We start from the raw sequence: 72,089 nt of genomic DNA on the forward strand, positions 1-72,089 counted from the left end.
CCCTAAGCAGGACACAAATGAATATGATAAATCTCCAGTAAGATACTCCATCTACACCTAGCATCAACATGTTCCGTACAACAATCGTTATGACAACTGCCAAGGTCGTTTGACCATCATCAAAACTAATATCCACGCGATGATAACAACAGAGATCTCAATCAATACAACTGTCCAAGTCGCGAATACCACAGATTAAACATCCAAAATAGCAATGGTTTTCTTTACCAAGGCTCAATTACCACAACAGCCCATAACACGAACATAATAATAAAGATCGATGCTCTCAGTCGCAGTCTTCTGAACGTGAACAATCTGGAGGTCAACGACAGAAGATTTAGTGTGTACAACATCACTCTAATTATCAACTTGTCCACGGTGATTCAAGCGGACCGGCACCAGTTATACAAGGCATACAGCAAATGCTGTAGTGGTAACTACGACACGTAAGACTGATGCAAAGCTTGCAGGATATGACGGCAGTTCTATTAAGATAGTAGGCTTAGCTAAAGTCAGAGTAGAAGGCAATATCTAAATGCTGGAAGCCAAAGTGGTGGATGGCTACAGGTGCCCCGTGCTAGGATGCATATGGCTCCACGCTTTTAGAAATATATTAAAAACATTTATTGTGGGTAAGTTAGACGATGATCTTCAAGAAATAATTTCAAAAATGAAAAAGACATTGAGTCAACGCTCTCCGACAAATCTAAAATAATCAAGCAAGTGAAGATTCACCTGATGCATGACGCCATGCCGCTTAACACGATTCCACCTATAGTACCTATGGAAAGATAAGGCCAATTTCTTCTCTAGTAATAATAAGTGTACTAAAAAGGGCATATCTTCCCTCTACAAAACTAATAGTCAAAATGCTAAATATATTAAACCGAAAGTTTTTGAATTTCCTCTAAAGATATCAGTTCCTAGTGAAATGATCGGAGCTATAATTGGTAGAAAATGAAAACTATTAGGACCATTACTCAACAAAGTCATGCAAGGATCCAAGTGTTGGAGAAAGTCAATCCAGATGCAAAAAAACTCTATGTTAAAGCCTAGCGATACACCACTAACCAATGACTGTCAGACAATCATGATCGTTGGATCATTAAAAGTTTGTATGGATGTATGCAAAAAAACTTTGGAAATAATGATTCAAGAAGCTAAAACAGAAGGTAGAAGATAGATTTTTCTCAATTTTGGCATGCAATAATTAAATAGGTAGAATCATTGGAAACAACGTCAAACAATTCATGAAGGATTTTGATGCCCAAATCACAATATCAAGTGGCCATAGAGAAATAAATTAACCATAACTATTAAGGGACTTATAGATAAAGTCTTTAAAGCTCATAGTATGATCGTCAAACTTAGGCAGAGCTACAAAAACGATTTATCGATAAAAAGGGACTACATGTATCAAGATCTACTTAACTTGAGAGCCCAAGATCAAAGTTTGACATGGCCAACTATTTCTATTATGATGATGGCAGAACAGATAATGATTTTTAATACTTTTAACATTTCAATCACACGTCCAAGGTGATCCTAAGCAGGGTTTCTTTGGTGGGTAGTATGTTAAAGTGATTGATTTTTTGTTCATCGATTAGTTTTTATTCTTTTTATATCCTAAAGATATTTTATATTAAGTTCTAAAATTTTTATTTGTTGTAAATCGATTTAACGTGATTTTATATTATATCAAAATTTACTTCGAAGCTTTGTTTTTCCGTAATTTTTTGATATTGTTCTAAAATTTTTATTTGTTGTAAATCGATTTAACGTGATTTTATATTATATCAAAATTTACTTCGAAGCTTTGTTTTTCCGTAATTTTTTGATATTGGATTTTCATTATTGAGGAAACCAGACGGGGATAGGGCGGGCCTTATGTTTATATTTGTGGGTAGAGTTGCTTTTCGTGAGTCGAAGACCACCATATAATGATCAAGCCATAATGCAATTTCGTTCTGGTCAATGATTACTATGCTGTTCACTAAAACTATAGAGGGGAGTTTTCTAAAACTGTAAGGTTTACAGAATTATTTTAATTTTTTGTAAGCCTCGTAAATTCTGTTTTCTTTCATGTCTTTCTCAATATCAAAGGCTTTCTTTGCGATGTAAATCCGTCTATCTCTTCGTAGTAATCTCTGTATGTTTTTCCATAGATTGCTATTTGAGCCATTATTCACTCTAAGTTGTTTTATTTTTCTAATGAAAAAAAATGAAATGCAACCTAACCATATAAGTGCTCCATACTTCTAAACGATGAGCTTTTGTCCAAATGTATATCTAAATTACATAATATCTGATAACATGTATTTATGTGCACAATAAAAAAAAAATCTTTTTTGACTACTACATCTATATTAGTAATATATGATCTAAAAAATTTACTCTTGCTACATGAACGTTTAGCATACCTTGTTTCCGATTTATTATTGCCCTATAAAACCCTAATCCAACTCTTTATAAATAAAACTATAACACCACTCTTAGATAGGTTTTGTTATTGCCATACATATTTTATAAACTAAATAGATGGAAACATGAACCTGGTCTAGTAGTTTTAATATAATGTATTTAATGTCATATTATATTATAAATCTTAGTTTTGTAATATCAATGCGTTATTTTTTCAACTTTAAATAATTTTTTGAATTTTTTAATTTAAAAATCTGATTTTACCGGAAATGTATTCTACTAGTTTGGAATTACCCTATGATTTCCAGACAATTTTGCCATGAAATTTTTAACCAAATATAATTTATATTAGTTTTTTCATAGATTTTTATATAATTTAAAAATGACTCAAAGGTTAACAACAAAATTGTCTAAAATTGATAAGATAGGCATTCTAAACATTCTGGAACATTTCCGGTACAAGAAATAATTTAAAGTTAACAAAATAACAGATTGCCGCTAACATATATATTTAAAAAAAGTAAAATAAAGTATATGTTAAGAATTTTGCGAATTTATTAATTTACCAATTTCCCATTGACTTGGTGAAATTGCACACTTAGAACTTTAATATATTTACAAAATGTAAATTCAAAATATAATTGGGTCTATTTATTCTATCAACAAAATATAATCTCAATTTATTTTTCTACCACTATTAAGTTCATTTTCTCGTCATTTACATCTCATTCCTAATTCACACAATCATTTCTCATTATTAAAATACTTCACTCATCTACATTAATCTCTTTTATCAATTCCATTATTACAATTTCATGTGAGTTTAGTCAGTTGGAATATAAATTTATTTATTATTCATTCATCACATTATCAAATTATGATACAATATATTAAATGATAATATAGTATAAAGTGAAATAACCAAATGCTTTATATAGATATCTAAAATAAGTATTTCGATATTGCTGAGGAAAATGTTTCAGTTTCAAATCAACGATTTAGAAGTGCTTTTTGCTTTTAGTAATGGTTGTGTTTTTTTATAGTTGCAACCGGTATAATTGGAAAATGATAAAATAATATCGATTTAAGGAATACATTTTTATTTTATAAATAAATTTTGTTTGTTTTAAGATATTTTACACAAATATTCGGTATCTCGATACATATATTATTGGTTTAGTCGATGTATTGAGCTAGCCATCTAAAACCCTCCCCATAGCCTTGTCGTTTGAGAACGCTGCACATAAAAAGTTCTAACGGTCTTCCTTGGATTTCTTGTCGAGGAATTTTGCACTGTAAGAAAGATTTGCAAAAAATAAAATATAAAGTTATTAAATAGTTGAGTTCATTCAGAGTCGGTAGTGGACTAACTAAGTTTACAACTCGAGTCGTGAACTCGAGAATGATTAGTTCATAATTACCTCAAATTAAAAATATGGAAGATCTCCTACCTAATTTTTTGGTAAAAACCTAATTTTTTTAAATAAAAACTTTGTTTTTTGCGTGAACTCGAGTCGCTTAATTCAGCATTAAAATCAAAATAATTTAATCAATTATTTTGCTTTGCCCAAATGCATAAATATTGTTTATTTATATTATACCCTATAAAAATATTGGAAGCAAATAAAGATATCGAAACTAGTGTAAAATGGCCAACTCAAGTCAACTAACCAGGTAAGGTTATGGGGGTAGTGGAAATTAAAATATACAATATCTAAAGGTTAGGAACAGAACAATTGGTGAAAAAAGTATTCCATTTTATTAATACAAGACAATTATTTCGAATTCGATGTTAATATTGAATTGAAATACTCGTCCTCATGTTCATAATTTCGGTCATGAATCGAGTTAGTAGTGCAAAGTAGACCTGTAAAGCCCGACCCGAATTAACTTTGGTCTGGGTCTATTTAAAAAATAAAATTTTGGTTCGGGCTATGACAAATTTTTTTAAAATAGGGTCAAACTTTTCGGGCAGGATTTAATATTTGGGCAGGATTTAATATTTAGGCCTGATACAGATCTCTAGCAAAGTAAAAATATAAAATATTTACAAATTAAGAATAAAACAATTGGTAAAAAAAATAGACTCTATATCAATACAAGATAATTATATAAATTTCGATCTTAAAGTGAATTGAAACACTCGCCGAGATAGATTTGGGCCGATTTTTTCGACCCAAAACTTGGCTAGACTTAGTGGATTAAAATCACTAATATTACAAAATATAATTATTTCTTGTGAATAAATAGACGGAGATCGTTTAAAGCCCATATTTAATTGTTTTCGGCTCCCTTTATATATGGTTTTTGACGATGAGATCTTAGCCAACCCTACTCGTCAAATTTATCAGACCAAGGTGGAATAAAAAGTTTAAAACAAGTTTTTTTCTTTATATAACTAAGCATTTTAAAGTCTAGACAACGATTTGAAAAAATCGAACTCAAATTTACACTTAAAATCATTATATCCCTTGTATTTAATAAGTTTATTTATAAAATCTAAATTAGAGATAATCTAACCTCTTGACCTTTAATCTAATTGATTTATTAGTAATTTATGATCAGCTTAGCTATATATTAGTTCAATCGAATTTGTTATTTAATGCCTAACATCACAATTTAAAAAGATCAATAATTCATTAATTGAAGTTTATAATTGATTATATTAAAAATTTTAAGAAATTTTTTATACCATCTGCTTCATTTTTTCCAACAATGAGTTTCATTGTTTTTATTGGTTTGCTTTATTTTCTACACTATCGATCAAGTAACGTGTTTGTAGTTAAGCATGACAGATATACCTTATTTCAATTGTAAAGGTTCTTAAGCGCATCATTTATGTAACAAATTCAACTACTAACCAAACGTCTCATTAACGGCGAAAACATCAAACTAACCTTAGTGTCAGATTCATCGTATATTGATTTATTATCCTGATAAAATCCAAGATAAATATGGCTCTTTAGACGTTGAAATTGAAATGGATAAATTCACTTATAGCTATAAATTACAATACCTTCGTTCTTAAATGGTTGTAAAAATGTAACTCCTATACCGACTAGCAATTATTTAATTAACCAATGATGTCTCCAAGAGATGTTGAAGAATCTCTACAAAAACGTCGAAAGTAGAAATTTTGAAGCAAAAAATGAAAAAAATATATTGTCTTTTAATGAATCCATTTATCGAGCTTTAACAATTTGACAAATCCAATACCCCCCCCCTGCATTTACGAGCTCTTATCAGTTATCATCCAAACCATGTTTTTACAAATATTTATAAAAAGCTTTCAATTCTATACGAAAAAAATTAATACAACTTTGGCTTACAGTAAATTCTTCTTAGTATATTTACATGTTAAATTATTTATTTCTTCTTCATATTTAAAAAAATAAATATATTGTTAACCTTTCCAGTTGTTTGACCGTGCAGGCAAAAGTAATGTCTGATTTCATCTTCGCTGGCAGCAGTTGGTTTATCGATTTTGTTGCCTAGTATTAAGATAGGGCAGTTAACTATTTGTTCATCCGTTAGGAGGCTCTAAATAGGAAAGGTAAGGAAACAAATTGAGATAAAAAAATATAACTAAAAAGAAAAGAAAAATAACGAAACATTTAAACATTAATATAATAAAATTTATGTATGGTAGCATCTCACGTCTAATTCGTGTTTTGATTCAATGAAACGAGATCGGTCACAAGAATCGATTAAAAAAACGACACCATCAACAGCTGGAAAATAGTCTTTCCACACTCTCCTGGCTTTTGTAATTTAAATATTCGATAAATAAATAATGGAATGAATGAATTGGCTTGAGCCATCGGCTTTATTTTATATAATGCAATTGGTGAACTAGTAATCTTGATTGGAAAGAGGTTACAAAATTTAAAGAAGGTTTGAATGTAAAATGAATCCTTGGTGGGAGGGGTAGTTAGTGTAAGGATTTTAAAAATCTTTTGTCTTATAAATATTTTTGGAAGGGGTAAATGTGGATTAGAGAGAAAAAATCATATAAATCTTGGTAGTGTAAGTAGTGCTTTGATACAAACCATTATACGCTAAACCCAAATGTAACAAAATTCATAGAATTTAACAATTGAGGTGGCCAAGTTCTAAAAATCTGGCCTTACAAATATAATTTATTATTTTTACCAATAAATCAGACCCTAATTTGATTTTAGCTTAACCCCTCATTCACAATTAACGCAAATCTGAAGCGAAAAATATAAAAACACAGCATATTTTGTATACTTCATTGCGAATTCGTACCAACTGTGAATGAGGGGTTACGCTGCATTTATAGTAAGCGTGATTTGCTTAAGTGTTGGGAAATTGATAGATAGCAAAATCACAACTGATTAGCCACAGCTATAATACTTTTTGAAATATACGTAAACAGCTAGCGCGATTTTTGCTACGTTTATAAATTATACCTATTACTGACTTGCCTTGCAAATTACGCAGCGATAAATTTCCTATCGCTTGAGCAAATCGTCCTTACTATAAATGAGGGGTTAGTTTGACCCCAAATTTTTAATTTATTTTTAGGCCTGAGTTTGACCCGAACATTTTAATTAATAATATAAAATTAAAAACATATTTACTAATGAATTTTTAATATATGAAATTTTTTAGAAATTCATAAAATTGCTCAATATAGTACGTACAAATCAGGGATGTGAACCCGAACCCTCGTATTTTGGCTGAACTAGGACCCTTTTTAAAAGTGGAGAGTCCAAGGGTTCTACATGTCATAAAAATTATAAAAATATAAATATTTTTTTAAAAAATAATATAATTTTTTTTAAATTTTATTAACCTTTTTGTGGAATCATTTATTTTATCTTTAAGTTTTTCTTTCAATTTTCTTCCTGGACTTCCATTTTTTAGAGATTGATATCATAAATTATTTTCCGTAATAATATTTTATTATGTAAATTTATTAATAGGTTTGAAAGTGAATTATTTTATAGTACAAGTAATAATATTTTAATTTAACAATGAACAACACGTTGGTCCTCAATTTGTATGATGCTAGAACGATTATTAAGTATGAAAGATTTCAGTAATTATTTTATTATAGGAGCATGTGAAGTCATTTTGTCGGAAGATGGTTGGTGCCAAATAAAGGACCTTACTAGTGTATTAGTTCCTTTAAAAATAACAATATTAAGATTTTTGATTTTAAGGTATATGAATTAAATGCCGATCAGTTTAGAAAAATAGTCCTTTTTATACGAAATATTAGAAAACATGAAAATTCAAGAGCAACAATATTTGCAAAATAGTGTTTTATACGCTTCTATATATTTAGACCCTCGATATCAAGTTTTATTGAGTATTGAGCAAAAACAAATGGCTAAAGACCATCTTAAGGATTTATGGCATAAACAAAACTCCATTATTTACAATATATTGGAGGCTACAACAATACCTATTGGTTATAGTGATAATAATAATGATAGCAACATTGATGATCTTGAAATTTTACTTTTAGATTGAAAAAAAATCAAATTATCATCAGATAGAAAGGAGGATCAAAAAATGTCTATTGCATCTTTAATAGTAAAGTTCTCAGAAGTTAAGAGAATAAAAAATTTTAAAATTTTGGGAAGAAAATTCTTCAATATATCCAGAATTATATTTATCTAGAATTTTCATGGCTGTACTGGCGACACAAGTACAATAATTTTATAAAGATAACTATCTAAGGGTAGAAAGTGAATTTTCATCTTTGAAATATATATTGTCTACTTTACGTGGAAATCTCAATGTTTTAGAAGATATTATGATTGTGCGAGAATAAAACATTAAAAATATAAATTATTTCATTTGTAAATTAAGAATATGTATATAATGAAGTATAATAATAAATGAAAGAAAAAAAAATCTTATTTTGAGTCTTTATTTTCATGTTCCCTGAACCCGGACCCGGGTCATTTTAAATTTTATTCCTGTACCCGAACCCTTTTTTTTGTCGAAGGTTTCACATTCCTGGTAAAAATTAAGCCATTCGAAAGCTGCGTTGCAAACGCAAATAATGCATTACAAATGGTATCGTGTAAATTGGTCTAATTACCGCTTGGCGTTAGAAGCCCTTTTTAAAAAAAACGCACTGTTTTGCTTTTTTCAATACTTTTTATCATCATTTATTTTGCATATTGGCTCCAATTCTCTAAGAACTCGGTTTTTCGCAAGTAAGCTGATAAACCCTTGTTATCCAGATAAGAATAATGGGGGGGGGGGCTAAAAATCACTTTCTAGTTGTTTAATTTTATGTAAATTAAATTTAATATTATATAAAATGTGAAAAAATAACATCTTTTAAATGATATATTTAATAAAATATACATTTTTTTAAATAAAAAAGTATGGCAAAACGCAGAGCTCAATTTGTGGGCATTATTAGGGATGAGTTTAAACCCCGTTTTAAACATTTCTATTAGAGGTAGGCGCGGGCCATGAAATAACGCGTGACCCATCGTATCACGGCGTGAGTGTGAATAAATTTTAAATAATTAGGAGAGACGGGTCTTCCCAAAATTTTTCCCAGGCGTGATCGAATGTGAACATAAATTTCCCGTAAATTACGGAAATTTTAATTTTTTAAATTGTTTCTTTATAAATTTGCAATTTTATAATTATAATATATATTTTCTAATTTAATTTACTTTTTTTAAAAAAGAATAATCTTTGAAAACAAAAAATCTTCCACATTTTGTAAACAACATCCGCAATATTTCAAACAATCTACAGCGAATAGCAAGCTAAGCCACACCCTTAAACAAGATGTAATAACGATATGGAACTCTGTATGTATCATGATACAGAGTTTCTTAAAATCATATTATGAAATACAGGTGTACTTTTATAGCAATCAAGAATTAAATAGATTAGCCACAATTGATATCAACATCATCCGCGAGTTAGACAAATTTTCATCAATATTTAAAGAATGCTTGGATAATCTGAGCGCTGATTCTCATCCCACTTGTTAACTTTCTAAACGTGATACAATGATAATTAAAACCTTAAAAAAACAGGACAAGATTTTTTTTAGCCACTACATAAGGTAGTCTTAATTCTAGATCCGAATTTCAAAAGTCTTAAGTTTTTAATAGAAGAAATTAAAAACATCGTGAATTTTCGGGCGTGAATCAAAATAATGCCTTTCGTGAGCAGGCGTGTCGGGTCGATTTAGTAGTAAGCGTGAATGGACGTGAATATTATTACCACCGTGAGCGGGCGGGCCGTAAATAAAAAATTAGGCCCGTGCCCACCTCTAATTTCAATAACGAAACATAAGGAGACAAATATGTTGTGGCCATATTTTTATAAAAAAAATGATACTTATTTCGTGGTTTTCAATAAAGTTTTCGAAATAAATATTTTGATGTTTAGGAGTAAAAGAGATTTTATAGCTCTAATTTATGTGTGAATACCTTAAAAAAATATTTTTTAATATTCAAATTATTGTTTTATAAATTTATTTTTGCCTGGCCCAGCCTATAAAATAACTTCTTACAAGTTGTCCAACCCAGCCCGTAATAATATTTTTGTAAAATTTGTCCGATTTGGTTGTTTTTTATGAAGGAAAAATATACCTAATTTAAAATTAAAAATTTTTTTTAACACATTTTGCCCTAGTTACACAGCCACAGCGTGGCTGTAATTTTTATTTGATCCAACCTGCAGACCAAACTCTCAAGACAGGTCAACTTTTATATACCCCACTTATATAATTGAACCTCAAGCCTAGTAAGGCACTTCATAAACTATATGAATTAATGTAACTTTTAATTGGTAAAAATATATTTAATTTATACCTTGTTGATGCCCACCTAAATCGAATGTAGTGAATTTCATGCCACCCATTGAGAGTTCTTCCGATGCTTTGATTATTTTAATTTAAAAATTAATAAAACGAATGAGGGGTGGGGGTAAGTTTATCACCAGAAATCAATATAAAACGTTCATATATTTTTTTAACATTAGATCAAAATTTTAAAGTTGCATGTTTAAAATAAAATTTATGGTTACAAAAGCCCACAGAATAAAATATTGTCATTTTATTATAAGTTGAGTCTAAAACATCATTTTAAAAATAATATTTTCAAGCAAATTCAGAAAAAGTCTCCTTCAGAAGCAATCATTATATGTGATATTGTATAGGGAAGATCTGCAGGATTATTTTTTTGATTTTTAATGAATAACTTCATAAAATAAAGGGATATTTTTGGGGTGATTGGAGAAGAATATTTTATTTTTTAGAGCTCAATTTATATTTCAATACTCGAGATAGTTATATTTTTAATAGGGGGGCATCGATATTAAAATGGTCGGGTTATAAATGTATATATCCATGAATCGGCATAATGGCTGATAATTTTTAATGCATACCATTTTGGAATTAAGAAAAGTTAAAATAAGTTATCAGTGTCATTCCATGTCAAATCGATCAAAAAAAAAGATTTTCGAGGGAAACCTTAGAATTTGGGTAGAATTTTTTAAACAAAATATGGAATATGTAACTAAACAGTAATCAAATTTTAGCCCATTTGTTCAAATTTTTGGTGATATCAAGAGTCAAAGTAAGGAAATGATCTATTTTTAGGCTTATCGATTGTCAAGATAAACTAAAAACTACAGAATATTAAATAATAAATTTAACCAAACCAAAGTGTATCCTTTTTTAGTTTTTTTTTATAAATGGGATAATCAGTCTAACCCTATTCTAAAGTTTAAAATCCTTGTAAAAATAGTGAATTTCCCCGATTTTTATAACATTTTAAGCAAATATCACTAGCACCAATATGAAGTGAATAATCTAGTGGAAATTTCCACGAGGTTGAAAAATAGGAATTTCTATCAGCAGTATTTGTGTAGGGATTTTATACATAGATAAGTCCTTAAAAAAAGAATCAGCAACCTTTAAAATATGTATCTTATATATATATACAAGCATCTTATTAATGATATCAAAAATATATGATATATAAGATACTTTTTATGGAAAAATTTATTTATTCCTTCTATATAAGTCATTAAGTCGATGAGGTCAAAATCCGTGTTCACAAAAAAAATCAATATCATCGTTTTCCCAATTAACTGCTATAAGATGACCCAACAATAAGAGTAGAAATATATGGGGAAATATCATATTAATTTTTTTCAATGAACTGAAAGATAAATTCCAATGACTTCAGATTATTTTAGAAATTTTTTTTTAAATTAAAAAACACTAGCAAACCATAATAATTAGACGAATATAATAAAATATACTTACGATATACCATTTATATAAATATAAAAACAAGAGATATTATAATAAAAAACAATTTTATAATCAACAATCAAAATTATCTAAATATTAATACTTTTATACCAAGTAGTGTGTTCAAAGAACAATCCAAAATGTTGGTCCATGAAAAAAGTATTAAAAGTTTATATTGATTTTTTTAAAAAAAGTATTTAAAAAAATCTGTATCCTTTATCAAGAAAATGAAAAAGATTCTTTTGAAAATTAATTATCTTAGATACAAATATAAGTATTTTATAAAAAAAATGCCAAAAGAATAGAGTAAAGACAGAGTTTGAAAAAAAATATTTAGGAAAAAATCTTTGGAAATCATAAAATTGAAGATTTTTTTAAGATCAAAATCATTTTTTTAAAAAAATTTGTGATTTCATTGTGAAAGATTTTATATACATAAAATTCACAAAAGATTCACTAAGATATTTTACAAAAAAAATTTAGGTAAAATTCTATCAAAATACTTGTTTAAGCATAAATTTTTGAAATCCGATTTAACTGAAAATGTATTTCAGCATACATAGGGTACCCACATTGTGAATTTCAAAGAATTTTGCTAAGAACCTTGGAACTACTCTTAATTTAAAGGGATACAATTTATAAAATACACAAAGTTTATGGAGAAAATTGTTTGAAATTTGTAATTCACAAAAATATTTCACAGATCAAAATCTTTAATTTTCTATTTTTGAAGAGTATTTCAAACTCTGGTTATAGATATAAAAGGATCTTGTATCTTAGATATAAGTATTCCCCATCCTGTCCAATGCTGATTCTATATCTGTATCTGGAATACCAAGTTTTGCAAAATTATATTTATGCAATATTTTAATTTTTTTCAAGCATCCAATCTCAAATTTTTTTTTTTTAAATTTAAAATTTTGCTTAAATGTGTTTTTTTCCCATGAAAGTAAAAACTTATTGTTTTTATACAGATATATTTGCATTAGTAATATTTGCTAAGAAACTTTAAATTGGAGAAACTCATAAATTTTTGGAATAATTTCAATAGAATGGGTTTAAATGAACCATCACATTAAAAAAATTATAAGGCATTGTATACTTTATTCTTATATTATAATCATTATTTATAATTCTATAGGTTTAAGAAAATCTTTAATTAGCATAAACTTATACTTTAATCCTTGATATTACCAAAAATATAAGAGCTTGTTCAGTTTGTACACTACATCCAAATTCCAAGGGATCTAGAGAATTAAGATCTATTTGACATGGAAAACCCAACAAAAATATTTTAGGGAGGGGTCACTATTAGAAAATGAAATCATCCTATATTTTGGTTTAGTTTCTTACAATTTTTTGTTAATCTAATTTTCAAAAATTTTTTAAATGGCCAATTCTAATTCCTCTCTATAATAATTGTTTTATAAAAAGTTATAATGTTTATATAGATATTCCAAGATGTTTATGGATAAAAAATTATTAAAATCTGGTGCTGATTCCAAGATATTTCCTTTAAAAATCAGGTCTCATTTGAATAGAAGCAAAAATATTAAACTTTTTTAAAGATTTCTGGAAAAAAAACCATCAGAAAAGTTCTGTAAAAAAAAATTCCCTGTTAATCCTAAAAGAACTCCTAATTATAGTTTCTCTATATGAAAGAAAAAATTATTTTCTACTTTATTTTTTCTAACCTGAGCCTTTGATTTTGAGTTAATTCCATTATTTTTTAAAGGCATATATATAAGCCAACCAAATTTTAGGCCTCTAATATAATGTGCTACAGTATACATAAGATAGAAAATTTTAAATTTATCAATGGATCAATCATGTTTATAAAAAAAATTCAACCCAATAATAATTTTGTAAATATTTAATAAAGTTGAATCAAAACCAGGGACCCTAACCGTTATACGGTTCAGTATGTAAAAAATTATAGTTGTTATGTTTTGGTTACGGTTCTTAAGAAGAAATTTATAAAGGTTCGGTTCGTTTCAGCTAATTATAAAGGATCATTATGGTTAGAATTTTTTTTATTGAAGCAACACCATCTTCTAGTTTATTTTTATTATAAGCATCTATGAATTATTTATTCAAAAAAATAAAAGATTCAAAATAACTCATTTCTAAATATATTATTTGAACATATAAGTAATATATTTTCTAATATAAATGGATTCTTTTTTGTTCATTGTGACTATAACACAAATTTTAGCCCCGAAAAAGCCCTTTCTACAGAAACTTGTGTTGCGGGAACCCCCAGTACTATAAGAGCAAGTTTATATAATTCTGGATATTCAAATTATTTCCATTTCTATATAAAAACTAAACCATTTAACCGTTTTTTATAAAGGTTCTTTTTACTCCTTCAAAGAATAATTATATCAGTTTGGTTACGATGATGGTTCAGATATATATACCAATTTATAATGGTTTAATGGTTGGTTACGATTCACTCCAGGTCCCTGATTAAAACAATATATTTAATTAATTTATAAGCAGCCATTTTGTTATATTAATGTAATAGTAGACTGTACATGTACAAAAATCTATAGTTTAAAATATATTTTGCTATTTGTAATTATTAAATAAAAGCATATAGGTAATATAATAAGGTTTATAAAACTAACATAGTATTAATCAAATAATAACTGCCTATGTTTTAGCTCATATTTAAATATATAAAATTATATAACTAAAAAAGTTGTATTAAATTTTGAATAAGTTATTATAAATTTACTTGGGTGTAAGGTGGGTACATGTTGGCCCATCTTATCATCTTTCAACATGTGTAAAAGTGTTGTTTTCCCAGCATTATCTAACCCTAAAAATACAAGCTTCCCATTTTTTTTATATAGTCCTATTTAAAATAAATATATCAAATACTGCTATTAAAATAAAACCTAAAGAAGTCAAAATTCCGGTAAGCCACTCCCATAAAAACATTCTTTTATTGAATTCCAACCACTCTGATAATATATTATTTTATTTTATATTGAGCACGGCTGACGATTTAAGAAAAATTGTTTCGTGTGATTTTCAAAAATCAACAAAATATTGAGGATTTTAAGATTAGAATTAAATTCTTAAATTCTAGATCGATTTATATATGAAATTATTACTATATAAACAATAATATAATCAAATAAATTGTATGTATTTGTATTAAATAAAATAAGATATAATTGTTCATTTTTAAGAGAATATATTTCAAGTCATGAATTCAAACCTCTCACAAAAAAATTAGAAATTAAGTAGGGATATCAAATGCGACTAAGTCCTAACATGTGATGAAACTATCAGATCTTTTATTTAAAAATCTGTCCCCGAGATTATAATAGGTAAATTTTTTAAATATAAACGAGGTTTAAATCAAATCAATTTCTTGAAAGTAATCCATCCAAAATACTCAATAACAACGTTTATAATAGTATACCAAATTAATATTTGTAACCTCCATCATAGGAATATTGCTGATTGGGGGGGGGGGGGGATCTCTATTAAGTGGGGTTTATCCTAATAAATTTTACTGGAAATCTTTAAGTTCACTTATTGTAGGCCTTAAGCTGTGCCAGTCATTAATAAAAATTATTATATTTTTCTTATTTTTCTTTCAAATTTTTGTTTAGAGTGATATAGTTCGGGCAGCACTTCCGTGTAACTGGAATCTATTTGTGTAACTAAATTCCTCGAATTTGCTTTGATGCAAACCTGCCCTTATGGCCTTTCTAGTAATCCCTGTAACACAAACTTGATTGCAACGCGAGAATCGAAGAATAGTCCTGGCCAATAGCTAACAAATTTTCCTACTAACAAGTTTTCACACTTTTTATTTATTTTCCTTTATTTTATATTTTTTTCCTTTCAAAACAACGACTAACTTTTTTTTCCCCTTTACGTAAAAACAGAAGAAAAAACTTTAAAAAAAAATAATAATAATCGTAATGGTTTTTATTTTCTTCTTTATATATATATATCTATTTACTACAACAAAATCTTAATAATAAATAAAAAAAATAATAATAGTACTACGCACATAAGAAATAAAAAAAAATCGATATATATCTATTTTCTACAACTAAATCCTATAAATAAAATGATAATAATAATATTAGCTAACAAACAAAAATATTATAAAAATGAATTTTTATTTTAATAATGATATTCCAACTCCAAACACTACAGTGCACAAATGGGGAGATGGGAGTAAGCGCGTTGGGGGGGGGGGGGGTTTCGAGGAAAAAATCATAAGAAATAATTATAATTTATATAATATATTCGGTACTCATTCTATTTTTACAATGAACTTTTATCCATTTTAAACGCACCCTAGAATATTTTTATTTAAGGTTTAAGAATGACCTACCAAAAAATAACTTTTAATGGAAATTATTTGTCGATTGGTAAATTATACACAAAAGTAATAATTTTTGTGTATACAGCTGGTGAGTCAGTGTGTTGAGAAATATGGATTTATAGTTAAGCGAAGGGTTGTGGTTCGAATTTTAGTTAGAAACATTTATCGGACTTTATTCTGAAGCGAACTAACATGACACGAGTAATTAGTTAAGAGTTAATAAAATAATCTCGAAACTATATATTATTATTTTTTTACATAAAAATAAACAATTTTACCCTTGCCCGATTGTATATTTTTTAACCTAAATTATATTAAAAATTTTCTTGTTATATTATTTAAAATTATAAATGCCCCCTTACCATTTTATTTAAATTAGAATAATATTTCTTGAGATTTTCTTTTTCATTTTAATAAGATTCATTTTTTAAACTTAAGCATATATTTATTAAGGGAAGCCCGAAAAGATTCCAGCCTAAAAGCAATTACCGAGGAATCAAAGAATTTGAGGATTTAAAAAATTTAACGACCTCTCTTGAAAAACGCATTTTTGCTGAACTCGCTTTGAGTCATATTTAAAAAAAATTCCCTAACTATAACCAAGTACATTTTTTAATTATGAATTAATCGATTTTCATTCTATATTTAAAAAAGCTGAACCACGCAAGAATATTTAAATAATGGTTTATATCCGTTCACTTATAATTTATTATTTCGTTGATCTGGAATTTAATAGATGAATGATTTATTGTTCTGGTTATTCGGCCGATTTGTAACGTTGTTATGGTTACATTTGCTACAGTTATAGCACTAAAAAGTAACTGGTTTCCGTACATTTATATTTTTTAACATTAAAAAACACTATATATTTTGGAAATAAATATTTTATTTTATGGTCAGTCAAGCAAGAGTAAATGCAAAATGACATATTGGATGCAGCTGAACGATATTTTCTAACCGATAGCTAAGTTTCCTCATAGCTTACAATTAAATAAATAATACATAGTTTAGGCTATGTCCTTTCTATTTCTAGTAACAAGTCATATTAATAACACTGGATATTTGGTAATAAATAATCCTAAGGCCGATAAATCGCCCTATTGTTAGCCTATGATTTATCGAATTTCAATACCTCAAACCTTTGCTACTATTTTTTTCCTACTAGCTATTTCAATTTTAAAAAAATGATGGGAGTTTTATTTTGAAAATTTTTAATGGATTGTGCCTTTTTTTATTAAAAATGTGGTAGGATTTACAACAATCACAAAAAAATTTAAATGTAATTGAAAATTAAATAATAAATTGGTTACAATTTGATGTGCATATCAATTTTTTTTGATATCATGTCCTAATCAAAACCTCGATTTAAAATTCAAATCTTAGCCCTTCCTTAAAAATTTCCTTTACAATCACACTGGGGTGTTTTCATAAGGTTGGGAATGGGGTCATAACAACCCTGAAATCGCTGGCGTGAAAAGATATTATAATTTATTGTATTAAAATTTTTAAAATAATATTTCCAAAATATCATAATAATATATATGGGAAATTTATAGTGTTTTTTTAAATATAAATTTATAAGATAGGATAAAATTACAAGTAAAACAAAATGGTATGATATTCATATCAATATATGAAAATATACATTTAAAGTCGTTATTATTCAAATTCAAACACAAAAATATAAATATTTTAGAGTAGGATAAATATATCAAGATAATACAAAATTCAGGCGATGGTTTCTAGTATATGGAAATATTGTTATGATTTTTATTTGAAAATCATATATAGATAAATAACGTCTGATATACATTAATATCATAAATATAATTCTATTTGCTTAGATTTTTTTATTGATATATTATCAATTTTAAGGAGTGATTTATAGTCAGAATATTTACCTTGAAAGAAGGGTGCATATAGATGAGTGAATGGTTAAGAGAATATGAAAATTTTAGCGATAAAATCTCCAACCGAAAATGAATATGGTTTTATATAAAGTGAGGAAAAAGCAATATATATCAAGGCAGGTAATAATTCAATAATTTATGAATATATGTGTTGCATGTGCATCCAAAAGATAAAATAGGTTTAGTATCAATTGCAATATAATATTGAGATGAGGAGAATAGAAAATAGTTTAAAACAGACATTTAATTTATAAGATTATTAATCTCATAATAAATATAACTCAGCTCTATACTGTACATACCAAATCCCTTAATAACATAATTAAACTAATTTTACGTATATTGATTATATATTGCCTGCCAACTGCTTCAATTGGAATTTCCTATTCACTTAAAAAAAACCAAGTAAAAAAGAATGACATCATTGTATTATATAATAATTGTGTTTTGCTTATTAAATAAAAAATTTTATTAGCGAAGTAACAATATCCAAGAGATTCGTGATATAAAATCAAGGCATGTTGGGATCACCACCCGTAGGGTCAATATCATAATCTGTCTTGTTGCTATATGAAATGTCTAATTCATCGTTACGATTTGTTAAAAATGTGTTCATCCTGTAAGGCGAATTCATATAATTTGAAACGTTCTCGAAATTGCTAGCAACTATGGGAGAGAGGTGTGGAGGAGACGAGAATGAAAACCCGTCAGGCTTATCTGCGATAAAATTTGGTTTAAGGTTTAAATAAGATATTATTTAAATATAAGAAAAAATTTCATTGTCATAAATTTAAATAGTCTCTAGCGTTTGGATCTTAAAACTAAGCTAGAAGGAACAATATATTTATTTTTATAGAAGGAAAAGCTGCTTATAAATGAAATTTACCTGTGTTGAGTGGCTTGGATAATTTTTCACTGTTAAGAGCCAAAAAGGAGGCCAAATCTGCCGCATTTTTGGTTAATGACGAGTGATTTTTGTTGTTAAATAAATGTGGCTCATTATTAAAATGTTCCCCATATTTGTGGCTGTTGTAATTAAGATTTGTTGCTAAAGATTTGAGTAAGTAATTATTGTCACAATACGGGGGAATAGGGGGTGAACTGTCGCCACCGGGGCCTGTTTTAAAGTTGTAATTTTGATTGATGTGTTGATTTGTTGCATGATTATTTTGATTATCGTAGTTGACGTCGTTAATATTTGGCAACGAGTGAATCGAATTGAGTTGCTCAAGTTTAAAATGGGACCGATCAGAACCACCGGAGGGTATGTACCCAAAACGATTAGAGGATATTGCTGAACCATTGGAAGGTACTTGTTCGATGTATGAAGCACCATCGTCGTTTACATTTATTTGGCTGTTGATATTATTAATATTGTGATTATTCTGGTTGCTATTATTGAAATAGTAAGCCAAAAAATTTTCGAGAACCCCATTGGTTTTGTACCCATTGATCGTGGGGAGTGGAGGGGGAGGCATAAGCAGGCTGTTATGGTTGTTATTGCTACGAATATTCTGGTTGAACATCATAGGAGGCGGTGGAGGGCTAAGATTATTACCATTGCGAAGTATTGAGTTGTTGGCATCCATATTAACATTATCTTGATGAGCAGAGGTTGAATTGGTAAGTGCCGCCCTAAGGGATTGGGCCAATTCTCTCATATTTAATGCAGCAAATGGGTTGCCACTAAGGGATGAAGATATATCGTTAAAATTAAAATTAGGCATTTTGTTTGTTGTATTCGAGTTAATCAAGGCTTGTGGAGATTTAACGAGCATGGGCGAGTTCAGGAGATTTGTTACTACGTTAAAATCCCTGTGGTCATAATTTGCTGACAAATTATCAGGGCAAAGAGATTTGTGGGGAGTTTGATGTGAGTTAAACATCTGAGAGAAAGGAAAATTGGGATTCGTAGAATTTATACCATTTGTATTTTGATTGTGAACGAAATTATTGGTATTCATGCTGGTTAAAGCATTGTTTTGACATTGTGGGGATGTAGAATGGATATTGGTGTTGGGCATTGCGGCATTTAGTTGCTGATGTAATTGAGAAAAAAGAGGATTTTGTGGTAAGAGCGAAGATAAATTGTCTGTAAACATTTTTGTATTTACGTAAAAAATATTATTATAAATTGATGAATAGCTTTGTTCAATTTTAAAAATTACAATTCAACTTAAGAATTTCTTGTTATTAAGTAGGTCTATTCAATGTGAATAATAATCATTCTTATGCGATTCTTTTAAACGAATTATATAATATAAAATTCGTTATTATGTCAATCGAATAAGAATTAACTTATTCGATTTGTTTAAAAGTATCGAATATGAATAATTCAATAATCAATTCGTTTGAATAGGCCTTTTATTAGAATATTACGAAAATTTGTTATAAATTATAACATGTAATAAAAATTACTCAGAAATGTAGGTGTTAACTGTTGTTTTCCAAACTGAGGATTTAGAGGGTTTTGTAATTGATTCATTTGAACGTTCCCAGCAGATAGTTTGCTAAAATTATTTGCTATGTTGTGTAAAGGGGATGTCAATATATTGTCTCGATTGACAAGATTAGTTTTGTGATTGTTGAATTGAAGAAAAGTGTCGTCCTTACTCCTTGTTTGATATTTATTGGCATTGCTCATGGTTGGATTCAATTGGGAGTTAAAATGGTGATTCAGCTGTTGATTGAGATTATTTAGATTGTTCAAATTATTCAAATGATTCATTTGACCCAAATGCTGGTTCATTTGATTCAAGTGATTAAATTGACCGACGAGAGAGTTGTAGTAGGCGTTGTTAGCCAAAGTTTGTTGTTGTTGAGAGGGTGTTTTACTACTGTTACCGTTGTTATTAGCGGCCATTAGCATCATCATAGTGGCAGCAGCGAGGGCTGGCGAGAAAAAATTAGGGTTTTGACCATTGTTATTAACATTACTAGAGAGGGGCAGATTATTTTGTAGCTGGTTATTTGTACTGATTAAGTTGTTTAAATTATGGTTTGGGATAGTTGCCAGAAGGTCGGACGGAGTGGCTTTACTTTGAAGAGGGGGTAAAGAGCCTAAGGCGGATAGATCGGAATGGGAGGGAAGATTACCAGGGTTATGATGAGATATAGGAGGAATTTTTTCAGTGTTTTGAAGACGTAATTGTTCCAACTGTATCAATTCTTCAAGAGCTTTGGTGGATTCGTTCCATGGGTCAAAACCTTAGAATAATAAACGTTTTTTTTATAAGATAGCGATTAAATATATTTATAATATATAAATTAAATAAGAGAATTATACAATAATTTCAATTTTATGGGTATATAAAAGCTATTTACTAAAAAAAAATCAAGGATTTTTTAATTATAAGCAAAGAGATGGAAAAATTATATATATAAACCCAAATCATCTTCGATGTGCTTGACGGATGCCCCTTTCTCCGTTGATTGGGGGCTTTGAGAATTAAGACTATTGATCATGCATGTAGTATCGTAATTATTATTGATATGATTGACTGCCGATTCGCGTACCGACGGCCCAAATCCAAATGCTTCTTGCCAATCAGGGGGTTCATTACTCGATATATTATTAACGTTAGTTTTATTATTCACATTTAAATCGCTATTTTTAATAGGAATATCAGGATTATTTGAAATGAGTACTCTTTCAATTCTGTGTTCTGGTTCAGCTTCTGATCGTACATGTGATTGGGATTGAAAGGACTGAGATTTTTGGTATTTAATATTTGCATCGTCATTATCCAACCCGAGTGGAGTGATATTAGAGTCGCAAGCGTGACTGGGAAGTAATTTGCGTTTCCCGTCCCTTAATAACAAAACATCTATACGCTTTTTGAGTTTTCCAGTGACTGGCATAGATTCTTCATTGAAATTATCATGGTTGGAATCATCGTTGCCCTGAGTATGTGAATGTGCCTGACTCTTGTTATAATTATTATCTATATTATAAAAATGAGTTTGAGTTTTGTTTGTAAAAAATTTTTCGGAAAGGTTCAATGAGGATTTAGAAGAGTTTTGGTTGTGGTGAATATTTTGCGAACTGGGTAGATTAAGGCTATTCTGAGATGGACAAGGACGTTCGTAAGAGCTTAGGCCATTGACCAACGGTCTAGGTCCATCATTTTCTATTTGGATAAAAAAAGACAAATAAGATATTTAATTAGGTGCTCGATATGAATAAGAAAACTTATCTTAAAGTATCCATAATTTTTTTAAAATAGGAAGCAGCTTTATTAAATTAATTTGAACAATGTTTGCATTTATCTCAAAAATTAAACAAATATAAAGGTAATTGGAAAAAAACCTATAAAGTAAACTACTAAAAAGCAAAAAAAAAATCTCGGGAAAAATATCGCAGGGAAAAACCTCAAAAATATCAATTCTCCAGAAAACTTGAAAGCATTTATTTGATTTTCCTGATTCTTGATCCAAACCAAGGTCTGATTGGGGTAGGGTCAAAACAATATAAATTAATGAATAGTTTTGCTTAATTTCACCAAAACTGTGTATGAGATAAGACCTGATAAGTAACTGAGGGTAAGGGATAGAGTTATACTGTTTTGTGAAACCAGTTTCTTGAAAGCTAAGAAAAAGAGATAGGTTTAAAATGTTAGTGAGATATAAGATAGAGTTAATATTAAAAAATAATTTAATAAAATTTGGTTGTTCTGTAAATTGCTATATGTTGTGCATTATCGTGTCTAATTGAATCAATGCAAGCATTTATGTTTTTTTAGCTGTATCTTCCTTTTTTACCTCTATTAGGGTGTATATTCGAAAAATTAGATCTTTAAAATTTTACATGATTAAATATTTATGAATATTATCTTTCAACCACTGATAATTAATTAAAAATTCTATACCATTAAATAATTTATGATTAAATTTGATTTATTAAGTTTATAAAATTTTCGAGTTAAAAGGCCAAAAGTCGAATATTCATTTATGACCTCCTATTAAAAATTTGAGTTATAATATATAATTGCTGATTATGAGTTTTTTGATAAATTTTATAACAATTTCACCTTAGCAAAGCTTATGTGCAACTAAAAATAATAAATCAGATGTTGCATATTAAAATGTGAAAAACAAGCTGAACTTCCTTTATGTTATGACAAATTTTTAAGTCTGGCTCAAACAAAGCAAAATGGAGCTGATTTTGCTTGCTAGAACAATATTAAAACATTCCTAAAAATGGCATTAAATTCACATCTATAGCGAACTATCATTTAATCAATTGGTGGTCATTTTAGTTAGTTTGAACCAGGCCCACTAATATTATTAGTTACACTTCAAACATAAATGTTGAATATTTAAAATCAAATAAATAACAATAAGACCAAAACAATAACCTAATATATAATAAAAACCCATAAAGCAACAAAAAATGAAATAGATATTAAACAATTTTCCCTTTATACGATGTTAAAATAAACTTAAACAATTGTGGAATAAACTTTTAAAATATAGATTCAACCTTAAAATTGATTTTAAAAAAATCATTTACCTTAATTCCAGATTTAGATCGTGATTTACCCATTAATTTTTATTTCGAATTATTTATAATCTTTTTTTAAAAAATCTCATATCCTCAAAATTTTACAATCATTTCAATTATAAATATATGATAAATAATACTTATTTTTTTTAATTTATTATAAATTGTTGTGAAATAAATTACCATTTGTAAATATTAATCCGAGCAAATGAATTTTACACTAATTTTTTGGATATATTATGTTTTTTTTAGTTTTTAATGATATAAATTGTTTTATTAAGAAAATATTTAAGCTTTCCCCTGGATTTATTAGGAGGATTGATTTCCCTGACATATTTTCCCCTATTTTCCCTCCCTTAAATATTTTTGCAAGGGATTAAATTTCAGGAAATCAAACCTGAACTATCAGTAGATTGTTTGTAAATACTGATTTCGCTGATTAGGCTTCTAATATCGGAATTGCTTATGAAGCGTTCTCTATTGTTGGAATTGGCTAAATTTGTTGAGCAATGTGGAGAAGTTAACGTTTGATTTATATCAGAAATATTCCTTTTTTGGGGGTATATTACAAAATATATTTATAAGTAAACTACAAGAATTATAATAGCATCCTCAGCTGTCAAAAATTAATCTTTTAAAAATAGGTCGCTCAAAACATCAATAAAAAAGAATTTTACCATTCATCACTATTAGTTGACGGGAGTCTAGTAACCTGACTCAGCAAGACTTCACTTTGCATAGATTCAGTTCTGCATCTATTTCTATTATTCCCGTGTTTGAAAAACTCATCCCTTTCTTCCCTATCTAACATTACATGATTTTTATCTGAATTACTCGAGTTATTAATATTAAAATTATCTATCCTATTTTCCATGTCGTTCATGTTATAATGTTCGTAGTCTGTGGACTCACGATTAGGGGGCTTAAAGTTGGTTATGTTATCTAAATTATCAAAGCAATCTTCGGCGATATCATAATTTTCCAAATGATTAGGTTTAAAGTTGGTACTGACATCAGAATGGTGGAAAAAGGAAGTGGGCAAACTGGAAGAGAGTATTCCTTCCTCCTGATTATTCTCGAAATCATCCAGGGCTAAACTATTGAAAACATCTCCGAAACTATCTATGTCACCATTGTAATAAGCATTATTTGCAGTCGCGTTGCTAGAGTTGAACAGGGAGGAAGGATGACAATTACTCATATTGTTGTTTAGCGTGTTGGAAGAATTAGTAGATAAAGTGGGCTGAGGCGGTGGTGTCAAGCAAGTTTCCAAAAGTCTCATCTCGTATTCCTGATGTTTGCCAATTTGCATCTCTTCCTTTGTAAAACTAGCGCCCTCTTCCCCCATCTCATGTAGATACATGCAATCCTTGGATGTTGTATATTTTTTTTAAAAAATTCTCATAATTAATATGAAACATTATAAGGAAGAATAGTAATATTAAAAGAAAATTTAAATAATAAAATCAACCCCAATATTTTTAACCCAAATAAAATCCAGACGCAAGTATTATATTATATATTTTTATAAAAAAAACATGTGATACCGTTTTGGGACAAGTGGAACCCTTGAGAAAATGGCTGCAATATTTGGTTGTTCCAAGCGAGGCCTTTATAACTCGCCCATCCATGCTGTGATTGTGGTTAATGTGTTCGATGGCCTTCAACGCGTCTTCGCTTTTGTAAAACGTTATATAGGCACTAGCGGTGGGACCCTGACGTACAAAATAATAAAAGTTCACCATATTTCGATTATTCATTTTTTTTAATATTTATTTAATCGAGGAGTTAGATAAATTTAGGCCTAATTACGCAAAAGTGTGGCGGGTTATCAAATTTGGAAAATTAGTTTATAAATATGTACCGTATGGTGATATTGAATCCATTGGGATTCGAAATCTCTCGATTTTAAATATTTAAGGAGGATTTAAAATCAATTATAAATGCATTCCTATACGTGTAGAGTAGTGTTATAAAACGGCCCGATTTTTTAAAACGGCTAACCCAATATCTTAGCCATAAAATATTATGGAACCCTGGAGATTTTGCTCCGAGATGGCTGAATGATTTGGACAACTATTAACGAAATCTCGAAGATTGAGTAATATAACTTTGGCTAAAATCTTATTTTAAATTGGCTAAATCGAGCCGTTTAACAACACTAGTGTAGAGTAACTATCCTATGAATTTCAGAAAATTTTGTCAATAAACTTGTGTATTTTTAAATTTATATAAAAAACTATAGAAAAATCAATATAAATTAAGGACAATTCTAAAGTTTATGTTAAAATTATTTGAAATTCAGAGTGCAGGGCTCTATGTATGCTAAATTACATTTCTGATCGAATCAGATTTTTTTTAAATTTAAAAATCGCCCTCATTAAATAATTTAAAATCGAGAATTTCGAATCTCCATAAATTCCATATTACAATATGACATATATTATTTCCAAAGTATGGATCTAAATACAGATACAATTATTCAATTTAATACTTATATATAGGGGTTGTGGTTGTTCTCGAACAGAAACTTTCTATGAGAACACAAAAATTCTTAAACAACATTTTATATTTTATTCTCATCCAATTCGAACATCATATAAAATATAAATAAAAATATGTCAAAACCCCTATTTTTACACAAATTCTCATTTAAAACGAGCATTAATTATTTTAAAAAATTTTTGATAAATTTATTTGTTTAAAATAATTTTGCGCATCAATCGTATTATTTTTAATAATTAATAGGCGTTATGGTTAAACAAGGATTTATATATTCCTTTACATGATAAAAATATCCATCACAATCTTGAACTGATATCTATAGATTTTAAAGGAAAAAAATAACATTTAATGAATATTTATATTTTTTTATTATTATTAGTCTTAATATACATTTAAATTATATGTTCATATGAAATAAAATGAATTTTGTATTCAAATATTTTTATTTATAATTAAAAAAAGAGTTAAATAAAAGTATATCAAAATGCATCTAAAAACAGAGAAAGATACCTCTAAAATAGTATCTATATACAAATACTTTTTAAAAGGTGTATCTTAGAGATACCTATTATATTATTGTATCTAGATACTAAACAACTCTGTTAATTTCCATATAAACAATAATTGCCCGACAATGATTAAATTTTTATTGAGTTACAAAATTATATTTTTTAAAATTTGGTCCAATATATAATTTTTAATATAGAAGGTGTAAGAATATATTAAGTTAAAATGCCAGCCAATGTTGTAATGGTTTTAATTCTTTATCTATCCGAAAATATATTATAAAATAGAAGCAGATCTTGTAAATTTATTGGCATTCAACTTTGCGATTTTTTTATACATATTCAATTCAATTATTACTAAATTTTAACATTAAATATACTTTAAAAATATAAGCAAAAAAGATTTTTTTTTTAAGATGAGAGATTTTTGTTTATCTAAAATGCCAAAATCTTTTATAAGTAAATCTTTTGTAATTCTCATGCATAAAAAACCTTACAAGATTGAACTAAAAAATTTTTTAAAAATTAATTTTTTTTCAAACTTTCGATTGGATCCTGGTCCTGATTACTAAATTTAAAAAAGGTCTGGTTTTTAGATTTGTCGAGGTTATTGGGTTCCGATTCCAAACTCTGCTGATATTAGTATTTTAAATTGGGTTCATTTCATATAAATTTTAAGTGGTCCTGATCTGGTTCATAGATTTGACCCAATCCAGAGAGTTTCCGGTTTCCAAAATTTGAATCAAAATTGTCAGCATGATTATCATTATAAGGTCCTAACTCCAATATCGATTTGTTTTACTGAAGAGTGATTATTTTTCTAAAAAAGTGGATAACATTATAGTGAGAACCCTATTTTTTTTATATATAAATTATTTAAGGGTTAATTTATTTCTTTTCTTTTTAGTTTTCACCTTTTTCTGGTGGTAAGCTCCTTCAATATCACTATCCACTTTATGTTATGTTATTCATGCTATTTTTATCTAATATATACTCTTCATATTGGCTCTAACTTTATGGCCCCATTGAAGTTTTGGCCTTTCTCTTTTACATTTGCCCATCACTTCTAAACTCTTAACCTTATTTCCTATATAGTTTATAGGCCTTTTCATTGTGTGCCCATACCACCTAAGTCAGTTCACCATTATCTTAGTCTTAATAGGCACTACCTTTAAACTTCCTAGTATTCTTGTACTTCGCACCTTATCCTTTCTTGATTCTCCAGCAATCATCCTCAGTATTCTCATCTCCATAGTTTGTAACTTATCTCGTCTGACTCTTTCGTTGGCCATGTTTCTGAACTATATAGAATAGTTGGTTGTACTATGGAACTGTAAATTTTTTTCTTCAATTTGTGTGGGATTCTTTTGTCAAAGAGCACTCCAGATAAAGATCTCCACTTTAACCACCCTTGATTAATTTTACTCTTTATCTCTTTCTCTATTGTCATTTGTTTGTATAGTGGAGGCCAAATATTTGCAGCTTTCAATTGCAGATATCGCCATTCATTTATATCAATGCTCTCTGTTTCATTTCATCTCCTCCCATCACCATATACTCCGTCTTTTTTCTGTTTACTTTTAGTCCTTGCTTTTCTAAGATATGTATCCAACTCACTAATCTTTCCTTCATTTCATCATTGGATTCGGCAAGTATCACAATATCATCTGCAAATATCATATTCCACGGGACTGTTTGTGGTATATACTGTGATAATACATCTATTACTGTTATGAAGAGAAGTGGGCTGAGAGCCGACCCTAACTCCCTCGGCTATTGTGAGGTCTGCGGAAGTACTAGTTGTGTACGGACCATTGTTGTATGGCCCATATACATATCCTGTATTATTCTTATATATTTTTCGGGAATCCTTTTGTGGGGTAGTGCCCATCAGATAAGTTTTCTTAGGATTCTATAGAAAGCCTTCCCCTGTAATTTTGACAATTGTGGATCCCCTTTATTTTTGAAGATAGGAACTAGATAGCTCAGCCTCCATTTTTGAGGAATCTCTTCGTTGCCCAATATTTTATTGGGCAGATTTGTGAGGAAATGCATCTCTTAGTGCTTTAAGGCTTTCTATTGTAATATCATCAGGACCCCTAGCTTTGTTGTGTTTCATGTTTGAGGCATGTGATTATTTATTGTTCCGTTACTGGTTGTGTAAGGTTTTGTATGGGGAGTGTCATCTAAATGTAATAGGTGGGGATTAAAGTTGAGAAGCTCCTGAAAATATTATTTTCATCTCTAAATTATTTCTTTTTCCTTTATTAACAATTTCCGTCTTTATTTTTGATTACTTTCTGAGCTCCGTTTATATCTCTAGAATTCTTTTCTCGCTGTTTAGCTAATCTGTATACTTTATTTTGCCCCTCTTTAGTATGTAGTTCTTCATACATTCATCGTATGCCATTGCTTCTTTGTAGCTATCTCTTGGACTTTTTGTATTTTGTCTTGTCATCTGGGTTTTTGTATTTTTTCCCCCCGTATAATGGCTTGTACCTCTTCATTCACCACCATAATTCTTTGTGTGATTGTTACCTACTCTTGTCAAGCCTAGTGTAGATTTGGCAGTATCTATTAATCTAGATGAAAGGTCTGTCCACATTTTTTCACTAACTTGTGAGGAATTTATTGTTTCGATGTTTGCATTGATTGCAAAAGCATCTGTCATTGATTTTAATCTACCCCATTTGATGCATGGTTCTAATTTTATCTTGTTTAAAGTGGATTTATTTGTGAAGTGTAATCCATTACTTGTAACTTGTGTTGTGCAGCAATATCTTCTCTTGGGATGACTTTGCAGTCTATTACATCTTTTAAGAGAGATTAGCATACCACTTTCACATGTTATTAAATGGCTGTCCTTTTTCTTATAGTAAGTGTTGGTTAAGGCAAGGTTGAAGGCTTGAACAAATTTCAGTACATGCTCTCCTTCATCATTTCTTTCTCCATATCCAAAACTACCATGATGTCTTTTGTAGCTGTTTTTCGCTTTTCCCACATGTGCATTTAAGTCTTCACCTATTATGACTAGGTCATCCTTAGGGATTTCCATTACAGCTTCATCAAGGATAGCTTTAAGGTCATCTTTCTCCTCTTCTTTGCAACCTGTTTGAGGAGGATATATTGAAAGGATGATTGATGACCAATGAAGAGTTTTTTTTCATTAGTCTATCAGAGATCCTGTTAACTTCTACCACTGAGGAGGTTAGATCTTGACTGAGGATGATGCCGATACTGTTCCTATTACTAACATTTCAATTATAGTACAATTTATATCCATTTCCAATCATTAGAGTCTTCTAACCTTTCCATTTAGTCTCTTGTATGCATGCTATATCAACGTTTCTCTTGTTCAACATGGATGCCAATTCTCTCGTATTACCTTTAAGTGTACCAATATTCAAGCTAGCTAACCTTGTTTACTTCACTTTGACCTTTATTTTACTTTTCACAGGATGGAGATCCACACCCTGCGCATCGCTTGGAAGGAACGCCATAGCTTTCATATTTATATTTTTGTTTGTATCTTTCATTTGGTTTATTAAACAAGTAACCTAGCACCAGGCTGTCCAAGCCTGTCGGTGACTGGGGTGACATTTCTAAGCTCAGAAATTCATCTTATCATATGTCTTTACAGATCAGTCATCGAAGAAAATCCTGAAATTTTTTAGTTCCTTATCAAGATTGAACCTGGTACCTTTGGCTTCCAAGCATACATCATAAACCCACTAGGCCACCCTAGAATCTAAGGGATAATATATAAGTTTTATTAAAAAGTGCAAACGGGGTGCTTAATATTTAGTTGAGTAATTGCTTTTATATTTAGCCCTAGGTTTAACTATCTCCAGCCTATACTTTTTGAAAGCTAAACTTTAAAGATAGCATAAATGCACCTCAATGCTTAAGGGATTTTCTTATGCACGCGCCTGTAAATTGTGCTGAATTCACCTATTTTTAGCCTTTACCCAGCTATAGTGTTTGAGTATACGATTTTGACCAAAATGATGTTTAAACATCTATAGATCCGATGTCTAACTGGCGCCAGTTAGGGATTGACATCCGGCCGGTTTCTATGAAAATGGACAAAAAGCATAATTCAGATAATTATTTAAATAAATATCTACAAAATTTAAATTACTCTTTACTACAACGTTAATATTAAGGCATCATCTCTCCTACAAATATTCACTCAGAATCTATATTCTCGAAATTCGGGTTAAAAGAAAGTGCAGTGTCGTTGAACAAAAATTAAGAAATTAACAAATGGGCAAAAAGTCTTCATATTACTATATACTATATATTATAGTCATATGAATACGTATAGTGTATTGGAATAAAACGAACAATTTATATATATTATTCGTAATCGAATTATAGGAATTATTTGTTTTTTACATTAAAAAAAATATTAAATTATATAATATAAAATTTAATTCATTTTAAAATATCAAAATATACAATATAAAATTTAGTAAATTTCACATAAATTATACCAATATTTAAATAATTTGGAACGAGAAGAATGTATAAATTTCTTTAAATAAATGATATTATAATATTCTTTTTAATATAACAATTTAAAATAGATTTATTTATAATAGTATAATTAAATAAGATATTATTATTTATTGATTCATATTGTTAGGGTAAAATATTGATTTAGAGTTAACAAACAAATTGCACTAAAATTGAAAAAAAATATTATCAGATTCGTTTTTAGAATTAAATATGAATTTTAATCGCTGTTCCACCAGAATCCTTGAAACCGGGTCAAAAACATAAAAGCTGGAATAGCTGCCTCCTCTTAAGATTTTTAGAAACCGGAATAACTTTAAAATTTTTCGGGAATGCATATATTTCTGTTTAACAGCATATAGAAAATTCAGAGAAAAGGCCTTCTTTTTTAGTCAGGTTCCAAACTCCAAAGAAGAAGAAAAATACATGTTAAATGAAGATTATTAAAATATATATACAGGATTTAATAATAATAAAAATTTTTAAATTTTCTAAAATAAGAAAAATCCTCATTTTTGAAATAAAATGATATTTTCTTTAAAAAACGACTAAACGTATGTATACTAAAAATGTTTTGTTAAAAAAAATTCTTTACAACACTAAAAAATTTTAATTTAATTTTCGGCTAGGAGATATCCGCCAAAAATTGACGTAATTTTTTCTAAAAATAGGTTAATTCATATCTCATAATATATAAATTAGTTATTTTCTCATCGCTTGATTCGTAAAAAAAAATATCGATCCGCAGAATGTTTTAATACAAAAATATATATATATTTAATTAACATCTCTTTATTATTATAAGGTGGTAGGTATAAATGCGTAAGAAGACCGTTAAAATTAATAAATTTATATATAAACAAAAGGTATAAGTTTCGTATCAAAAACCGTATAATACATTACCACAAGTAAACCTTCTTTATTGTCAACCTTTCCCCGCCCTCAACAAAAATCAGCCACCGTAAACCAAATCTCAAAGTCGGATCAAAAGTTCTATTCCCGTAATGTTAAAAATTTGGGGTAGTTGTGCATTCTATTTAAATCCTTATAATCAAAAAATAAAATCATGCAAACTGCCCTGCCATTCCGAGTATTGCATAACCTGCTAAAAATTTCGTCTAAGCCTAATTAGACTTAGGTCATTTTTTCACGAGCCGTTTCAAAGTGGGCGAAAATTAGCTGATTATGCGATACTATCCCTACCTAATAATTTTTTTTAAAAATGTCAATTTTATTTTCGCCAAAAATTTTATGATTTTAAAAAAATAAAAAAAAACAACTCCAGGCGAAAACGGAACTTAAAATAGAGGTTTTGCATTTGAAAGTATAATATGGTTAGACATCTTGTTCATATTTAAAATATCGCTTAACATTTTTGGGTATAGTAAAATATAGCGAACGAAATTTAGTGTTCTCAAAGAGTAGCTAAAATTTTTGTTTTGACAAGCTACTAAGTAAATTCTTCAGGGATCGTAACCGTAATGATCGATTCGGTTCATAGAAAAATAAAAATTCACGATTCTTCGTGAAGAAGAATAATATCGGTTCGGTTTTAACCTTTTTAAAAACTGGTTAATTTTATTTTCACATGTAACCTTATTAGAATTATGAAAATTGAAGCACATCTTTTAAAATTTTGTCCATATTCCACCAAAAAAATAATATTAAGTAAAATATTTTTAATATTCTTTCGTCAAATTATATTTATATGTAAAAGGAATAAATTGTATGGGCGAGAACATTTCTATAGGCTAACCTTGATGGTTGGCATGATCAAATAGCAATATAACAGAAATATCTGTAAATACTTACTGATACTATCATCAAAATCGATTAATATGCTTTAAAAGAGTTGGGATAATGGTTCAAACCGGTTCACAGACCTTTTCAGAGGTTCGGTTCAGATTCGGGTGACAAATTTTTAATGGTTATTACCGCTTTAAAGGCTTAGTCCAGGTTCGGATCCCTGATTCTTTCTACACCTGCTTCATTATAAATTAATCACCCCCCCCCACACACATTCTTATAAGGACTATTCTTCCTTTTAAACTACCATCTTGTTTGCGAGGTCTCCTGGTTAGATATTATAGCTTTTTTAAGCCAAGTATCATGGTAAAATTTTAAAATATCACATCTCGTAAAAAATAATATTGTAAATAAAGTTTATTTACAAAATGATATCTTTTATCATTTTAATGACTCCATAATGATATCTAGCTACTAAAAGTAATACATTTATAAACGAAAAAATAATAAGAATTTAATGTAGAAAAATTTACCCCATTGCCAGCGTAAGTGGTACTGGTATTAATGACGATTTTATTAATTTTCCCGAATCTTCCAAAATATTCATGTTTCTTGAGAATCTCTGGGTCGGCTAATTTCTGAGTTAGTCCCACGACAAATAATAAATTTTTTTGAACAACCCTATATAAAAATGCGTTATATATTATTTTAATTTTTTTAAAAATAAGGTAACTAATTTTAAATCTGTAACGAGTTAATGTACCTAATAAAGCAGGCCTTTAAGACACAAATTTCTAAAGTAGTTTATTGTTAGTCTACATCTTCGCAAGCAATTAAGCAAATCATCGCGAAAAAATTACATTTGCGCAAAATGCATATGTGATGAATTTTGCAAAAAATTACTTATATTATATTTTTGTGCGAAATTTCGTGAATTCGCATAATTAATTGCTAAGTCAAATAAAAATTAATTAAGCCAGAATTTATGAAAAAAAAAATAGTGATCTGCATCGAGCATAATTTTTCAAGCCCGGCCAATATTTTTTTTAAAAAATTTGTATGGCCCTACCGGATCAAATTTTTCTATTTGTCTGGAAAAGCCCGACCAAAAATAAACATTATTAGTCCGCCCGGCCCGGCTCAAATTTATTTTAATATAGATAAATTTACTTTTTTTTGATTGTAAAAAGAATATTCTACAAATAAAATATTAGCACCTTCTTTCTTGTAATAATTTTAAATTATATCAATTTATTTGACAAAATTCAATGATATCATATTTAAAAATTTAAATCCGGCCGAAATTTTTAAAATTATTAGACTCAAACCAGCCCGAAACAAAAATATTTCTAAAAAATAGATCTGGCCTGATCTGAAACCGGACCGGGCTCGGTACGGGCCGTAATTTGATGATCTCTAATGTATAGGGCTGTGCCGATATTAAATATTGGATCGGCACAGATATTTCGCGTTTTCAAAAATATCAAATCGAACCGATATTTTTTATTGTTTTTAGTTATTGTATATAATCATGTAATTTATAAATTTCATAGTTAAAATTAATGAAAGGAACCAAAATACAATTTATTTGTTTAAAAAAATAGTCGAACTATTTTTTGTTATATTATCTGCAACAAGAAATGGATTTTAAAGTATCTAACGAGTCACATTCATCTAGTATTGGTAAATGGCTCGATTTCGTTAATTTTTAAAAACGTTTAATTCAAGATTTTGGCCAAAAGTAAATTACCCACAATTGATTTTGTCTATAGATGGCAGAAATATTTTGACTTCTATTGGTGAAATTTCGAGGCTTAGGTAATAATATTTTGGCTAAAATTTTGATTTAGTCCTTTTTAAAAAACTAAATGAAGCTGTTAACAACACTACATTCAGCCATAAATATTGCAAATATTTAAAATGAGATTATTAACTTTTGGAGAATAAAAAAATAAAATTAATTCTTCGTGAAAGTTAGTTGGTTTTTTTAAAATAAAAAATATTGATATATTTAACATTTGTACAAAGATAGATGGTAATTAAAAATCAATATAATTGTTAGGGCTGTGCCGATTCACATATTTTTCACCGATCCGATCAGATATTGGTTCAAAACCGATCCGATATTTATATTGATTTTTCACCACCCCTCTTTGAACTAAATGTAATTAAGAAATCAAATATTTTTTATGCAAAAAATCGAATTATGCATTTTATTTAATTTTTTTATTTCTCTAATAATTAAAAAAAGTTTACGGATATTGGGTAGTATTAAATGAATTTTTCATTATTCCTCCCCGTGAAATTAGAATCCGCAGATAACGCATTTTGCAAAATTATCTATTTCTTTTGTAAAATATTTCCATAATTCAGATACCATATTTAAAAAAATTCTTTTATTATAAATAATAAAATTGGCGTTATTATTTAAAAAGATTTAAAATAAATAAAACTTTGGGTGTTCCTTTCTATTTTTATAAAAAAATCTTTTAAAATACTATGCATTTATTTAAAAAATAAAATTAAAGGGGTTTTGTGCATTTGCATTTTTTAAAAAAATATTATTTAGAAAATATTATTAATGTAAAATGATATCGGCCATGCTAAATATCGGTGCCGGTCAGATATTTAATGCCGGTCCGATATTTAATGCCGGTCCGATATTTAATATCGGCACAGCCCTAATAAATATCGGATCGGTTTTTTTAGTAATATCGGTGTAAAATTTGTGGACAGACACAGCCCTAGTTATGTATTTATATATTTTCTCAATGCTAATATATATTATATAATATTTTTTTAATGCAAATAAATATTATATAATATTTTTTTAATGCAAATAAATATTTCGTTGTTGTATATCTATTTCGGTGCAATTATTTTCTTATTTAAATTGTATTTTCATTCAAATTCCTTATAATTATTTTGTATATAAAAAAATAACAATTTATAAAATAACTTGCAATGTAACTAGTGATGTAAGTAATTACTGAAATATAATTTTATAATTTTTTTATTAGATTTAATAAAATTTTGTGCCCTGGCTTATCAGAAAATGAATCTGTCATGATTACTTTTTACATTGAAAGGTGTTCTTGAAAATTTAAAGTAAAACTTTAGTTAACAAAATGTTAATGTAAACTTCAAATCAAATATAACATCAACAAATTATTAATATATATGTTTATATGAAAAATTGTTAAATTGCTATAATTATTGTTTATTTTAAATATATAATAGGCTAATGAGTTTTATTTAAAAATTATTAGAATATATATACATATTTTATAATTATATAATAATAAAACTGGTATGATAATTTTATTAAAAAATTTATAAGCACAATGTTGTTATTTAATGTAAACAAAAATTATCAGAGTTAGCAAAAAGTAAAATATAATATTTCAGAGAACCTGAAGATTCATATCAAAGCCCCAATTTTTTTTAACCATTTTAACTCAGATTAATAAATTTAGATTATATTAATCAGATCCCTGGAGGCCAGACCCTAAGACTAGGATGTTTTAATTTTTTTAAATATACCCAGGCCTGGCTTGAAATTTTTTTAAAATACTTGGGCCAGGCCATAAATTTTAAACCCAAATATTTTAAATCATCATTATTAGCTATAAAAATTAAAAATATATATAATATATTTTTTTAGAGATTTTATGGATCAAATTTGACAAGAAGAATATTTATTTAAGTAATAAAATAATGAATATTATTCAATTTATCAGTATATATATATATATATTATATTGGTAAAAGTTAATTGTATATAAAAAACATTTGAATATTATTTCAACAAGAAAATAAATTATATTAAATCAATTTAGTATATATTAATATTTAACCAAAAGAAAGTTAATAGATAAATTTTAAATTATGTTAACTTAGAGCCCAAAACAATATAAAATGGGTTTAAGGCTATTCTGTACAGGTCAAGCCCTCTTCCAAGTCTCTGATTTGCCATATTTAGAAAAGAATATATATATACAATAAAAAAAAACCTCAATATAAATAGTTATTAAGATAACTTTGTAAAGAAAAATTAAAATTAATTTAATATTAATACAAATATTTTTTATAAATATTAATTTAACACAATTCTATGAATGATAAAATGTTATATAAATATTTCAACTGACTTTAATTATTATAGCACAGGAAATATATATGTAATAAAATATTTCTTAAAATCAAGATAATTAATAAGAAAAAAGATTATTTAAATTTGGGAAGGAAATTATATAGGAAATAATTGAGCATTCTATTTTTTCAATGCTTTTAAAATTTTCACTTTTAAAATAAATTAAAGGGCCAAAAAAAAAAAATAAAGTCAATAGCCTTTTTTATCATTATCCTAATTTTTTAATATAAGTTCATTTAAAAATAATATAATTGAATTCACAATGAATTAATATTAAATAACTAGATAAATTTAAATATATTTTTATAATATTATATAAAATAATACTTACCTAACTTGAGATAACATTTTACGATTTTCTGAAACTTTTTGCTTCTTCTGGAAATCTTTTTGTCTCTTTTCATTCTTGATTTTCTGTAGCCTAATAAAATTTATTAACAAATAATTGGTAGATAAAATACTCTTCAGCAGTGAGTGGTTTATATTCTGCAGGATCTTCTGGATATTGCTATTAAAACACCTTTAAAGAAATTAATTAATTTAGTTTACTTTTCTACAGGCAGGGCATAATCCATTTTCATTTGTTCTAATTCTATGCCAACAAAATCTGCATATCTGTAATTAAATATATGAAATAATTTGAACATTTATAGCATAATTAAATTAATCAACCAATTATATTTATAGGCATATACTTGATAACCACAAGTACAAGGGTAAAAATTCATATCGTCTATTTCTAGAGGCTCCATACATAGCGGACACTATGTTTGATTTTATATTATAAAATATAAATAAATATTTGAACCTCTGTTTGATCTTGTAATTTTTCTTGTGCCATAGCTAAGCTCAAGATAAATACTGTCGCTTATTTTTTTTAAAAACTTAAGTGCGCTTTAATCAAGATATAAGTGATTTATATCTCATAAAATTTATATATAAAATTCTTATTAAAAGTTTTGCCATCTAGATTAACTTCACGTTTGTAAAGTAAAATAAACTTTGTGATGTTTATAATTTGGTTATAACTCTAATTCACGGTAGGGTATTGAGTTAAAAAGTGTTAAACATTTTAAATTGATCACTTTATTTATTTTTTAATAATCTCTATTTATCAGGTAGTAAATATTATATAAATAGAGGCTGATGTTATTTAAGTAATAAATTATTAAACAAGATATATATTTAACATTTCTTTATTATATAAACTTAATTCATCTAGTATGAATAATTATTCTGCCAGCTGGTTTGACTCCAGTACCTTCATATAAATTTATTGGCCCCTAACTATGTTTCTAATGGCTGAGAAAAAAAGGTATTGGCCTTAAAATATATTCCCTCCCCCCTCCACACCTTTCAAAATAAATTCTTGATAATTTAAAATTTTATATGAGTTTCTTTCTAAAAACTGCTAACTCGGATATAAAAACTATTAATTAACTAATTAAATTTTTATGCAAGTAGTTATCTCTTCTCTGGAATATATATCAAACGAAACTTAAAGTTTTTTTTAAATATAACCAGAAATAAAGGAAAATTTTAATTAACTGGATTTGAAATATTTGGAAAAATGGATATGTAATGAACTATTATGAATTATAATTTTACATTTTAATAATGATCATTAATGTAATTATTGAAATTAGATATTTGAATATAATGATACTATCTATTTTGGGAGAATGGTAATGTTTATATTAAATAAATAATATGTGGAAAAATGATTGAGGTTTATTGAAATTTGTTGTTATGGTAAATTTGATTAATTAAGAAAAGTAATATTGTAAATATAGGTAGCCGGGGAGTGGGTTTGCCTTAAATATCATTTTAAGCAAAAAACTCCTTCCCCAATCACTAACCTCCAAAAATATATACAATACAGTGGCGTAGCTACGGGGGTGGTTTTCGGGTTTGGACCCCTCCCAGAGCTAAATCTTTTTTCTAGATTATACGCTCAAAAGACTTAAAAATGACTTTATATCAAATAAATGCCATTAGTATTTATATTTTTCTGGTTTTGCTGTTTGTAGAAGGATTCTATATTACTATTGAAATTATTCTGGATAGTACTATTATAAAGTCATTGAGAATAATCTACTAAATTATAATAACATATTATTGATGCATTTAAAAAAAATATATATTATATATTGTAAAAGATATGGTTATGATTTGTAAGATTAACCCGGCCGAAGGCCGGGGGAAAGGGCCGAAGGCCCGTTAAAGGTGGTCTGGGGGCGAAGCCCCCCAGGCTTTTATATGTATGGACCCCTTCTAAGAAAAATTCCTAGCTACGCCACTGATACAATATATCACTATGAAATAGATTTAAAAGAAAAATTGGTAAAAGTTAATAACTTTTTAAAATAACCAGTATAAAACTCAGAATTACTTTTTTAAAATCGAATATAGCCAATGGCCTACATCCCCTCCCCCCATGATTCTGGCTAAGCCTATGATTGTGGAAAATGGATTAAAGATAAATAGGATGAAATAAAAGAAAAATTTGCGAGAGATCGGAAATATATGTAATATGGATATAGAAAGTTTTGTCTATGAATTATAATTATTAGAAAATAAATATAAAAATCTAATTTATAAGAAATATTAAATAAATGAAATATCACCAATTTCTTTGATAAGAATATAAAAATTAAGTTGTTATTTTATTGGCTCTGAGATAGTGTTGTTAAACGGTCGAATTCGGGTCAAATTTTTAAAAATGCCCGATTATGATTTTAAATATTATTATGTAGGCTTCAAGATTTGGTATAAGATGCCAGGCTTACATAATATTGTTGTGGCTAAAATCATATTCGAGTTTTTTTTAAAAATCGACCCAATTCGGGCCGTTTAATAGCATTGCTATGAGGCAAGGAAAATTTAGGGAAAATAATGTACGATAAAGTCAGGGGCAGGATTAGCTTTTTACAAAAGAGGATATTAAAAGGTGCTAAATTATTTTTTAAAAGGTATCTATAAATTTTTTAAACTTTGTTTAGATAAAATTACCCTCCTTTGAGGCCCACTTTACACATCGTGTTTCATAAACATCTTCTGCTATAATTAATTATACTTGTATTTGCTGATCAAATTATTAGGTATTCAATTAATACTTTGTATATCCAATTTATACTTTTATTTATCATATAACAATGAATTTATAAACTAATAATTTATCATAAAATAAAATAGAATATAGAATTCTATAATAATATATATACATACTATATTATATTTCCCCAAAATAAATCATTCTTCAATAAGTATTTTACTTATAATTTATAATCTTAAACTACTACTTGAATGTTTTATCAAGTTGCTATAACACCATTATTCCCCACATTTGATCAGCATGTTTTATAATTCTAACAGAATCAACAATATATGAATATTTATAAATCATGAATTATTCATTCCTTTCCACCAGATTGACTTACTTTAGTTCTGACCCAAACCGGTTGAGAATCTTTAAAATCTCGTATGTTACATTTTAAATCGTGATTCATTTTTGGTAAATTTTGTGATTTTTCTATTTCATTACGGGCATCCTGACTCAATCGAAGCTGGGTTTTGTCTGCTTGTCTAACATTATCTTAGCAGGACTTCGATCAGTGGTACTATGTTCACTTATACGCTAACGCTATGTTACCAAAACATCTTTTAAGGTATATTTAGAATCTGTTCCACAATTTCATACAGTTCTCAATCTTCCCTTGAGTCAGCGAATTATTCTATCAACTTGATCATTCGTCTTAGGATGATAAGGTGGAATAATATATTTTGATTAACAAAACAACTGAACCTCTCGTGCTATGAATCATAGATCTTTGTCGGAAATATTTGCCTTGGCATCCTAAATCTTGCATACCACCCCTTCAAACTTCTAATAATTGTATCGGCAATCTTTATTTTAAAACGAGTTGCCTCTATTAAATAAAAATCAACTAAAACTAACAAATAACAATAATCCAATGATCCTGCCAGGTCTATATGTAAATTTTTCCACGCTTCATAACATACATTCCAAGAGAACAAAGACACTTCTGCTATTTTAGGTCTGTGATTCTGATAACCAGCATAACCATTGACCTAATCTGTATTTTATTATCACAGCCCGGCTACCAATAATATGATTAAAAATATTTTTCTAACTGTCATTCCCGATGACTTTGATGATTAAGTCAGACAGTTCATCTCAGTGTTCTCAGAATAACCATCCTACCATTCCACTCATGATTATCCACTGCTAGTTCATTTGGGGGATAGAAATAACAGCTCGGGCTCACGAATTTATTAAATGTCCTTCAACTTTTTGAATTTGACGAGCTACACTCTTGAGTTCCCCATCTATTTTTTATTCTTATCTTAATATGTCATTCAAATCATTAAGACGAATATGATTAGAATGTTTATCATTTCGATTATTGTATCTTCCTTAATAGATGATCGAGATAATGTATCAGCTATAACATTTTATCTACCAGCCCTATGAGTAATATTGAAATCGTCCAAGCCCATCTTGTTAAAGGATTATTGGATATTTTAGGAAGATATCTTTCTTTGTCAAACAAAGGTTCTAGCTTATGATACGTGATCAAACAAAATTTTTTCCCATAAACAAAATGGTAAAACTTCCTCTTCCAGACAACAAGACGCGTGCTTCTTTATCTTTGGAACGTAATGGTTCTCTGAATCGATAAACGTTCTGGAAATCATAGGCCTAACGTGGATTTTCCTAATGGGGGGGGGGATTAATCGCTCCCATAACCCATTTTGGGCGGGTCTTAGGCCCGCTTTTGCCCGACCATCGGCCGAGTTATTTTCCTAATGGGGGGGGGGGGATTAATCGCTCCCATAACCCATTTTGGGCGGGTCTTAGGCCCGCTTTTGCCCGACCATCGGCCGAGTTTCTAGTCTATATAATCATATATTTACATGATAGGAATTTCAATTTAATAAAAAATTATCTTTATTTAAAATATACGAAATTGGTTAAGAGATTATATCAAAAAATAAGTCTGGAACAAATAGGAAATATATTTTTATTAGTTTATATAAAATATAATAAAATGCATATATATATTATACAAAAACGTGGTAATAATTAATAATTTTGGATCTAATTTTCTTTTAGAATTTGATAATTAATTAATTGTTTCAGAATTAACTGATGTTAATTCCTGATGATTTATGATCGCTAAGCCATTTAATCTATTTTACGAGGTAGTATTTCGCAAATATGTTTTTAGCCTTCGTAAATTAGAGAAAGTTCTTTCATTAGTACATGTCATAATAAGAAGGCATGTTAAAATTTGAAATAATTTTGTAATGTTGGAAAGTTTATAAATGTGTGTTTACAAAGTGCACTTAGTTCAATTCTGTTTAAGCTTGCATACCAATATTTAAATTCAAATTGCTTACAATTATGTCCCTAACATATCTTGCAAAGAAAACATATATAAATAGTAAACTTTATCTCTAATCTCATCCTAGATGCTCAATGATGGATTAGAGGATAACAAAATTTGAAAGTTATTGAGCAACAGTTTATGATTCAATAAGCGTTATCTAATTTGAGTTAAAAAAATATCCATAAGTGGTATAAAAATCTTAATTCTGTAATACTCCTCAACTGATTATGTGGCAATATTTTCCTATGTACTTGTTTTGATATAATTATTGGCATGTTTATTATCATATTATATGAATGCACCTTTTTTGGACCATGTTAAAAATTCTTGTTAAGTTCGCAATCAGCATTCTTTCTTATTTGTAAAATAGCATGGTAAAGTTCCAAAATTAATTATATACATATTTTTAAAATGAAAATTTAACCAGGTTGCAAATTTTGTGCTTTTGAATGTATTTTCTATAAGATAGTATCATTGATCAATAAATTATAATAAAATTTAAAGCAGATCGCTCATCAACATTAACTCAAAAAAATATAAATATAATATTAATATTAATGTTTAAATACACTACCTATTGGGACTATCTGAATGATAGGATCATTTTTCTCTACATAATAGCTTTTGTTTCATCATCAAGAGGCAAAGTTACTTTCTTAAATACCCATCCCATGGGAAATAAGAACAGAGGTAAAAAGCTCATGCCCAATTAAATAAAAACTTGATCATGGAAGAGTTATGTTCGCTATGTTAATTTTATTTTTATTTAGCATTGTGAGTACCTAGAAATAAACATAATAAAAAATACCAGTACAAATACAATCACTTAACAATAAAACTAGTTCTTTATATCAATCTTTGAAAATAATCAATAATCCATTCCATATTCAAATCCATCGTACCCAGATATTTTATGTTGCCCATATCAATATTTTATAATCTTCTTTAAAATATATAATTCACTATTGGTAAAAATTATTTGATTGTCATACGATATTAGATAAAATTAGATATTATACTGTAAATCTACGATAGTGTTAATTTACTAAATTTATAATTTAATTTTATCAATAATTGTATAATTAAATTTTACTTTTATAAAGAAAAATAAATTAAAGTTATTTACTTTATAAAAAATTATATTTGATATATTATATTATTTAGTAATTTTATGTTAATCATAATTATAATATATTTCAATTTTTTCTTAAGATTTATCTTGGACTAATATTTTATTTCTTGAAAATCATTGGTTTCACTATTTGTATATAAATGCTTTTTTCAAAAAATGTATGAAATATAGTCAATAGTTTTAGTTTAAAAAAATATTAACTTTTACATTCTTAAATTATATGCATATATTTTTTGGGGACAGGGGGTAGGGAGAGGACTAAGGAGGATATTTTTTAATAGCTAAATGTTATTCACAGTGAGATTTTTTGGAAGGGTATTGGGGGGGAGGATTTCATGCCCCCCCCCATTGGCCCCGCCTATGTGGAAGCTATTGATTTGTTTATTCTACTAGGTAAAGTGTGTAATATGTACCAAAAACCATATTTATAGTATCTGTTTCAAGTACAATTGGCTAATCAGCTGAATATGTCATTAATATCTTACTAGTTGCCAATAGCGTTTTAATGTCTTCAAAAGTAGTTAGTTCAACCCTAGTTGCTCACAGTAATACAGTTCTGAAATTTGCGGCGGGGGCACGCTATCACAAACCTGGCTGGGTTGCCATGGGTCAGGTATGGGCCTGATATATTTTCTAGAAGGCCTGTGTTAAAAAATTTTTTTTCAAATGGGCTTGTACTGGACTATATTTCTGCACTCTATTATTCTAAAAAGTAGTAGGGGCACGCTACTGACAATAAATTGAGGCAAATTTTTGTTTTATAGTATTACATATAGGAATATTAATTCAATGATATTTTTTCCCTAATATTCTTGCAATGATACTCATTATACAAATTCATCCAATAGTATTTATTCCCAATAAGTATATATAAATCTCCACTTTGTTTTTCCTAGTCTATAAGAGTAGATATGTTCAATATAGGTATATAGCTAATCAAAAGATCTACACAAATGATAGTCAATCTATCCCCCTCAATGGGCGAGTATAGGCTTTATGGTCAGAAATATTAACATAAAATATTGAGATGGGTAAAGTTAAAGCTAATTTAAATATTATTTGACTGAAATAATAATATTTACTTTTGATATTAATGAGTAGACATAGTGCGGACAAGGGGAGAGATGGGGTGGGGGAGTTGTAATAATAAAAATTTGATATGTGTATCAAAATTAAAATATTTTGTGATTATAATAATAATTATATGGACGAGTCTAGGACTTGAGTGGTCAAGAATATTTAATCAACACAAAATATTGCTATGAGTATTAAATAGAAGCTATTTTAAAAATATTTTAACAATTAATAGTATTATGCACTTTTGGTTATAATGGGTTGGACTTGGTCTGAGGGGAGGGAGTCTTTTTATAATGATAAATAAATGACAGGATTAAATATTAAAAAAAAATAAATATAGTAACAAATTCTGTTTGATTGATTTATCACTACTCTATAATCAAATATGAGTGATCTCTGACGATTTTTATTCAAATCATTCTGGTATTTTATTTTAAATTAATTAATATATATATTTTAAGAATATTTTTGAACATTATTAAAGAATGAGAGATAATAATAATTTAATTTATTATAAAATATAAAATTATTATGTTAAATGTTTTAAAATGGCAATGAATATTAAATTACTTTGTATTGATAGTTATTTGAAAGATATCAAGCAAAATTATATCACTTTTGGCGGTAAAGTTATTTGATTGGGATTAGGTGGTTACTTTAGACAAACTTTTATGTTATACCAATATTTATAGAAAATTAACTATTTTTGTGAACATTCTTTCTTATATATGTATAATAAATTTTTTTAGATCACCAGTAAGGCTATTGAGGATTGAAGGCGGATATTTCCCAGGAGAGATTAGCATCGCTCACTGGAGAATTGTATATTTTTAAATTAATTATTTATTTTCAGAATCCTACACACACACTATATCTAAAGGTATAGCATTGCTTCCATCCTTAGGTAAAAAGTCAAGAATGATAATAGGGAATGAGGCGTTGATTCATATTTACAGCGATAAAAAAAGATTGTAATTAATATGAAAAAGATATTCCCATTAAAGCTCAAGACATTCAATTGCAGATAATATGAATTTTGAGCTTATTTTGAGTATATTTAGGGTGGTAACTAAGAAGGGGGTCCTTGGAAACTTAGACCTCCTCAAAATCTCTCCCCCAGTAAAATATTATTGGTTTTGTGATTTCGGCATTTGCATATACTTAATAAAATATATATTATATAAATTAACCTTAATATTTCATAAATTATGCTTTTTAACCTAATTCATCATTTAAAAATCAGTTATATTTTGCTTTTTACATATTTTTTATTTTATTACATAATTCATATTCTAATATTCGATATAAAAATGATGAATAGTTACTGGAATAAGCATCCGGACAAATCTGGTGGATTTATGCGATTTCTGATCAAAATAAGCAAAAAATTATTTTCCCCCTAAACACATACACCAAAAAAAAATTCCTAATTACAATCATGACTTAAAATATTTATATCTTCATATAAATTTTATTTTGCAATTTAAGGCGAACACAACGAATAATAAATAAATCAATGCATCTAATATTAATAAAATACATTTAATTCTAAATAATACCACGCTTCAAACTTATTATAATAAATCTATAACATTTTGTTAATATATTGAGTGATTTATAATAATGAGTAGTAATTTACTATTTTGGAGTTTTTTTTTCTGTAATAAGACTAGTCTCTTTTAGCAAAAAAGGGAAAAATATAAAAATTAATTCGATATTTTTTTTTAGTAATTTTCAACTAAGAAAGGATTCAAGTGTTTGTTAGAATTCAATAAAGAATGGTTTTTATAAGACAAATGAGAATTTGCGGAGGAGGCCGACGATCCATTCATTACTTTATTTCTTCTATTCAACTTTTTCTTCTGTTGTTCGGTTAATGCTAACCTCTTGAAATTTTTGAGCTCATAATCTATATCCCAATTTGTAATATTTATTTAAGAAAGTAATTAATAAAACAAATTGTAAAAATGAAGAAAGAATTATATTTTTATGTTAAAAAAATATTTTAATATTGGCATAAAAAAATATCAAATGAATAATTTAGAGTTTAATAAGATCGATTAAATTTTAGTATCTCCTAGAATGAATATATTTTATAAACTTTCAACATCGTCACTGAAATTCAAAGATGAAGGCGAAAGAGAAAATGGATAATCATTGGAAGAACTCGTGGAGGATAAAGCTTGAATAGTGTTGCGTTTATTATGAATATCTCTTTTAATGACTTTTGATTTGTGGTCATCTAATAATCGTCTTCTCTCGATTTCGTAATTTTGAGTGTTGTATTTGTTCTAAAAAGTTTTTATTTAAATTTTTTTAAATATATTCTACGCAAATTAAAAGTTAAAATTAAGAGTCTGATTTATCTTCTCAATATAAAGATAGTTCCATTTCTAAAAATATACGGATATAAAAATTATTAGAAACTCAAACAATAAATTATCACCAATAGAGGGTTAATATCTTTTCGTGTGTTCCTATTGGCGTTTGCTCTCAGAATTTTTTCGTTCGCGTACAGTTCATCCAATAATAAGGCATCTCGCGAACGTGGGCTCGCATACATGTTATATTCTTTGTTTTCTGATCTATTATTATTATTGTTGTTAGGACTACACCTCTTCATAAATACCGAAGAGGACGATGACGACGAATAAGACGAGTTAGAGGAGTTTTTGATTGGCAGCCTGCGTGATTTTATTCTCATACCATTACTGTTGGACAACATGCCTATAGGGTAATCATTAAACTCGTGTGAGGGTGAAAATTCTAACTCTTCATAATTTCCAGAATCTTCAAACTCAGGTAAACTACTCTTACTGGCCCTATTAGCAACCATTTTTGTAAATGAGGGAGGAGGTGGTGGGAAAGATTCTTCTTCTTCTGTTTGAGATTTGTACATAAAAGAGGTGGGTATATCCGAATATTTTGTTATAAATTTAGCGCCATTATCATGAAAGTTTTTATGTTCATCTTCCATCTTCAGGAGTGATTCGGGTAAATATGTGGGATATCTGTTATGAGAAGATAAAATATTTCCCTGAGACATATTGGAAGTGTAAGCATTTGTCGATTTATCTATGTAAATATCGGATTCATTGAATTCCTCTGAATCGTGTTGTAAATTTCGAGATCTATGTCCTACCATAGCATAGCGTCTATCCGTGTCCAGATCATTTGGTCTAGACAAATGATCCGAAAATTCTGGAGAAAAACGATTGTCGTTATGTTGTAAACCATTGTAAATTCTATTATGGTTTAAATCAAATTCATCTCCGTGTTCCTTTAATAATTCTTGTTGATAAGATGGAAAAGATGTCCTTTTGTATTCATGATCCTCATTATAATTATTATCTGATCTTGGGTCTTCATTATCTATCAAATGGGGCATCTCGGAACTCAGTGGGGTGTGATCAATATGCATAGTTTTGAAGATATCATTTATTTCTGGCAATAATTTACGCATATTTATTCTTTTGGCATATGCAGCCTCTCGATCATCTATGATGTTTTCAGTCCTTAACGGTTGAGATAGTGTTGATGATAGCGAAATCACTAATAAGCGATAAAATATTTATGAATGGATATGTATATTATTTGAATTATATTTCTCTAGATGAAATTTAGGGCTGTTGAAATAGGATAATGTTTTTATAGATAATGTAAATTAAAAGTGTTTATAAAAAAAATTGTTATGATTGTTATTTAAAGAAAAGTTCCATGAGGAATATGAAAAAAATCAACATTGTAAAATCTAATTGATTTATTTTACTTATAAATTCTCTCTAAATATTATACATAATATTCAAGATATTCACGTAAAAATATAATATATATTGGCATAATTATATTCAAATGTAACTTTTCATATCCTTTAAAATGTCTAAAGCAGCTATATTAATCAACATCACCCAGCAGGGAGTTCTTAAGGCTTTGTGTTGATTTTCTACGAAACTGATTGATACTATAGACATCATTTGGAGATATTTTATCAATGAGGGTTGTTTAATAGAAGCCGACACTTTATCCTTGAATATCGACATATCGAATATCTAAAAAAAAATATCCCGTTAATTTTCGATTTTAAATAAGGTTAATTTAATGAAAGGCAACAAAATATTTTACTGAGCAAAAAATATCACAAAAAATTTCTATATCTATACTTTAGTTATCAATCATTTAATGGAGCCAAACTATTGATTAGTAAGCATTCTTAAATATTAAATTCCAGGAATTTAGAAATGGATGACCAAAAATATAAATATGAATCTTTCATTTCATTTTTTTTCAATTTTCACAAAAAATATATTAAATTTATGTAATAGAAAAAAATTAATTAAAAATATGAATTAAATTTTTTAATAAAGGGGGTGGGGGGGGGGGGTAGAAGTAGGGGTATCAAAATATTTCCCAATAATTTTTAATATAATTACTATATTTCGTAAACATTTTTTTTCGGGAATGTGGGAATCGAATTCAAAATGCCGGGGACCTAAAAAAACATTTCTCGAATTCAAGTTGATTGATGACAGAATAAAAATCCTAGTTTGACATCACAGCTGGCTTAGTAGATAAACCTTAGCCGTAGTCGGGGGGGGGCAAGGGGAAATTCCCTCCTTCAAAAATATGTCACTTTTTGTGAATATTATTTTAAGCTAATAAAATTATCCTCCTTAGCCCCCTCTCCGCTCCTTGATTTACTAATGAAAATGACTGCTAAAAACATATTTGCAAAACACTATTTCGAAAAATAGATTAAATGGTTTAGCACTCTTAAATATTCATAGGGAATTAACACCAGTAAATTAATGAATTATCACTAAAAGAAAATTAGATCTAACAATTATAAATTATTACTACGTTTTTGTATTAATGTACATATATGGATTTTATTATATTTTATATAGGAACTAATGAAAATATATTTCCTATTTGTTCCAGATTTCGCTTATTTTTTGATACCATCTCTTGATAACCAATTTCGTATATTTTAAATAATGGTAAGTTGTTTTTATTAAAATTAACCTCCTATCAGATATGGTAAGAAGAAATAAACGCATAGTTGAGAGAAACTCATTATATTGCAATTATAGTTAGTATAATTACTTTAATAGGCTTTTCATATTCTAGTATCCCTTTGGTGTAACTCAACTCATCGGAAAAGCAATTGAGATAAGGTTTATCACTATTTTTTATAATTATTTCACTATTTTTACTTATTCGTTTAGCCAAAATACTTCCATCTTTGTCTAATTTAATTTTGACACCCTATAATTTAATTAATTAAAATGATAAATAAATTTAATATTTATTATTACGGTAAAAAAAGATATATAAATTTAAATGATTGCTCATAATTACATACTTGGGCTATCAATGATTTGACATTTAACGTGTGATTGTCTCTTGATTCATTGTAGAAAGCCCCTAGACCGATTCTTAAAGAAACAAATTTACATACAAAAGAAATCGATATATTAATTTTAGGTTTATTACTAATCCCTTATTGGCGAATGATGTTTTTGAATAGTTTTCCCATTGGTAAATAATAATTGGAAAAATTATTTACATATTATTAAATTTGCACTTTAAATTAAAAAAATTTTTTTTTATTGAATCCGTTCTAAACATTTCAAATATATAAAAAAAAATTTCAATTATTTCACTACAAAAGTTATATAGTATAATAAATATTTATATTTGGAAATGACAAACAATGTGATATATGAATTTTTTTTTATAAAATGATATTTCGGAATTTGTAATTATATTTTATCTCTATTATAATAATAAATAAAGTATTTTGTTATAGGACCATAAAATTTTGAAACAAAAACAGAACGTGCGATTTTGACATCTATTTATCACTTTTAAGAATAAACTAATCAATAAAATATGGAAATGTAATTTTTTTTTTATCAAATAGCCCATTTTGAGTGTGCTCATTTAATAGATTTCTTCCTCTTTGCATTTCATTTTAAATAATACTATTTATTAATGTTCCTTTTTGTTCAAAAATACACTTTTTATGGTGTGGACTATAATATTTAAAAATTATCTTTTTACAGCTTTAATCAGACAAAACAGTGGCGTAGCCAGGATTTTATCATGGGGGGGGGGGGGCTAAATTTTTTTTTGGGGGGGGGGGCTTCGCCCCCAAACCTCCCATTTTTTTGAACACTTAATTGCTTATATTTTTGGATTTGTTAAAATTGTTTTATATTTTCATATAACAAAATTTTCGGGTATTTTATTATATATTTTACATTCCTTTATTTAATCATGTATATATTTTTATTAATTAAAATATTTTTAGAATGTTGATTTTTTAATAATACACATTTTAATATTGAAAATTATAATGTATAGACTCTATTTAAAATAAAGTAATTTTTAACAATTATATAAAATATGTGAAATTCTTATGCAAATAATGGTATTTAAAAAAAGATGATGATATTATCTTATAAATAATACTTTTTTTACAAAAAGTATTGATTATATATTAAAACTAATAAAATTTTATTGCTATTTTTTGATTTAAATTTAAAAAGAGAGATCTACTTTTCTCTGAGATTTTGCTAATTCATCTAGAATCAAATTTTTAATAATCTCCTTATAAATATTCAATAGGGCTTTTAAACATTTGTCACCGGTTGTGTTTCTTAAATAGGTTATTAACCTTTTTAAAGTTGAAAAAGACCTTTCATTAGTGCAGGTACTAATTGGCAAGGTAGCTAAAATAATTAATAGGCAGGGAATCTAAAATGCAATTACACATGGAAAGGGCCTGCAGAGCATTTTTTGGTCTCAAAGGATACCCTATTCTGTCAAGATTTTTATACCAAAATTCGACATCACAAAGTAACTTATCATATGAACCTACTAAATCATCAGCATAAAACTCTGAGATTTTTTTAATATCCTCTCGTGTTTCAAGTGTGATCAACAGTTTAGACTCAACCGGCGAAAGAAAATAAAAGCTTTTTAAAATATAATTATGACTAATAAATCTTTCTTTTAATTGAAATAAAAATGTATCAATAAGGGGAATAAAAATGTTTATTTTATAAAAATTCTCAATCGTAGATGCATCAATATTTGATCGATTGGATTGTCTAGAGACTACTCTAGGTTTAAAAATTTCAATTCCAAACATATTAGCAATCTCTTTTACTTTTTCATATATTTCATGAAATTTTTCATGTACATCCTCTTGCTCTATTCATAATCTCCCTTAAATCCAAATCAATTTTTTGTAGCATTTTGCTAAAATCATATATATAATTAAATAAAAAATAAACTCATTGAATTGAAATTAAAAACTGTGGCTTAATAATAGCCTGCAAAAGATTTTCGGCATCTGCTGAATCTTTTTCCTTGATTGATATATAAAATTCTAGTGCTACAAAGACAACATCAAAAGAGTTTCACCGACTCTTGTCTTTCGATGAATCTGGTCGGACAAAATCTTTTTAGTTATTTTTTTTGATTTTTTGAGTCAATATCACGATATGTTTGAATAAATAATTCTTTTTTTCATTTTTCATAAGGGGGGGGGGGGTTGATTCCCCCCATGCCTACGTCACTGAGACGAAAATTTTAACCATACTCTTAACATACCCCAAGGTGACATATATTATACAAATCGTTTTTGCATGACTTCTTAGTTAACTATAAAATAGATTTTAATGAACATAACAAGAGCCTTGATATATTTTACTAAAGGCAAAATGAACTAGAAGTGATTTTTATAATTTTTGGGTAAAATACGGTTTTTGGCAAAACTCAAACCAGAAAAGTTTTTCAAAAGTTGAACATATGAGAAATTAGATATAAAGATACATCTTCACACCAAATCTAAAGTTTTTATTCTGGATTAATTATTTACGTTAGCATTGTTATCTTGTCAATCAATTTACAACGGTATCAGGCTTTCGAAATTAGTTACATATTTTCTTCATGAACTTTATCACATTAAATTATTTAAGGAAGATGAGATCCGAGAGCACAAACCCTTTCTTTGCATATTTATTTTAAGATGTCTTAATTCATTAAAGTCATTAAGTATTCAAATTTAATTGATATTACTCAAAATTAAAGATCAAACATGTGAGATAATTTTTTTTCTTGCCTAACCATTGAATTCAAAAAAATACTTTATATAAATTAGGGAATCAGAGCTAAGATGTGAGGTTACGAGTTTTGACACTATATTTAAAATCATCTAACGAATTACCGTTATTACCCCCCCCCCCTTTATAAACTATTTATCATATTCATAATATAAAAAAGATTTTATTGCATTTTGCTAATATCATCCATCATACTATAAAATAGACTATGAAGTCTAATTAGGTTATATGACTAGGTTGAATGATAATAGTGTTAATAGAAAATTTTGATTTCTATTTTTAAAAATAGTAAACTCAAAATTTTAACCTTACAAATATTATATACGCTTAGAGATTTCCACATAAGATGGCAGAAAAAGTTAGCTTTATTTAGACATCTCAAGGATTAGATAATATTAGAACTGTATTTTAAAAGTTGGCTAATTCAAAATTGTCCTTAACAACACTAAAGGAGAAGTTAATGTGACTTCGTCCTTTTTTTGCGAAACGAAAATTTTTTAATTTTATAAACGTAAAACCTCTTTTTTCTTTTTCACAATTATTACATTTGATAATGATAATTACTATCTACAAAGAGCGCCCCGGCTCCTTATAGATAAAATTTTATTATAATATAAAGTTACATTTTAATAAAACGTAATTAGATGGTACAAATATGTTAAAAATGTTAAATATAGTTAGCAATAAAGCCAAAAGTTAAATTATACTATTAAGCTATTCGCTTATAATTTATTCATCCAGAACATTTATACTTATTGTTATTTAGTAAAAAATTAGTTTTATGTCTTATTATGTTGTAATATTCTTATTTATTATAATAGATCACGGGCGAGTCTATTTTTTTTAAAAGTGGGAAATTGAAAGTTCGGATATTTAAATATATATTTTTTTTAAAAAACCAAACTCGTAATAAAAACTATTATTATTTAATTTCCAACAAATATATTTGGATTATAAGATAAGTTTCCGAAATTTGGAGATAGAACAATTTGGTTTTCACTTGAAAGAATATTTTTACAGGCTAAAAACGATATAAAACTCTAAAAATCAAGCAGAAATAAGAGAGTAATGACGAATGATATAAGTAGTCTGAGACATCAATAGAAAATTTCGTTTTTAATGAAAATTAGTTGTTATTATGGTAAATTATTCTTATATACAAAAAATAAATAAAAAGTTTTAGGTGGAATATCCCGTCAATAAATTCATAAAAAAAAAGAAACCGGAATCCATCAAAATCTTCTGAAGATCCATTGATAGTGACGACTGGAACTCTAATGTACGCCTTAGCCACTCTTTTATTCCTTTCCATGCATATCACTTTGCACCAAATATCATCGTCTATAGTATCATATTTTTCGTAAATTTCGCTGAGATGGTGCTTATTAATTTAATATTATGATTTTTAAAAAAACTTAATCACTTTTTTTTTTGAAAAAAAATATTTGTAATACATTTATAAATAATACTTAGTAATAATATAACAGTTAGAGATCTGCAAAGTTAGGCCCGATTCTATTTAAAATAATCGGGTTCAGGCCGGGCCTATTATTTTTAAAAAAATTCGGGCCGGGTCGGGTCTGACCTTGGAAATTTTTTAAAATATATTAAAATTTATCAATTTTATATTGAATTTTTTATGTAAAATAAAAATATTTGATTTTATTTATCGAAACTAAACGACATATAACATATATGTCTTTTATTTTGAGTAATTATAAAAATTAATTTCTATATTTAAATAAATTTATGCCGGGTCGGTAATATTTTTAAAAAAAATTGGGGTTCGGGCCGTGCCGGCAAAACTTTTTAAAAATTTTCGGGCCGGGCTTGAAAAATTAGGCCCGATGCAGATCACTAATAACAGTATTTAAAATAATAATATTACGGGATATTTTAGACACTTATGCTATTAAATTTTCGTGTGATTCAATATAAAAATGAATATAAATAGGTGTAGTCTAAATTTCAAAATAAAATGGTCTGAATTTCAAAGTGTTGACTCTCTACACGTACTGGAATACATTCCAGGTCAAATAAAATGTTTCAGATTTAAAAATTTTCCTCAGCAATTGATTTAAAATTGAGATTCCGAATCCCAATAGATTCCACATCCCAGCGACAAATGCATTGTTTATTTTTTATAATTAAATCAAACTTTATAAAGATTGGGATGATAAAGTGAAGAGTAACAAAGGGATGTGTGCGTTATTTGACTAAATAGTTTGGTTCATAATCCTATTTTAAAGCCTTTTTTAAAAAAATAATATTGCAAAGATCGGAGTAAATTTAAAATTTGTATGATTGCAAATTACCTAATTTATTTAAAATAATGATTAAGCTAAACGCTATATAACATATGTCTTTTATTTTAAGTAATTATAAAAATAAATTTCTATATTTATAAATTCGGGCCGGGCCGGTAAATTTTTTTAAAATAAATTTCGGGTTCGGATTGAGCCGGCAAAACTTTTTTAAAATAAATTTCGGGCCGGGCTTGAAAAATTAGGCCCGATGCAGATCACTAAAAAATATTACAGAAACTGGAGCTATGAGGATGTTTGTAGTTTGTTTGAGGTATTAAGAAAGTTAATCTTATGAAGAGATTGGAATTTAGAGGAAACTGGGGTTGAAAAAAAACTCAAAAGTTGATAAAAATTTAAAAATATTCGATTTATCTTAAAAAATTATCTTAACTTAACCTTAAATACATTTTTCAAATAAGATTATAATTGAAAAATTTAACTTATATTTAAAAAATAGCAATCTGATTCTGAACCCAATATTGTTACTTAAAACTTAATTTCTAAAATCAAATATGTTAATTAAAGTATTAAATTAGGTATATATTATGTATAATGGCGAATAATTAAGTACATTGAACATGAACCCATACTTAATATATTTAAAATATTCTTATCCTATATTCTCAATAATTTGCATATTTTAAAAGGATTTTTAATTTAATAATCAAGAAAACATATCTAGTTATTATCCAGTTGTCTCTTGTTTTCGTGACAATGTTATTATATAAAATTGAGTAAAAGATGCTGGATCAAAGTCATTCTAAATTATTAGAGATCTGATTCACATTTGTGTAAACTTAAATTATATTTATCTTTACCGTTTTTCTTAAAATTGTATATTTAGGAATTTAAAATGATTATATCTCCTACTAATTATAATAATAACGACATAATCGCATCTAAATCAAAGATATAAAAGATTAATTTATTATTTTTTTATCTATCAGTATAAAAAACAAAATAGTCATCACATAAATTATTATCTCCAACTATTAATTTAAAACATTTTTTTTTACCTCTTAAAAACCTAAAATGATGATCTGAAAATATTTTAGTGATAAAAAAATAATATATTATATCCCATTAATTTTAAAATGAAAATCCTTAAAAATATTTTCGCAATTTTTTTTGATCATCCATAATGGTCTACATAGCCCTAGGTGTTTTAGGGGTAAAATAAAGTCAAAAGTAAATTTATATTCGTTTTAAAAATGTATCTATACATCTTATTGGAATGTTTTTATCACGAGTCGTCCTTATAATAAGTATAAATAGGTATATGACATGACTATGAGAGTAAATTAATAAATAAGAAAATAATTCATCCAAAAAAATAGTCTTTCTTTCTTACATCAAGTTCAATATCAGGATGACCAAATAAGTAATGCTGCATTCAAAGTGGAGACGGATCCGTTTTTTACATCCGTTACGTCAAAAGTCAATCTCATTAAAAATTATATATATGTTCAAAGTGTGTCCGTTCTGATACCTTCCGTCTTAAAAACGGATCCGGCAAATTTTGAAGTCAAAACATTTTCACTTTTTGATCCGGCTAATTTTAGAAAGCGTTATAAGGTTACTTAAAATTTTTTAAGAAAATCAATATATATATTATTTTTAATGAGATTGACCACTTTGAATGCAGCCTAAATGTTAACACATTCTACTGGGTTTTTTTCAGTTTTCTTTTGAAAATATGATTATGGTTATCTGTTTTTAAAATGCTTCTTGATTATAAATTATGGATTAACAACTATTAATTGTAACCGATTTAAAAAATACAAACCTAGATTTTTAAATTAAAATTATAGGCTTTTGACAACTTATTCCTTTATAAATACTTTTTCCTACAAAAATATCAAAATTGAAACTCAACTAAAAACAGTTCCTGTTCGTCAAACCACACATCTTCGACTTCGGAGTCGCAAGACCTATCTAGGTTTCTCATTCCATCGTTAAAGTCCACAAAGTCGATTGAATTTTCCTGCCTTCGATCGGCTTCCATATTTTTTCCGGTATTGCTATATTTTCGAAGTTGTTGTTTAGTATTTCTAAGTTCCGTTTTATTGTGAATATTTCCGCTTTGGTTTTTGGTTATTGGCAAGCGGTGATTTACATTTCTTTCCTCGTGCATGTTGCTTATCTGGTGATTGCTATAAGTTCAAAATAGTTTTTAAAAAAAGTATTAATATATACTTATTAAACCTAAAAATATACAACTATATATTAGAGGCTGCAGAGTCATCTTTTTAGACTGCCACTAATATTGCTGGGTAATTTTATTTTTCGGGCTCTATTTCCTTCCTCTATGGATGTGTTTATTAATTTATTTTATGGACCAAAGTCAAGTTTTTTTTAAATGATTTAAATAGATCCGTATATAGTTCAGACCGTGCCTACAGATCTTTACTATTAAGGTCTATAAAAATGGTCGACTCTTTATAGCGATCATTCTTGACTCTTTTAGGTCAATTCCACCTCTCCAGAATCTAATAATATCGTCCGCTATATTCGTCGTTTTTCTATGCTAAGCAAAAATTAACCAGCCTCAAGTGGTTTTTTTTAACTTTATTTAAGAGCTACCTTATATATATTTTTTTAATATTCTTATTTCAAAAATCAAAACAGGAAAACGATGTCATTCAATTAACTCTTAATAATTCTTAAAAAAATAATTAATTTTCTTATGAATATAGGATGTTATCATGCAATTTGAAAAATTTTATAAAAAAAATTAATAATATTCTTAAAAAATGTATAAAGAGATAGTCATTCATTACAAAAAAAATAATAAGCTAATTGGGGGGAAAAAAATTCTTAATCATAATTCCTCAAAATCACTTAAAATGAAATGAAAAATAAAAGTTTTTCTTCTTTTTTCATTGTTTAATAATATATAATTTATAATAATCTCTTCTCTAATTTATATTTTATTTTTTAACAAGAAAGTAAAGTGATTTAGAAATAGTATTTAATTTATTATAAAATAATTCTTTAATGATAAATTATTATTATTGAAGAAGATTCGTTTTTTTTTAAAATCCTCTTTTCTCTCGAAAGAATTCCTTGTTTAAAAATTAAATATATTTTTTTAAAAAAAGTGAAAATAAAATATTATTTTTGGTTATCTTTATCATTATCTTTATCCTATATAGATTGATTTTATTCTTATTTTGTTTTTATAAATATAAATAATATACTTTATAGAAATGAGAGGAAACAATGTTTTATGACATTGTTTATCTTATTTTAAGAAGAAGATTTCATACTTACTTTCATTCTTTATATTATTAAATTATTTTAAATAATATAATATTGTATTAGAATTATTTTAAATAATATAATATTGTATTAGAATTATTTAAGATATTTTTTTTTATAATATATTATTTAAATAGATTATCAAAATCGTATTATTAAACTTGAACTCAAAATTGTCGTGTTGTTATTTGTTAATATTATCTTTAGATATATATTGTTCAGGGAGAAAACTTTTTAATAAGATGATATGAGAGAAAAAAAGATATTATATAACTAGTGCTATTTTTGCTTCGAATTAGGTATTTCGTCGAAAGGGTTATGATTAAAATTAATCTCATCTCAATTTGTAGCAATTTATTGAGGGCGATTCCTAAATTTGATCTTATCGGAAATAAATTCCAAATAGAGTAACCTACCTAAACTATAAATTTTAGAAAAGTTTTGATGTGAACTATTAATTTTTATATAAATAGTCTATTTATAAAAATTTAATATAAATTAAAAGAAAAATTTATGGCGAAATTTTCTATTAATAAGAATAGGTTTATACGCTATACAATGTTGGAATTCATTTCTAGTAAAATCTGATATTTAAAAAATAAATATTGACCCTTGAGAGATTTCGAATCACGATAGATGGATACCTAACTAGTACTTATTCCAGATAAACTTACCACGTATAATATATATATCAGAGATCTTAATGAGCAAGGCCGACCTGCGCTAATATAATATTTTCTAGCAGGCCTAAGTTTTTGAATTTTTTTTTAATGAGCAGGACTTGGGCCTAAATTTTTTAAATTTAAATTTAGCTTATTTAAAATAGTTGTTAACTTAAAAAAATATTGCCATTTTTTTCTTCCAATAATAATAAATTTCAGTCTAAATACACTTAAACAATGTTTATTTTCATTAAATACAATGGATTTGAGCTTGGGCGATTTGGGATTGAAACTTATTGTGAGATTGGGCCGAGCTTGGGCCTAAAAGTTTTTTACTGCGAGCCTGAGTCAGGCTTGATCAAAAAAATTAAGGCCCATGAAGGTTTCTGATATATATATTAACCAAGACAAGATTGACTATTTCCTCATCAAATGTGTACATAGTAATGAGCACTGTAGTCGCCATTTTGTGGCCTGCATACAGACTAAAGACAGTTATCTTTCAATATCATAGTTTTGAAAAATATACTATGAAAAAATAGATTTTTTTTTAAAACAAAGATATAATTAGTCAACGTGCAGACTATAAAATGCATCTATAAACTGATATCTTATAAAAAAAACTTTTTATTGCCCTTGGGCGTTTAAGCACTAAGATAAAATCCCTGAACGCATAGGAAACTGCATCCTGCCAAAAAAGAGGCAGATAATATTCTCATAAGATCCCCTTTTTATTAGCCAGCTTGGGCATAAGAAGAATCAAACGTAGTTATATGTAGATGTCTGCAAGCCTCGATCATTTAAGATTTTGCGCAAAATTTCCCGAATAAAGCATAAATTGATAACTATTTTTACTAATTTCCTTGCCTGGTCCGGTGGGTTAAAATTTAAAATAAAATCACAGGATCAAACCTTTTATCTTTTAAACGAATTTTCCTGCCAGCACATTTATTATATCTTTATTTATTTTTTCCTAAGTCAATCAAGGCTTCTTTATCTCTTTAATAGCTACTTCTATAAAAACCGCTTAAAATCAATTGTGTTTTAATATCTGTATTATGTATTTGCAATTGGATCATAACATAAATTTTGCGAGTTTACTATTTTTATAAATTTAATATTTTAGTAGCCAGTTCTTAAAATATAAAGGAAAAAATATATTGTATGTGATTTATTTAAATAGTATTAATCAAAATGTTAGCCTGAATTTCAAAAAAATATATCTTGGGCCATTAAAATTTTACGAAAAATCAGAGATTTGTGAGGCCTAGTCCGATTTTTTATGCGTAAATTATCCTACCCAACCCATAATTATTTATAAAGAATTGCTCGACGCGGTCCACGGGGCCGGACTTTTGGACTCATCGGGATTTGCAGATTTCTACTCTGTTGTTCCCATAACACATCAGGATAATACGCTTAAAGACAGATGAAACATATTTTAACGAATGAATCAATGGTCTATGTTATGTTGGTTGGTATTATAAGTCGATATATTAAATGGATTATTATGACATTTTGGTTCCTGCTATCTCCAAAATCTTTTTAAATTAGAAAACATTTAAAACTTTCCAAATTTTAATTAAATCGTAAGTTAAAATTTATAAATTTTATAGAATTATGTTTCGGACATGTTTTTTATTTTTTATTTATTTATTTTCATTAAACTTTCGAAAGTTTAGGAATTTAATTTTTTGATATTTTGGACTCACCCTAAACAAAAACAAATAGAGATATGTTGATATTTAACTTGACATAGTCTCTATTAGGATAGTGGGCTCCATTAGTTTTTCTGGAAAGTTGCATTGCTAGGCTCTATGTTAAATCATTCTTAAAAAAATATATTTAAAAAAATAAATATTAATTAATTTCTGGGTTTTTTAAAAAAATAGTATTATAATGAGTTTAGGTGAATATCATCAAAATTTGTGTTGTTAAAACAGATATTTAAAAACAGCTAACCCAATATTTTAGCCAAAAAATATTACGCAAGCCTGGAGATTTGTTCAAAGATGACACAAAAAATGAAAAGAATTACTTTATGTGGAATCTTTATCTTACAATCAAATAATAGTAATTGTGCATTTATTTAAATTTTTTTAATATATTTTGATTTCATAACTATCTAAGTTCATTTGACAGTTATTTAAAAATTTTATAAACAAGATTGTAATATTGTTAATTCGATCTCGCCAGTTTTAAATTAAGATTTCACCTAAGATAATATTATGCTAGCCTCGAAATTTCCTTAATAGAAACCTTTACCATCTTTGCAAAATCTCCGGACTTGCGTTAAGACTTTTTGGCTAAAATATTATGATAGCCATTTTTAAAAATCGAGGGTTATGTTCTACAAATTTTGGAAGTAATTTGATTATTTTTAGCAGAGACCTGGAATGTTAAAAATTTTGGCCCGACCTGCCCCGGATTTGAAAAAAAATTTATTTTCAAGCCCAGCCTTACCCGGAATTTATTTCTTGTAATTTTTTTTGGCCCAGAGATTTTTATTTTTAATAATTTTCCTGTCCTTCTCAGAATTATAAAAATTTCGTTATTTTTGAATAATTTCTGCTTGTTTTACTTAAAAGCGGAAATATAAGCAGTATAAATGGATAAAAGTTATGAACGCTTCAATCATTATATGAGTTTCCCATATTTTTTAACTGATTAATTGAATTTTTTTTTTTGAATTGTTAGGCTCGCCAAGCCAAGATTTTTAAATTATTGAGCCCAGTTAGGATTTTTAAAATCTTGTTATTTTTCAACCCATTCCGGGCCAAGCCTGCAGGTCTTTGATTATAAATTTAATTATGCATTTAGGCTTATTTAAAATAGTTGGTATTTAATATATTTTGATAATAATTTTTAGTTTCAAACTCGAAATAACATTATTTTATACTCAACATGGGTAAACTCTAAATAACATTATTAAATATTATTGAAAAATTAGATTTCATTTATTATAAGATTTGAATTAAAAATAATAAAGTATAGATTGTGCTGCGTTTTCATCAGTGTATTCAAGGTGAGGGGGAGGAGAGGGGGGAGGTATGATGAAATTCTTCTGAAATTTAAAAAAATGATTTTTATAAAATATAAACAGTAATAGTAGTTAAAAATTATATAAACTCATTTGCTTATCCAGGACTTTGGGGGGGGGGGGGCTGGGCGGTCATAGTAGAAGGGGTTTTCCACCTATTTTATTGGAGGTCTTAGGTCTAGTTATTACAACACTTTTATATATTAATAAAAATAATTATGGATTTTCATCTTTTTTTTTGTAAAAATGCTTTTTCCTAAAAATTTTGAATTATAGTCATTATTTTAAAAGAAATACTAAACTTTTACTTATTTTTTTTTCAAATTATTGTTTATAGTGATATATTGTATATGTGGATGGGGAAAGGGGGGTGCAGGGAGGAAAATTTTATTTAAAAATAATATTTACAAGAAGAGGCAAATTTCTGATGGAGTCAAAAATTCCCACTTTCCCACCCTTTAGTTATGCCCATGCATTTATATTAGTTGTTTTAAGAAGCCGTTTGGGGTTATTTATTTCACAGTGTATTTAAAACCTCCCAAAAACTAATTTAAACAGATATGCATTAAAAAAACACACTATGGGCTTCCTAACCTTTAACATTACTGCTATTTTGCCCGTTTATAACGGAACGTGAAAAATGTTCGGACAAACTCTAATATAATAAATATAGTATGTTGAATATTCGTTAAAATGCTTATCAAAAAATTGTTATGATAATAAACTAGAATTATTACACTGCCTTAAATAGACTAAATTTAATATATATTTTAATAAAAAAAATTAGCCCCTCTGATGCCCTCTTTTGCTCTTGTTAAGACTTACTGATTATTATGGAGTGGAAACAGAATTAATTATAGTATGGAAAATTTGTGTGATGTGTGATCATGCGAGATATGGCAAACTGCAATAGAGATCTGCAAAGTTAGGTTCGGGTGGGCTTCGGGCCGTGCTCGGGCCTAATTCTATTTAAAATAATCGGGATCGGGCCCGGCCGGGCCTAATATTTTTAGAAAAATTTTGGGCCGGGTCGGGTCAGACCTTGGAAATTTTATTAAATATATCTAAATTTATCAATTTTATATTGAATTTTTTATGTAAAATAAAAAATTTTGATTTAATTTATTGAAACTAAACGCTATATAACATACGTCTTTTATTTTATGTAATTATAAAAATTAATTTCTATATTTAAATAAATTCGGGCCTGGCCGGGCTGGTAAATTTTTTAAAAATAAATTTCGGGTCGGGCCGGGCTGGGCCGGCAAAATTTTTTAAAAAAAATATCGGGCCGGGCCTGACTTGAAAAATTAGGCCAGATGCAGATCACTAAACTGCAATAAAATAAAAACCATACTTGATATTTAAATAAAAAATATTTTATTTTGTTTCCCTCTTACTAACTTTTACATTATATTTAAAATAATATATACTATACATTTATTACAATATTAAAATATCGGGAAAATTATTTTGGGAAAGAATAGGCCTTACCCGAGGTGGGTTTTTCCTATGCATGTGAATAATAATTTTTAAAATTTATACATAAATTATAAATGATTTATAAAATATTCATATTATGTAAGAAATAATATTTTAAAAATTTATAATTTTGGTTATATAATAGGTAAACATTAAAATTGTTATATAATTAGCTCATTGGAATCTCTGAAAACTACCAAATACCCAGTAAAAGTTTTATGGTTACATATGTTTTTGTTCAGATAAAATATAATGAATAGGGTTTAATATTTTAATTAAGATACTTGTTATTAGATAACTTTGTTATATCTGAAAAATTTAGGAATTTGAAAAAGTTATTTTACGGGTTTAAAAAAATATATTGTCAAATTTTTTTTAAATTTATTAATGTGGTCAATAAGAAATTAACTCCTAGAGAATTTATACTAAAGGGGAAAAGAATCGCAGTACTCGCGAGAACCCTAGACTCTTCTCTATAATTCGATTTTATCATTATAGAGTCCCTTGAGATAGAGATTGACAAATTTAATCAAAATTTTTAGCCCCAGTCAGAAATTTGTTATTTTATTTGTTTGTTCTTTGTCAAATTGAAAAAAAAATCTAAATAATTTTAAAATATTATTATACTTTTCTTAATAATAGGAATTTAATGGATTTATCCAACATCTAATTGAATGAAATTTTTTTTTTAAATGACAACAAGATTCTATTAATTGTATAGTATAGAATTCTAAGAGTATATCATTTTTAGACACCGAAAGAGGATATCAATTATGATAGGATATTCATGGCTTTATTGAAATATTTCCGAAGAAGAATTATTATGAAAAAATGTAGTATATAGTGAATAATTAATATTCTAATGATATTTTTTTGATCGCAAATAGTTCATTCGAGAATCGGAAATTCCAATCTAATTGCATCCATTTTAAAATAAATTCTAAATATAAAAAAATATATATTTGGGTAAAAGGTGCTTCTGTTTGTATTTTTTATTATAATTATTTTTAAAAATATAAACTTTAATTATAATTTATTAAATTATTTTTCTGACATAACATTTTTTTAAAGACACTTTAGGGCTATATTTTTTTTTAAGACAACAAATAAAATCAGACTCTTTTTAAGAATAATTTATAATAAGATGATTGGTTAAATGGTTAAATTTTTTTTTTATTAAAGACCGATTAAAATCAAAATTTAATATTTCTATTCTTTATTACTTTATTTATTTATCTTGGAAAAAAAATATTTTCATTAAATGCTCTATCTTCGATGCTAGAAGAGTTTTAATTTTTTTTTAAATAATAAATTTACTTTTTTTTCTACCTCTTTGTCTGAAACTTTAAAAATAAATTTCATTTAATAACCCAGTTTTATTTTATATATTTATAATATTTAATATTAAATAATAAAAATTTCTTTTTTATAAATCAAATTTTAATAACAAAAAAAACAAATGAAATCACTGATTTTGATTATCAGGCTCAGTGACAAATAATATCCCTGTTCGTTGGATTATCAGAGTGCCCCATTTATTAACTTACATGCTATAGGTTCAAATTCAGTGTTCAGCATTTTTCCTTGGATTATTGAGTCTGGAGCATTGTAAGTAGACCCAAAACCGGATCCAAGTTCGAAATATTTTGATAAAGATCGAATTAAACCGGAAAAAGTCGGATTGCACACGGGCTTAGAAATAATATTTTTTCGCTTCTTTCGTTTAAAATAAAAGGAATAATTTGGGATTATGGCAAAGCATTTAGTAATTTTTATTTTAAGTTAACAGTTTATATTAATTCAATTAAAAATTTCGTGCTCAGGCCCGAGAAAAAAAACAAGTTTTGTAGTCTACCTTAAGGCGAAAATTAAAAAGATTTTAAACATTTGGCGGGTAAGCGGACTGGTTAAAAAATAATTTTAAAACTGAGGGTAATTAAATATTTCTTTTTTTTATTCTTAATATTGCATATTTTATTAGTTTAAAAATTAAAATAAATAAAGAACTAAACCAACCATTAAAATAATTTTGAACATTTGGCGGGCAGGTGGGTTAGACGTAATATTTTCGACAACTAAGGTGGGGGTGGGGTCAGGGTATATATTTTTAAATTAAGCATGTATTCTCGACGAAAAACCTGATTAAATTAAATCAGTTTGAAGGAGAACACTTTTACCACCTCCATAACGACGTCATCTAATGATACAAATTATAATATCATGTCATTGTACTTTTCGGATATGAATTGTCTAATACTGAGCACCTAATATGAGAAATTTTGATAATTGTGGCAAATGAGATTCTTTTTAAATACAATTTATATTATTTTCAAATTGCGTATAAATTGTATATAAAGAATTTAAATTCCTTTATTATTTATCGCAGATTTGAGCTCGAGCCTTGTTAAGGTTTTGGAGATCTCTCCCTCAAATATTTTAAAAAAATATAAATCTTAACCAATTTTTTTAAAAAAGATTTTAAACTGGCAAAATAAAAAACTTAGTGACACCCCATAATTTATATGCCCCCCCCCCCGAGTTACTGTCCTACTGTTTGTATACCCATAATTAAAACTTCAAACTATAAAATCAGAGAAAAAAACATTTATTAAAATTTAAAATAATTTTGTTTTCAAAATAAATTATAAAGCAAGGATAAAATATTTTATACTTTATAAAAAGATCATTTTTTAGGGGGTGATAGCCCCTCCAAAAACTATATAAAAATATAGTATATTATAAAATGGATTGCAATAAGTATATAAATTTTTCTCATAATAAAAAATAAAAACAAAAAAATGTCATATAAGTATCTATTATATATGACGTAATGAGTTTATAAGCATTTCTTAAATTCTTAGCTTTACGATATGATATGTAACTTTAATATGAATTGCAAATGCAATTTGTTCACGGCATCATAGCTTTTTAACTATCAAAAGGGGGAAGGCTAATTATGGGGTGCTCTTAAAAATGGTTTTAAAAAAAGGCCAAATTGACATTGTTTTGTTACAATAAATGTTGTGACAACTTTAAATTCATTTTAAAAAAATTTAAATAGGGGAAACTGGGGCCTCGAGGAATCCCAATAGGTATTAATAAAATCTGTTTTTAATAAAAAATCTCTTCGTTTCATAGTAATAGATTAACATATTTAACAAATAACTACCTTTTTCAAAATTTAATTTTTTTTGAATTTATTTGGGGACAAATGATCCCTTCTCGGAAGAAGGTGATCCCACGGGCTGTAGTGGAAAAATTTTGTCATTTTTACATTTAAAAAAAATTATATATTTTTTTAAAAATATATTTATTTAAAAATAATATAAAAAATTTTTTAATTCATTATTTCTGGTTTTTTAAGATGGTCAAAATATTTATTAATATTTATTTAAAAAATTATAAAAAGTTCTTTGCGGTTATAAATCATATAAAGTAATACAAAAATTATACATCTAGTTCATCAGAAAATGAAATTGTAACTGCATATTTATAATATAATCACATTTACATATTTTTTGATAAAAGAAAAATTAGCCCATAGCCTTTGTTTTAACTCGTCTTTTTTAAAAAATTCTAACTTGTTGTTGTTAATAGTAATTCTTATATTTAAAAATAATAGGAATAAATATCCCTTTAAGCTTAATATAAAGATATCATCATATTATGTCAAAACTTTTAATTGAAAAAACGAAAAAGTATTATCCAGTCTGCTTTTCTGAATGGAATTCAGAATCAAGCCATAATCAAATTGAGAGGACATGACCTTAGAGCTTAATACTTTTTAAAAACACTTCTGAATGTAACCCCGGGTTTAATGTGTGCTCTTGGGGGTATTATTATAGGAGGGCTAAGCCAACCCTTTGCCTCTCACGCAATAAATGAATATATGGAAAAACATTTATTTGTGTAAAAAAATCTAATTATATTAGTTTATTTAAAGAAGAGAGACCCGCAGCATTTAAATTTTTTTAAAAATATCAAATAATCAGTTAGGAAGCATTAGAAAATGACTAAAGGTGTTTAATATTTATTGCCTTTTCATATTTCTAATTTCATTTTAAAAAACAGTTAAAATTATCCAAAATATTAAAAATATCAGCAGGGCTGGCCGGACCATAAAAATATATAAAAAATAAGTTCCCATTAATTATTTTTTTTAAAAAAAGAAGAAAAAAGTAACACATATATAATTTTAAAAAACTTTTTAAATGTATTTCATTCACATATCAGCAAAACGGCGTGTACGCAGCAGGGGGGGGGGGGAGTGGGGGACAAATTCACCCCCCCCCCACCCCAAGCCAAAAAATACAGATGCCGGATTATATTTTTAAAAAATATTATTGATAATATTAATATTTGTTAATATTTATTCCTATCTCATATATATTTAATTACATTTATTTATCACATTCATCAACTAAGTTATTTTATCAATTAATTTTGATTTCAAGTTTTCCTTGGCGTAATATTTACCTATTATTTTCAAATTTTATTGGCATATTATTTATCTAAATTTCTAGTCAAATAATAATTATCTCTGAAACTCCTTGTCCAATAGGGAGAAAGAAATTGCAAGTTTGTCTAACAAGATCGAGTCTCCGCCATCAAGCAGTAACAGCTTTTATGGAGTTAGAAGAGCCGATTTTTCTTATTAGAATGTATTATTTAATTATAGTACAACTATTTTATGTAATACTTTTCAAAAACATGACATTGACTTGATTAAGAAGATGAGAATAGCGGAGAGCATTATATTAGAACTAAAGGAAATTAGTGCTAATATTGATGAAGAATTTCATATTTTATATGTTATTGTTGAGTCAAAAGCAGAGCTATATTAATATTTGTCTCCTTCGACTTGCAGCAAAGTTCATCGTCAAAACTCTCCTCTCTTAGATACATTTATAACCCAAATAAATGAATGGTTTTTAATTCATCATGCAGCACTTACCAATCCGCATATATTACTCACAAAAGCCTTTCCAACCTTTTTCAGATGGTGATAGAAAAAAATATAAATATTTGTTAGATTTTTAGCATGAAGATGTTAAAGTATCTTATGATGCCTTATTAACTGAATAACTATGATTAAAAGATTAACTATAGTTGATACAGTCCCAAAAAATGCTACGGATGCTTTGCATTATTTCAAACACATTTTAGATTATATTCCCAATGTATTAAAATGGTTATATATAAATTAGTCACTCTTCCCATTATTAAACTAATGAGAGAACATTCTCTTTTTTAAGAAGAATAACAGAGCCCTGCAGAGGTACCATTTGCAGGGCACGGGCCGAATTTTTTTTTCAAAATAAATTTCGGCCCGACTCTGGTTTTTTTTTAAAAATATTTCAGGCCCGGCCTGGCTTCTTCAGGCCCGGCCCGAATTTTTTAAAAATAAATTATAGTTATTTTTGATTTTTATAACTAATAATGGCGATTTCAAATATTTGGTTTTAAAATATACAGCCTGGCCAGGATATTTTTTTAAAAAATATTTTCAGGCCCAACCCGGGTGTTTTTTTTTAAAAAAAATTTGGGCCCGGCCCGGGTTTGTTTAAAAAAATTAAAATAAGGTCCGGGCCGGGGGCCGAGCCTGCAAGTCTCTGAAAAACATACCTATGAAGTATAACTTCTGAAAGTAGATTGAATGGTTTGGATCTTTTGAATATTCATAGAGATTTAACGCCAAGCAAAGGATGAGATAATTGAAAAAATAGTTCAAAACATACAAAATACAATTATTCCTAAGAAACATCTTGTGTATTAATTTATATTTCCAACATTTAAATTTTTTATACTTTATGTATAAATTTTAAAGGCTCAAAAAATTCAAATTTCAATTTTGGGTCATTTAAGTGATTCATATGGTGGTTATATTCACCTTTATAATTTATAATTCACATTTATTTTATAGTTTTTCAATGCCGGTTTATATATAAAAATTTTTTGTAATTCACATTAATTTAAAATTGTGTATTAGAAAAGTTATTAGTCCTAATAAATTTATGCTTAATATTTTTAGATAATAATATTTCTTAAAATTTTTTATTATCCCCCCCCCCTCCGTATGCGCCTGCAGTAAAGCATGGGCTGCTAAACCTTATAAGCACCCAGCAGTTTAGAATAGGAATTAGGTAATATTTATGCAATATATTTTATAGTATATAATCTATTAAATATACATAAATAATTTTTAATATAATATACGACTGAATTAGGTAATTTTAAGTATAATAAATGTAATATTTTTACTTTAATATATTATTTAACTTTTAAATAGCTATGAGAAGTAACATTTGGCAGCCTCTAAATTAGTCTAATTTTGGTGATCCAGGACCCAATGACTTAGAACTGTTGTTTATCCAAACTTTCTATAAAATGCATAATTATATTCGTGATCACGAAATATCGATTCATTCATAGGTAACATGAAGTACATACCAGCCAGAATTTATATAATATTTTACTTAAAAATATCATATTTAAAAAATATATTGTTATGGGAATTAAACAAAGAATTTTTGATAAAATGTGTAACACAAAATATGATAAAAACTAATATTTCAAAAATAATTTTTTTTACACATTATTTCTTATGTTAGACATACAATTTACACCTTTTAGTTATAAGTCGTAAATTATCTCATAAATATGTGCAAGATTTATGATGGAGGTAGATAAAAAAAAATAGATGTAATAAATTAAATAGAATATATATATAATATTTTAATTTCATTTTGTCGCCTAGATTAAAAAAAAATTGAATACATTTTTTTATATGAAAAATAAATCTTTGGGAATAGAATTTGAACATGGAGAGTAAAGCTGGTATTTTTTTCCCAATTACATAAGTTTTAAATATAATAATTCTTATTAACTATCTGATATGATTAAATAGAAAAATTGAAATTGATTTGTTTTGTACTGTATATTTTTTAGAGGGAATCCCCTTCTTACGCCAATGGAATATACTTCCAGGAGTCAAAATATAGGGATCAGGGTATTGGCCTACTTTTTTCAAACCCAAATAAATTTAATTCTAAAAAATTATTCTGGATAAAACATATTATCCTCAAAGAGTAAGCTATTTTATCTTTTTAGAAAAAATCATATTTTTTTTGCATATTCATAATTGACCCACTCATAAAATAAAGGTTTAAATATAAAATTTAAAAATAAAAGTGGGCATTGCGTAAATATAAAATTGCTTTCAAAATTATTTGAAAAACTTTATAAATTTTTTAATATTTTGGTAAAAAAGAAGAATTAAAATAAAATCATTTTGATCTAAAATAAAAATTAAACTTAACCTTTTTTTCTTCTCTTTATAAACCCGATAGCAAAAGATTTAGCGATCTTTCACATCAGTAAATGGGAAAATGAGACAAAATGACTGTGGGCCATGATCGTTTTCTCTACCTTTATAACGCAATTCAGACTCGTATTATACGTTTTATAACTTTTAAAAGTTGTCAGATTATAAAATAGTGTTAAAATTTTCATAGAGTTTATTCGTTGATATTTTTAAAGTTTATACATTTAAACCGAAAAGTTTTCTATTTTTTGTTACTTTTTGGTATGGTAAAATGGTAAATCACATTTTCTTCTGTAAAAATAAAAAGACTAAGACTGTGTCCTGGTTCATCTTATTTTTAAAACTGATTTAATACACAAATCCAAATATAAATTACTGATAAAATATTAAATGTCTATAATCGGCTTAGTCTCGAAAAAGGACTTTATATAAAAAATATAAATTTTCTAAGCATTAAAAGATATATAAATTTAATATTATATTTGACAAAAAATGTTGGAAATATAGATTAGTGCAAAAAAATATTTTTAAGAATTATTGCATGTAAATAAACTTCCAAAGTATTCATGAAAAATAATGAAAAATATAATTAAGATGCATAAAGAAATTTATTTTGTAAAATTGAATCGTCTTTGGGATTGAGCCAATTTTTCAATGATTTTATCAGTTTTGGTATGAACTTCCTATGCATATTAAGAAGGACTAACGCCCTTTTAATCTATTTTCAGAGGTAGTACTTCTCAGGACTGTTGTTAAACGTCACGGTTTAAGCAGATTTTTAAATACGACGCTTAATATTTTATCCATAAAAATATTTGTTACATGTTTGTAACTATATATTCTCGTTTTATATTAATATACTTTTCCGTTTAGAAGGTTTAAGGCGATCGTTTTTTAGTAACGATATTATTATTAACGATATATTTGTATTGTAATAATATATTACAGGGTTTCCCATTCAAAAGGAAAAGTCCCAATCAAAAAGGGAAAAGTTTCAAACATAAAAGGAAAAGGTCCGATCAAAAAAGGAAAAGGGTCAATCATAAAAGGTCCAAACAAAAAAGGAAAAGTGTCAATCAAAAAAGGAAAATTTCTAAAAAGAAAGGAAAAAGTCCGATCAAAAAAGGAATAGTGGCAAACAAAAAAGGAAAAGGTTCAATCAAAAAAGGAAAAGGTCCAATCAAAAAAGAAAAGTGTCAATCGAAAAAGGAAAATTTCCAAAAGGAAAGGAAAAGTGTCAATCAAAAAAGGAAGATTCCCATTCAAAAGAGGAAAATCGTATTTTATTTAAATTTTTATTTATTTTTGTTATCCCTTCTTAATTTATTTCTAAATTTTTGCTATTTCTTTACGTTTTTTTTCTTAC

The 72,089-nt window shown here is 27.3% G+C and overlaps 2 protein-coding genes across 4 annotated transcripts; both read right to left on the reverse strand.

The window, feature by feature from the left end:
• Positions 1 to 3,349: 3,349 nt before the first annotated feature.
• Positions 3,350 to 14,745, reverse strand: LOC135923604 (GTP-binding protein SAR1b-like). The gene is made up of 6 exons (XM_065458449.1): positions 14,599 to 14,745; positions 14,436 to 14,555; positions 10,248 to 10,313; positions 6,079 to 6,182; positions 5,830 to 5,961; positions 3,350 to 3,714 (listed from the first exon to the last, which is right to left on the reverse strand). Exons 1-6 carry the CDS (start codon positions 14,639 to 14,641, stop codon positions 3,598 to 3,600), a joined length of 582 nt encoding a protein of 193 aa, XP_065314521.1. The 5' UTR covers positions 14,642 to 14,745; the 3' UTR covers positions 3,350 to 3,597.
• Positions 14,746 to 17,764: 3,019 nt separating this feature from the next.
• LOC135925512 (GATA zinc finger domain-containing protein 14-like) lies at positions 17,765 to 37,909 on the reverse strand. 3 transcript variants are annotated; one of them, XM_065460883.1, is made up of 14 exons: positions 37,702 to 37,909; positions 37,589 to 37,657; positions 37,443 to 37,508; positions 37,355 to 37,401; positions 37,225 to 37,314; positions 33,274 to 33,421; positions 26,251 to 26,286; positions 25,013 to 25,180; positions 24,143 to 24,834; positions 23,863 to 24,014; positions 21,349 to 21,906; positions 20,381 to 21,169; positions 18,849 to 20,054; positions 17,765 to 18,679 (listed from the first exon to the last, which is right to left on the reverse strand). In XM_065460883.1, the coding sequence occupies exons 1-14, from the start codon at positions 37,732 to 37,734 to the stop codon at positions 18,474 to 18,476; spliced, it is 4,260 nt and encodes a 1,419-aa protein (XP_065316955.1). In that variant the 5' UTR covers positions 37,735 to 37,909; the 3' UTR covers positions 17,765 to 18,473. The 3 variants fall into 3 exon arrangements, with proteins under 3 accessions (XP_065316955.1, XP_065316953.1, XP_065316954.1); XM_065460881.1 differs by having other exon boundaries at positions 21,349 to 22,092; XM_065460882.1 differs by lacking the exon at positions 26,251 to 26,286 and having other exon boundaries at positions 17,766 to 18,679; positions 21,349 to 22,092.
• Between the last annotated feature and the right edge of the window lie 34,180 nt (positions 37,910 to 72,089).

The sequence above is a fragment of the Gordionus sp. m RMFG-2023 genome, chromosome 2, assembly GCF_954871325.1.
Source record: "Gordionus sp. m RMFG-2023 chromosome 2, tfGorSpeb1-WG-v2, whole genome shotgun sequence".
NCBI lineage: Eukaryota > Metazoa > Nematomorpha > Gordioida > Chordodea > Parachordodidae > Gordionus > Gordionus sp. m RMFG-2023.

Coding starts and splice junctions, on each gene's coding strand:
- LOC135923604 (XM_065458449.1), bottom strand. CDS start 14,641: ATGTTTTTATGGGAGTGGCTTACCGGAATTTTGACTTCTTTAG. Junction 5,962..6,078: donor AATCAAAACACGAATTAGAC/GTGAGATGCTAC, acceptor TTTCCTATTTAG/AGCCTCCTAACGGATGAACA. Junction 3,715..5,829: donor ACGGTCAAACAACTGGAAAG/GTTAACAATATA, acceptor TCTTTCTTACAG/TGCAAAATTCCTCGACAAGA.
- LOC135925512 (XM_065460881.1), bottom strand. CDS start 37,734: ATGGCACAAGAAAAATTACAAGATCAAACAGAG. Junction 37,315..37,354: donor AAACCACTCACTGCTGAAGA/GTATTTTATCTA, acceptor AAATTTTATTAG/GCTACAGAAAATCAAGAATG. Junction 26,287..33,273: donor CCACTTACGCTGGCAATGGG/GTAAATTTTTCT, acceptor TAAAATCTATAG/ATATCAGTTCAAGATTGTGA.